The sequence below is a fragment of the Phodopus roborovskii genome, unplaced genomic scaffold, assembly GCF_943737965.1.
Source record: "Phodopus roborovskii unplaced genomic scaffold, PHOROB, whole genome shotgun sequence".
NCBI classification, from domain to species: domain Eukaryota; kingdom Metazoa; phylum Chordata; class Mammalia; order Rodentia; family Cricetidae; genus Phodopus; species Phodopus roborovskii.
Window position 1 is genome coordinate 11,583 of NW_026126952.1, and position 72,089 is coordinate 83,671.

The 72,089-nt window shown below is 42.7% G+C and overlaps 1 protein-coding gene and 1 pseudogene across 1 annotated transcript; both read left to right on the forward strand.

Annotated features, from left to right (window-relative positions):
* Positions 1-16,076: 16,076 nt before the first annotated feature.
* LOC127214680 (patatin-like phospholipase domain-containing protein 4) lies at positions 16,077-17,477 on the forward strand (annotated as a pseudogene).
* A 30,828-nt stretch (positions 17,478-48,305) lies between these two features.
* On the forward strand, positions 48,306-53,254 carry LOC127214682 (uncharacterized). Its single transcript, XM_051174987.1, is given in 10 exon segments — positions 48,306-49,367; positions 49,369-50,794; positions 50,797-51,089; positions 51,091-51,267; positions 51,270-51,583; positions 51,585-52,023; positions 52,025-52,146; positions 52,396-52,643; positions 52,646-52,691; positions 52,867-53,254. Coding segments are annotated over 10 exon segments (4,515 nt in total).
* The last annotated feature ends 18,835 nt before the right edge of the window (positions 53,255-72,089 follow it).

Below are 72,089 nucleotides of genomic sequence, written 5' to 3' on the forward strand. Positions count from 1 at the left end.
TCAGATTTGGAAAGTTTTCCTGGATGATTTTGTTGAATATGTTTTCAGCACCTTTGAGCTGGGCTTCCTCACCTTCCTCTATGCCTATTATTCTTAGGTTTGGCCTTTTCATGGTGTCCCACATTTCCTGGATGTTGTGTGTTAAGGATTTGTTGGATTTATGGTTTTCTTTGGTCGATGAATCTATTTCTTCTAGTTTATCTTCTGCGCCTGAGATTCTCTCTTCCATCTCTTGAATTCTACTGGTTATGCTTGTGTCCGTGGTTTCCGATTTTTTGCCCAGCTTTTCAATTTCCAGCTTTCCTTCCATTTGTGTTGCCTTTATTTTCTCAATTTTGGTTTTCAAGTCTTGAACCGTTTCCTTCATCTGGTTAATTGTTTTTTCTTGGCTTTCTGTACTTTCCTTAAGGAATTTGTTCATTTCTTCCACTTTTTTGTTTGTTTTTTCCTCCATTTCTTTAAGGGATTTTCTCATATCTTCTTTGAGGGCCTCTATCATTTTTATGATGGTGATTTTTCAGTCGTACCCTTCTGCTTCCTCTGCTTTGTTGTTGTGTTCCATTCTAGTTGGTGTAGATTCCCTAGATTCTGGTGGTGTCATGTTTGTCTTTCTGTTGTTAGGTGTTCTCTTTTATTGCCTTCTTTCCATAGTTTCTTCCAGTAGGAGTTGATGGTGTCTCTTCCCTCTCTCTATGGTCCTTCCCCGATGGGCTTATGTGGATCAAAGATTCAATGTCTGTAGTTCTGTGTGGTCCAAGCTCTCTAGGAGGTTTCTCTGCAGACAGGAATCCAGGGATGGGGTCAAGAATGAGGATCCAGAAGAAGATGCCAGCAGGTACTCACAGTGGTCCTCTGGCGAATAGCTCTGGCCAATAGCTCTGGCCAATGACTGGCAGAAGAGGACGAGGGCTGAGGTTGAACTTGAGAAGGTTTTGCAGGGTAGTGGGATCGCACTGGAAACTGGCGCTCTCCAGCTGAGACCTCGTTCTTTGGCAGGGGCCCGGATTTGGGGGTCAAGGATCTTACCCTCAGGAACTCCGAGTGGACGCGCAGAGATAGGCGGATCTCTGGGAGGGGCCCGGGACTCCAGCAGAGGACTGGAGTCGGGGTCAGAGACCAAGCCTGTGGAAATTACAGTTGGTCCCGCGTGGATAGTCAGGTCTCCGTTGTTCGGAGTTGCTCTGAGAGGTCTCCGAAGTAGGGTGGACTGTTGGCTCCACCCTCTGTCCCAGTGCTCAACCAGAGCAGCAGGAACATAGGTGGGGTAGGGCACAAGGTGGGGGGGTATGCTGGATGTTGGGATGGTTGGGGGTGTATCAGAGCTCCAAGGGTGCTCTCAATGGGGACAGGAGACCAAGATTAAGGATTTTGAGCAGTGTCTTCTTTTTCTTTCAGTCATTTTGGATTCCTCAATTGACTGTTCTCTATTAAATCCTGTACCACGCTTTCTAATATGGTTATTTAGAGTGAATTATTGTTGGTGGTGTGTCATGTTATCAGCAAGACAGAGTTCATGAGATGAGATTCCCTGATCAGGAGATTATTCAATTTTTCAATTTTTAAAATCTGGGGGCGGGCCCTTGCCAACCCCCAGAAACTGATGAGGCGAAAAAAAAAAAATTTTTAAAAATGTGTAAATAAAAAATTTTTAAAAAACTATATATAAAGATAAAATATGAAGTAATTAGTTGATATTATATTATTTACTTAAAAAAATTTTTTTTCAAAAAGGGTTTTATGTCTTAAACAAAAACTTTTTTAAAAAAATTAATTAAAAATTGATGAATTATTATTTAATTTCCTAGTTTAACCGGTTAATAAGTAAGTGTACTATTAGATGATGCGATGTTCTGGCACGATGGACTCCCCTAAGGAGGCTAAAAACTTTAGTGGTCACTGAATACGTAATGACAGATTTTCATAATTCAATGAATAAATGTTAATCTAGTGGATGGTGTTATATGCACGAAACCTAAAGATTGATCAATACTGAAGAGTCATTGAGTTCTTAATCATAGATTTGAACAATAAAATGAATGAATGAAGAGATAATTTCTCATAATTCACCCCTAGACAGATAACAAAATGAGATCAACATTGATTTAAATAAATAAATAATGAAATCACAACAACATTTTAACACCAACAAGGGGGCTCCAGACTCCACTCTTCCTGGAGTAGAAAAAGACAGATTTAAATAATGAAATCATAAGATTGTTAGATCGTCTCTCACACTAGAGTCACACAAGGTGGCACCACACTTCAGGGTTCACAGATTATATAATGAAACAATTTAATAATTGCATTTTTACATATCTAAGTCGTTGAAATTTTTCGTATCATCGATTCCTGGGCAGATTTCCCAGATATGAAAACGGATGCTGTCATCACAGATTTTTTAATATTCCATCAGTTAATCGTCAGATAATCATACTTTCTTGCCTGGTGAATTCTGTTGGCCTGACATCCTCACCGGTGCCTGAATCTCTGTTGTGTTGCGGCAGGACCCGAGGTAATTGGCCCATTCCTGGCATACCAGTAGTAGCCAAAATGTTGATATCAGCTGAAAAGTTGGCTGCAGAAGGGGCATCAACAGCATAGCTGAGAGAGAGATGTTCTTCCGTGTTCTGAGTCGTCATCCTTTTGCCAGGTCTCGGTGATGGTGCCGACCTCCTAGTGCCGCTACATCTTCTAGACGTAGACCACAACCGATGTGAAGATGAGGAGGGAGAGCAAGTAGTCAACACCCAGACCACCATGCAGACCTTGGAAAAGTGCTTGTACTTCTCGGAGGGCACCACGCAATCTTCTGGACTCTATTCTCCAGCATTCCTAGTGGTCTGGAAGACGCATAGATATTCAGAAAATGCTCTGGCCATGTCTACAAGTTTCCTAATTTGTCACTGACTGATATCTGCAACCTAATAATAATCGGTGTTGGCATTGTCTGTCGTTTAAGTAATTTAAAGAATTAAATAAGTCAGTGATAGCTAACTGTCCCAATAAAGAGGTGATGTAGCATTTAACTGGCAGGGAAGTATGGCCAGACTCCAGTCATGAAGAATGTCATCATCATCCATTGAAACCATGAATCATAAACTGTGATGATATTGCACATTAACGCCACAAGAGGGAGCTTTACAGGACTCTTCATGGAATGGAGGATTTTTGGTTTACATAATTACACACATATTTACATTATCTTGGGGATTAACACAGATTGTCAATTTAAATACATTTATTATGTAATTAGATGATCTGTGGCACCAGATTCCAGGTGTCATGGACGATATAATCATTGTTTTGTATAATTAAATAATCAAATAATGAGTTCATGTAACATAATCCACTTCCCTAAGGTGGCTCCAAACCAGGCACATGAACGATGCTGTCGTGATTAATTTAAATATTTTAAATACATAATTGATATTAAGATGGTCTATGGTAATTGTCTCCACATCGCGTAACCACAATCCACTGATCATGGATTATCTAATGTCCTATTTTAATAATCAAATAACAACATAATCAGAGGATGAAATGGTCTGCCATTCTCCACACAATTTTCTCTCAGTTGCCTCCCACATGATTGTGGGAAACTCCCAGGTTCATCCCTTATTTAATTGCAGAGCACAGTAGTAACATGTTTAAATGCTGAACTGTTATTGTGTATGCAGGGTTTTTCGAAGATATCACATATTTAATGTTGGACGGCTGCCTCAAAAGAGATGGACTGAAATCTAATAATCGCTAAGTCTACTCTAACAAACGGATTATCACCTTCCTGAAGGAAGTTAACAATGTCAAACTCACCTGTTTGATGAATAATCGTAGTCTTATTATCTTTTGCTCCATAGTTTTACTTCTGAGGAGGGAGAGTATTCATAAACAGAAGACTCTGAACTGTTTCTCTACAGACTATGTTCTCTGATGATTAGGTAATCTTGAATTTGGTAACCAGGAAAAGCTGTAGGCACACTTCCAGAGGTGTGGCTATGACTTGGTTAGGTGAATCAAATGCTGTCATGAAAAGGTTTAGGAGATAGTTATCTTGGCAGACTGTAATGTCCCATGATAACACTTTCTCGAAGCTGCTCTCTCGTCCTTGGCCCATGATACCAGGATACAGAATGCAAGGAGGTTTGCCAGGCAACATTTATGAACCAACATTCTGTCACATTCTAGTGCCCCTAGTATAACCACCGGTGAACTAACCCTACAGCCTCACTGAGTTTCTCACAAAAACAAAGCAGGGCTCTTTCATTTGACTTCTACATATTTACCCGTCTCTCAAGCTACAACATGCCTATAGTGACGTAAGCATGAAAACGAAAGCATCATTGTGCCATTCAAGTACAATGATGAGTATTTTAAACCTGTTTTCCATGCTTCAATTTGCTAATTTCTAGAATGGAAACAATACATTTAATCGCCTCTACCAGAATCCTTTTCTCTTTATTGAAAATAAAGCATACTGCTCTTCATCCTCTTACCATTAGAGGAGCTTGATCCCACGGTTTCTGAGAATTGTGTAGATTTTCATTAGGCTGTAATTAAGGATTTTGAGCAGTGTCTTATGTTTTTTCAGTCATTTTGGATTCCTCAATTGACTGTTCTCCATTAAGTCCTGTATCCCGCTTTCTAAGATGGTTATTTACAGTTATTTATTGTTGGTGGTGTGTCATGTTATCAGCCCGACAGAGTTCATGAGATGAGATTACCTGATAAGGAGATTATTCAGTTAATCCATTTTTAAAATCGGTGGTCACTGTGTCCTTCATGGGTCAGTTCCCTTGCAACCTTGCAGAAACTGCTGATGCGAAACATTACAGTTTTTAAAATCGTGTAATCATTTGATTGTTAAAAATGTACTACTACGTAATCAGTAATCACTGTGAAATGCAGTTTCCCCCATTCTCTGGGCACTGCTTTTGGTACTCATGCTTTGTCAATCCCACAGCAGCCAAATGGCGGATGACACCATCATTACTTACGCAGTCAAATAAGTTAAAAATTTTATAGTCCTCCATACTTAACTTTCATAAGATGGAACCAAACTCCAGTGATTGTCAAGGAAGGAGTACTTAGATGATTAAATACTGCCACGTGATTAACTCCCATGGAGGAATGACCCTACTCCAGTCAAGAAGAACAACATCTTCATCGATTCCAATAATGAATATATAATGAAAAATGATTGGGTAATGTCATGGTGGTGCATACTTAAGTACCACATGGAGTAGTCAGACTGGTCTCTTCCTGGAATAATGATTTATTTATAAAATTAAATTGATAATTAATTAGCTGGTGTTTTATGTTAATACTGACGATATGGCACCAAAGTCCTAAAACTATCGCTGATGTAATGACCTATTTACAGAGCTAATTGATGAAGTAATGAGATGATGTTACATCGTGTACTCACAAAATCTGACTCCAAAAGGGACTTAGGGTCCATAACATTACAGATTCAGTATCAGCCTGGGGACCTAGACTTATACCCTCAGGTATTGAGAATTAAATAGATGCTGTATTTTAACATAATGAAGATGCATAGGAGAGAATGTAAGTGTCGGAATGCAGACCCTTGGTGGAGGGGTTGCTTCATATCTTGTGAACACCACCCTTCCCACCACATGGAGGTGGGGATATAGGTCCAAAGGAACTGAGGGCATAACAGTAAAATTACCTAGATGTACTGTGTTGTCCTCATGATGCAATGTGCGAGTAGCGTTCTCATGAGCTGGTCAAATTGAAACATAACTCCTCCTGACTTCCTAAAATTTTCCCATTTCCTCCATTTCCCCCTGAAAGTAGGGAACAGGAAGCTATTCCTGATAAGAAGCTTACTTAGAATAAGACATACTTTAAGCAAGACATCCCTCCCCCAGGTTTTATCTTTTCTTTGTTCTGCCTTTCCACTTTCCCTCATCTTCACACACCTCTACCCCAAGACCTGTCAGTGAATTGTGAACGTCTGTTTCATGTCACTCATGTACTATTAAATAATTGTTGTAGAAATTTTTTTTTTGTTAAAGTCTTTAATTGCCTTCCTGGCCTTACTTGCTGTTTTTTATTACTATTTAAATTCTATAAAGTTTCAGTTGTAATCTGACCCTGAAAGAATTTAAAAATGGCAGTGTCCATGTAATGCAAAAGTCTGTTTTAGGGTTCAGGTTGTGGTGGTGCTTGCCTTTAACCCCAGTACTCAGGACACACAGGCAGGCAGACTTCTGTGAGTTTGAAACAAATGTCATGATCACAGCTAGTCTCACTACAACTGAGGCTATTGCACAGGGAAACCCTGTCTCAAAATCCCCCAACAAATCTGATTTTGGCTATGTCCCATTTGCCCATTAGCCAGAAAAAGATGCATGCTATCATTACAAAATATTCTTTATTTATCTCTTAAGTCTATGGAGTTATTTCTCATTGGAAAGGCAGACTATAGATCAGCTGCACTTCCAGCTTTTTAGAATTATGTTTCTGAGACAGGCTCACTATTTATGACATAGGTGTGCTTGATCCCACTTTGTTGCTTCTCTTGATTATCCCTTCTTAAATAAATGAATGTATTCCTTCAGTACATGCTTTAGACCAAGTATCGTAAACACTTTATTTGTGGATACCAATTATTTTTGCCGAAATATTTAATAAACAGACCTCATTAATCTGTAACACTGCAATTTGATTTAAAATATGACCCACTCCAAAATCACAAATGATCTAAAAATACCAGAAGATGAAAAATTATGTCCTTAGAGTTTTAAAATTTAACATTTACGTCATGGAGTAAACTATCCATTGCATTTACAGGAAAACAAAAATTTCATGAGTAGCATGTTTTTTGCCTTCATACTAGAGTAAAATGAATAGTTTTTCTGAGTGTATTGCAAGGGCAAACAGGGTAGGTAATCAGCTGTTTAAGTAACATCATGAAAAAGGCTCTGCTTCAGGAAACATGATGGTTTGAGTGTGATTGGGCCGATGATGTCATAGTTAGTGGTACTATTAGAAGGTAAGGCTTTGCTGCAGTTAGGTTTGCATTTTGGGAAGAAGAGCATCAGTGATGATGGACTTTCAGGGTTTGCATGTTCTGGATATGAGCAAGTGTGTAATATGATGTCCTCTGGCCTGTGTATCAAGATGAAACCAGCATCGCATTCTTCTTCCAATTATGTTTTCTCTTATTATGAAAATGGACTGTACCTCTGAAACTGTGAGTGACTGCAATTAAGTGTCTTCTATATAAGATCTCTCTTGAATAGTATAGTGGTGAATATCTCATCCCTGCCTGTCATTGGTGAGACCAGGGTTGGGTTCCCTGACTGGCAGAGTACTACTCAGGAGGCAGAGTCAAGCAGATCTCTGTTAGTTGGAGGCCAGACTGATATATAAGACTAGTTCCAGGACAAACTCCAAAGCCACAGAGAAACTCTTTCTCAAACAACAACAGCAAGACTTGTGGAATTTGTTTGTGTATATACACAGCAATAAAAAAAACTTAACTAATGCATATTAGGTGGTTGTGTTCTTTAAATACTCAGGGTGCATTAATTCATGTCAGGTGAATGAAGACAGACTAGATTTGTGTGATCAAAATTTTGCAAGTTTATATTGAGCTGGACCATGGCACACAAGGTTAGGTCAATGAAAATTGCATGGATCACATTTAATCGTGCCTGTACTACCCTGTGCTGGGAAGAAACTACTGCAAATCCTTCAGGATGAAGCTTTGGATGTTCATTGAGAAGCAAATACAGATCATTTATTGATGGTTTACCAAACCCTGTGGCTGGTGTTGGAGACTGCAAATAAAGAGAGGAATATGAAAGAATTGAGTTCATTTAAGAACTTTGATTTTGCTGTAGACACTGGGCAGAAAGAGGTGGGACACAGAAGGAACACGAGCAATTTCCTGTTTTCCATTGGTGGAAATTAGCAGGGTGGAGCCTGTAATCAATTTCAGATGATGTACAAAATGCCTGGCTGGCCATTTCTTTGTGTCCATCCACAGACAAGAATAATCAATAATCTGGATAATGGACAGATGTTAATATGAAAACAAATTGCAGGCTCTCTTGTTGGAGCTCTGATGTAAACCACTGCCACACAGCATGATGCATGTCTAGGCTTCAGAGCTTGAAGAGCAGCTCTGCCTAGCTGTCATTGCTATTGGGATTTTGAGAGACCATGTGACTTGTGCTGACCAGGTCAATGGCCTTTGTGCTCTGAGCCTACCTGTATATATGTTCCCTGAGGAGAATGAGATAGCTTTCATATCAGTATCCATACTGGTCTGTGGTGGTTCAAAACTTTAATCCGAGCACTTGGGAGGTAGAGGCAGACAGATCACTGTGAATTCTAGGCCAGGCTGATTTTCAAAGAAAACTCCAATCCTACAGACAAACCCTGCCTTGAAAAACCAAATCAAACCAAAAGAAAACAAAAGAGAAACAAATATTGCTTTCGTGTGTGCATCACAGGCTTGCTTTGGGCATGTTTTTGAACACACAAGGGAGAAAATATAATTTTGGCTTCTGGAATTTAGAAATATGGCATTCCACAGTCAGGTTTGTCTTACATGTGCCACGTACAATTTAAACATCAGTGGAAAAAGGACATGGGGATCATCCTTCAGCAAGATTTGACCAGAGTGCTTTTAACTTTCCATTACCACATTTCAACCAGGAAAGTTGAAATCAAATAACATTCATGTACTTAAGACATAATCTTTCCTGCTATAGGATGTCTGAGCCTTGATGGTGAATGTCTCCCATCTAAATAATAATATGTCTGGGCCCAGTCAGTTTTACACACACCCTTCAGGCAGGGAGTAAGTGCAGCTATACAGTGCCTGAAGGCAGTGCCTGAATATATGGAGTGTGGTTAGTATTATGGGAAGCAATTCCTATTAGCCATTTATAGATATTAATAGAAATCCTCTGGCATTGCCCTAACTTTGGTTGATGTCTTAAGTTTAGTGAATGAATAAAATGGAGCTTCATTTTTTAAAGGACCACAAAATACCATCATACTTGAAGAAATAATTTACAGGATCCACAAAGTGGAAGCCATATCGATCCTACTGAGTCTATTCCTTTAATAGCTATAGAGAGCATTTCTTTGAAATACTCGTGTATGCTGAAGACCAGCTGAGACATCTAGAGTCATAAACCAAACAACTACAGAATTCTTCAAATTTCCATTGTTAGGCAAATATTAAGTAAGAAGCCCTCAGCTTCTGAGACAGCCCAATAAATCCACTTTCAACAAAAACAGAGGGCTGTATTCTTCCATTCCTGCTCAAGTAGAGAACATTGAATAATTCAGCTCTGATTTCACCTGCCCAATGTGGAAGCTGAGCTGGCTCACTATAGTGCTCATAGAGGCATTCTTCCCAGCCACTTTCTCTCTGAATATTCAAGTTAACATGAAAACACTTTTTATTATTATTCATTTCTCAAAAATGTCTCACTAATTTCAGGATTAAATCTCAAAATACAATGGAGCTATTACCCAGATGTCTGTCAGGGGAAAATATATCATCTTGTTTGTGATATGGTTTCATGATTTTTCTCATAGTTTCTGATGTGCCTGTGGCAAGCAGGTGAAAATTACCCTCAGTTCTCCTAATCTCAGCAAGATGCCATAGAACAAATACAATTTATGTCCTAAAGCCTCTTTAATTTTTTAATATTCTGGGCAGCATCATCTACAGATAGAGTTCCAGGACAGCCAGTATTGAAAACCTGTTTTGAAAGTCAATAAAGTAAATAATAATTAATTAATTAATTAATTAATTGATGAGAAAAATCTACTACAAAATGACAGCAAGAGTAGTAGTAGTAGTAGTAGTTAGACTAGTAATCATAATAATCATCCACCTCCTCCAGCTCATCATCATCATCATAATTATTAGGATTCTGAATTTGCCAGCCTGTTCTACAATGTGTGTTCAAAGACAGGAAGTCCTACACAGAGAAACCCTGTCATGAAAAACCAAAATAAATAAATAAATAAATAAACAATAAAAACATGCATGTTTCTCCTTTTTCTTTTAGCCCTCTAAAACCATTGAGGAATTTACTCTTGTCACCCAAGCCCCACTAGCCAATCAGGGAATCTAGGCCCACAGGCCAATCTAAGGTTTTTCAGGAAACTTCCTGGAGCCATGCTGCAGGCTTGATTTTATAGCACAAGAGGCACGATTAGAATGGATGCTATGCTGTGAGTGCTGCTGTAGGAAACTGTGAGGAGCATGCATGGACAAGGAAGACATAGATTGGTAAGCAAGAGAATGCTATCCTAAGATGAAAGGGATGGTATTTGGGGTCAGAGAGACTGTGAGGTGAAAGACCTCAAGGAGACGTAGTCTATCACTGAGAGGCCCTTGCCCCAAAAGGCGAGACCAGACCACTGAATGCAAGCACAAGAGGCAGTTTATTGAATACACAGGTACCTGAGGATGCCACAGTCCCTCGAGAGACTGAGTGTGCCTTTGTTAAAACATATGTATTTTATATAGGGTTGGGGTGGCAAGAATCAGGCTTAAGGAAGCAGAAGCATGTTTACAGGGATTTCCTTAGTCCATCTAAATAAAGCAATTGTGGTTAACCAAGGACAGTGTTGTTTATTCAGCTTTTTGCACAAAGAATTCAGTTATGAATATCTCAGCATTCTAGTGTTCTTGAATAAAATGTTCCCAGGACCTTCTGTTCCCAGATACAATCCTGTTGACTTTGCTTTGGTCCAAGCTGCAGACCACAGATATCTTGTTGGCATCAGATGAGAAGAATATATGGTTCCCTCCTGTACTATGCCATAACTTGACCTTGGCAAGTTGGCAAGAGCAGCTCAAACAGGCAATATGTATAGTGGGGGTGGTCTTTCATCCCCCCTTTTTCTGTTAACTGAATAAAACCCTTTATTCATGGTTCCTCAGTTTCCATTTATTTTAATTGCTGGTACTGCTTTGTAAAAATTAGGGCCTGAACAACTGACAAGCATTCCTTCATGGACTGTACTAGTCTATTCAAAATGCAGGGACCAAGGATGAGAATTAAAAGAAATATAATAAGCAGTCCCATGATGGTGGCTATCAGGGTACTGAACCCCTTAAACCATCCTTGTCGTTGAATTCTCCATGCTGGTTCAGGCGGGCCTGGTTCAGTGTCCGATGTTCTGGTTGTGTGGCCTTCACGTGGGACACATGGATCCAGTCAGCAATCCCATCTACTTTCAAGGTGGTGGGAGTTGTCAGGAGCATAGTGTAGGGGCCCCTCCAGCAGGGCTCTAGATTCTTTGTTTGATGTCTCTGGACACAGATGAAGTCGCCAATCTGGAAGGAATGAGGTTGTGGCGTGCCTTTCACCCCTCTCAGTAGGCAGCTGCCAGAGGATTCCAGACCTCTTGTTGGACTATCTGTAAGGCCCGAGATGTGCCTGCATGGAGGGAGTATTTGCAAAATCAGAAATGTTGGCATCAAAAAACTCAATAGTTGGTGGTGGGCTACCATATAAGATTTCAAAGGTAGTTAAGCCATGGGGGCCTGGGGCATTCCTGGCCCGATAGAAAGCTAGTGTCAGGAGTTGTACTCAGTTTGTCGAGCCAGTTTCAAGCATTAAATTGGATAAAGCCACCTTAATGGTTCTATTCATTCTTTCTACGTGTTCCAAACTCTGGGGTCTACATGTACAATGTAATTTCCAGTTGATCCGAAGTTCTTCTGATCTGAGCAAGAAGCCATAGAACAAACCCCTTTTATTTCCTAAAGTCTCTTTAATTTTTTAATATTCTGGGCAGCCTGATCTACAGATAGAGTTCCAGGACAGCCAGTATTGAAAATCTGTGTTGGAAATTCAATAATGAAAAAAAAATTAATTAATGAGAAAAATCTACTACAAAATGACAAGAGTAGTAGTAGTTATAGTTGTAATCATAATCATCCTCCTCAGTCCTCCTCCTCATCATAATAATAATTAAGATTTTGAACTATCCAGCCAGGTTTATAAAGTGTGTTCCAAGACAGGAATTACTACACAGCCAAACCCTGTCTTGAAAAACCAAAATAAATAAATAAATAAATAAATAAGAAAATAAAAAAAAAGAAAGAAATGCATGTTTCTGCTTTGGATTTAAGAACACTCTAACCATTGAGGAATTACCCTTGTCAACCAAGACTCACTAGCCTATCAGGGAATCTGGGCCCACAGGCCAATCTAAGGTTTTACAGGAAATTTTTGGAGCCATGCTGTAGGTTTGATTTTATAGCACAGCAGGCACCATTGGATTGGTTGCTCTGCTGTGAGTGCTGCTGTAGGAACTGTGAGGAGCATGGAAGAGCAAGGAAGACATAGAATGGTAAGCAAGGAATGCTATCCTAAGATGAAGAGGATGATATTTAGAAGCAGAGACTGTGAGGCAGGGACTCCCTGAGACTGGTTGGAAACCTAATGACTCATTCAAATTTCCATGAGATCCCATGTAGTCCTAGAAGTTATGCAGATCAGGGTGCAGAATGTGATTAATTTTGGGGCTTAATAAGAGGAATGCATTTCAATAAGGGAGCTTTGTGTGTAAAGGTTTTTTGTAGTCAACACCAAAATGCTTTTCCTGAATATGGAAGGGAAGTATCAGTACATGGAGGGGCACAGTTTGCCCAGTGCATTCAAGATGTTCTTAACTTCACATCTAACATTTCAGTATAAGATGAATTAGGAGTTAATTTTTATACATACTGTAGATGGCATTCTTTTTATTTCTTTATATATTTATATTTATTTATATTGTACTTTAAAAATCTTAATAAAAAGATGTTATTTTACTTATAGATCCCAGCTCCCTCTCCCTCCCATCCTCTCATACCCCCCATCACATCCCCTATCCACTCCCTAGGAAGATCAGCCTACCAAGAAGCATCATCACAATCTGCCCTTTGTGGTAGGGCCTTCTCCCATGGCTGTAGGCTAAGGGAGTTTTCCCATTTGGAGTCAATTTGGTATATCCTGCAAATGGCAATAATTTAATTTATTTTTTTATATTTATTTAATTTATATGTTTTTGTGCCTGGGTTTATTGATTTTTTGTTTCAAATAAAGTGTTTCTTTGTAAAGGTTAAGAAATTGACCTGGGACTTGCTCTGTAGAGCAGGTTAGCCCCAAGCTCATAGAGATGCGCCTTCCTATGCCTTCGTAGTGCTGGGATTAAAGGCATGGGTCACTAAAGTCATACATAAATGACATTCTTGTGTTGGATAATCCTCCACCAATAAGCTATGATGAGAAAAATTAGAATTGTTGTTACAAAATATTTACCAATTCTTACAGGATACTGAGTAACACAAAATAGAATTTAGCTGAGGGAGTGATGCCTAAAAAATAACCCAAAGATGAGTAGTACAGTAACCAGGTCTGTTACAGATTAGGATACTAAAATACACATTTGATCTCCAGTCTTGTGCAGACAGTTATCTCCAAAACATGATAAAGGAGACACCCCTGATTTATAAAGAGTAACCAGCCCCATCCTCATCCAATAGAAAATGGGTTTTTATAAGCTGCTCAAGGGGTCACAAATAGGTCACAGTGAACATTAAAGCCTGGTGTGCCATAAAGTTCTAGTTTTCATATACAGAAAATTTTTTCTGCCAGATGGAAAAGTTGAGACCACGTGACACCTTTGTGCATCACAGGGTTGCTTTTGTGTTTTGTGGGGACATTCACTGATAAACTTTAAGTTTGGCTTCTGCAATTTATGAACATCTCATTCAAAATTCAGGTTTTCTTACATGATTTACACAAAGTTTAGAAACTTAAAAAGATGTGATGGGGATCTTCATTCAGCAATACATGATCAGAGTGCTATTAACATTTACCTACCACCCACAACAATGGTGTGATTCAGAAAGTTGAGTTTCTGGGAACAAATATAATTTCTGATCTACAGTAAATTCTAAGGTGTGCATGATGTTGAATTTTACAACTCAACTCTGCGATGATTCATTGTTTCAATTGGTGATGATGACCTCCTTCATGATTGGAGTCTGGCCATGATTCCCTTACAGTTAAATGCTACATAACCTCTTTATTGTGACAGTTAGCTATTACTGACTTATTTATTTAATTCTTTAAATTATTTAAACGACAGAGAATGCCATCACCGATTATGATTAATTAGGGTGCAAATATCTGTCAGGGACAAGGTTAGGAAAGTTGTAGACATGGGTAGAGCATTTTTTGAATGATCTATGCATCTCACAGAGTACTACGGATGCTGGGTGATAAGAGTCCAGAAGACTGCAGGGTGCCCTCTGAGAAGTACAAGGACTTCACCAAGGCCGGCATGGTGGTCTAGGTGTTGACTACCTGCTCTTCCTCCACAGCTTCACATCAGTTGTGACCTATGATGAGAAGAAGTAGTGACATAAGGAGGTCGACACCATCACCAAGACCTGGCAAGAGGATGATGATCCAGAACACGGAAGAACATCTCTCTTTCAGCTCTGCTGGTGATGCCCCTGCTGCTGCCATCTTTTCAGCTGATATCAACATTTTGGCTACTACTGCTATGCCAGGATTGGGCCCATTATCTCAGTTCTTGCCGCACCACAACAGAGATTCGGGTGCTGGTCATGATGGCAGGCCAGCAGAATTCTTCAGGCAAGACAATATGATGATCTGACGATTAACCTATGGAATTTTAAAAATCCGTGATGACAGCATACTTTTCCATATCTGGCAAGTCTGCCCAGGAATTGATGATACAAAAAAGGTCAACAACTTACATAAGGATGTAATTATTAAATTATTTCATTATATAATCTGGGAAGCCTGAAGTTTGGTGTCAAGTGTGACAGACGATCTAACTATCTTATTATTTCATTATTCAAATCTGTCTTTTTCTACTACAGGAAGAATGGAGTCTGCATCCACCGTGTTGGTGTTAAACTGTCCCTTGTGATTTCATTATTTATTTATTTCTTGATATCAATGTTGATATCATTTTGTTATCGCTCTAGGGATGAATTGTGAGAAATTATCTCTTTATTCATTCATTTTGAAAGACCTAAAAAGTAATGTTAATGATGGACTAACCTAGAAACCAATATCTGTTCCTTGGAATTTGCTAGCTTCCTCTCACAGGGCCCTGAGATAAGAAGAATTCACACTGCCCCTCCTTTCCTGTGAGTCAACAGGTGGTAAATAGGGTCAAGAGATAGCTGTAACTCTGGTTTGCCCAGACAAGATTAATTAACACACCTGAGGCCCTAAGGCCTGCTGACCCTAATAGCAGACCATCCGGCCTCCAAGGGTCATGTACTCAATGGAAAGAGGGTCCCACCCCCTCCCTAAGCTTGTGGGTTTGCCTTTAAAAACACCTGGGCCCAGGGGAGGGGGCTTCTCCCTAGCCTGTGTGCGTTTGCACAAACACTTCCTGTTCATTAAAGCCTCTTGCGTTTTGCAGCAACTGGACTGGATATTGAGTTCTTGGGGTATCGACTGAACCTGGAAGACTCCTCATTTTGAGGGTCTTACAATTTTATTCCTCAAATCTGTGAGAAAGAATGCAATGATGCCATTGCTGCAGACGCGGAGACAGAAGGCGCCGCCCTGTGCCATCACACACAGAGGACCGCCCGGCCCGGCCCTGAAGTGCATGCAGGGAGTAATAGTCCCTGGCAGTGGCCTTGGGAACAGAGGCTTCATGCAGAGAAGCAGCCATCTAGGTAGGACACTGAAGGGCGCTGGCGCACCAGTGAGGACACAGACAGCGACCACTGTAGGCATAGCAAAGGACTCTGGGAATCATAGTCCCCTTCCACCCTGAGACGGGCTCTCCAAGACTGCAGGGAAAATTCCACAGTGTGGGAAGGGGAGGGGATGTCGTCGGCCAGTGACATCACAGGGAGCAAGGCCGCACCTCCTGGGAAAAGTAGTCCCGGAGAGCAGCAGTGAAGACAGATGCACCATTTCTGTCATTCTTTTTGAGGGGGCGTGGCTTCCTTTCCTCACGTGACCCCATCCTTCCCCCCGGAAACTCCGCCCACAGGCCCCATAGGCTCCGCCCCGCCCCGGATGGCCCCGCCCTTGCACCTGTCTTTCATGGCCTGTGGCTTCCTGGGCATTTACCACCTGGGCGTGGCTGCCGGGCTGTAGGCACATGGGGCGGGGCTGCTGGGTGATGTCAGGGGCTATGCAGGGGCGTCGGGCGGGGCCCTGTTGGCAGCCGTGCTGCTGACTTCCCCTGAGCAGCTGGAGGTGAGTGTGGGCAGGGCACATGTGACATGTTACTTGTGACATGTTACATGTCAGGGGTCACGTGTGTGGTTCCCAACCTTCGCACAGGCCTGCACAGGCTTTTGCACACAGCCTGGCCGAGGATACCAGGCAGCAACCACTGGGCGTGGCCACACCCAGCTTCCACCTCATGGAGCAGCTGAGGTGCATGGGGGGGTAAGGGGGTGGGGTGGGGCACAGGTCACATGGTACGTGTTACATGTCATGGGTCACGCATGTGGATCCCATGTCAGGGGTCACAGGTCACATGTGTCCCCCCTCCCCCGTACCATCAGGGACGGCCTGGACCAGATCCTCCCAGCCCATGCTCATGTCCTGGTGCAGGGCCAACTCTATGTGTCCTTGACTGCAGTGAATACATTCCAGAACTGCCTGGTGTCCCAGTTCCTGACCCGTGAAGACCTCATACAAGTGAGGGGGCGGGGCCGCAAGTGTAAGAATGTGTCATGTTCCGTGTTTCCTACATGTATGTTTCATCTGTGTTTGCACATGCGAGTCGCATGTTTGCACATACGTGTATCGTTTTGCTCATGTGTGTCTCATGTTTCCCCTCATGCGTGTCCTGTTTCCCCTCATGTGCAGGTCCTTCTCGCCAGCTGCTTCATCCCCATCTACTCAAGGCTGAAGCACGTGGAGTTCCAGGGTCAGGTGGGCGGGGCAGTAAGGGGCAGGGTGGTTGGGTGTGGTCACACGTGTGTATGACAGGTGACCCCGAACACGCGTGTATATTGTCGCGATTCCTCACATGTCCCCCGGCCCCCCATCTCCCCAGGCCTGGGCAGATGGCGCCCTCTCGTGCAGCCTCCCCCTGCCCCCTGGTGGTCGCACCCTCTCCATATCCCCATTCTGTGGACGCCATGGCATCTCGCCCCGAGACCCTGGCCAAGGTCTTGGCTCTTGCGTGCACGTGACTGGACAGGACGTGGAGGTGAGCCTTGTGGGGCTTCCGTGGCCACTCCTGTCACAGCATGCTCACACAAAACTCACTTCTGGCCCAGCCCACACACACTTCTGGCTCCACCCACACTTATTTGCGGCCCCGCCTAGATCTCCACCGCCAATGTTGCCCACCTGGCCCGAGCGATCTTCCAGCCGGCCAGTGGAAGCCTGGAGTCGCTGTACCATGATGGCTTCTGCGACGCCATGAGCTTCCTGCGCCATGAGGACCGCTTCTGGTGAACAGGCGTGTGTGCACACATGTATGTAGCTGAATAAATGAAGTCCCTGTGATTTACATGCTTGTCGTTTGTTTTACACGCATGTTGTGCCTGTGGCTTCTGTGATCTTAATGCGCCAGCTCCACAACACTAATGTATGTCACGTGTACACATGACATCCCGGCTGGCGCCGCCTCCATTACATGCAGTTCACGTATGGAGTCATGGTGTTTCCATGTGAGCCAGTGCAGTGTGCATTGGAACCTGTGTACATGGCATGTGATCCCGTGTAGTTAACATGTGAGCCTGTGTATTTGACATGTGATCCCTTGTAGTTAACATGTGAGCCCATGTGCACAACATGGTATTCATGTCTTTACCATACATGATCATGTACTTACATTATGGCTTCATGTACTTACTGTGAGACCCCATGTAGCTAGCATGTGTAAATGGGTAGTTTGCATTGGTGTTACATACTTAGCATGTAAGTAACATGCAAAGTCATGTGGGCAACATCTGAGCTGCTGCAGCAAACATAGGAGCCCTCAGAGTTTACATACGGGTTCATGTAATTAACATGAGGACATGCAGTAAACACATGAATTCATATGGATAACATGTTTATATTTGCTTTACCAGGATGTGGTTGGGGTTGGAGGGGAAATAAATATGTGGTCGATACATTGGCGGTCGGGTTATATATGTGGGTTACATATTTGCACTTGCTCCACCTATGTTACATGTATGATATGCATGTTTCTTTTCAGTTGTTTCTTGTTATTTTCTGTTCCTTGACTTGGGCCAGGTTATGTGTGTGAGGGGGGACACAGTCGTTGGCAGGGCGTGCAGGGAGAAAACGTGAAGGAGGAAAAAATAAAACTAAAAAGAAGGGAAAGAACCCGTGAAACAATAACAGTGGAGAAGAACAACAATGACAACAACAATAATAATAGTGGGGAAAGAATGGGCTTAAATACTGACTCACAGCACAATAGAAAAATTATAGGAAGGTTAGGCTTAGCTCCTACCTACCAGTTGTGTGTTGTCAGCAGGTGTGTGTCATCAAAATGGGAAGACTACCAAAAAAATCCTTGGGGCAAGGAGTTCCCGCCAACAGCTTCAGGCTAGCTCAAGGCGCCTCAGGGGTGCATGCAGGTCCCTACAGGTCCCCCTTTCTTGTAATATAAACTAACACCTGCCTTAGGTGGCAGAAAACATCAGCATAATTCCTTACCCATCATTGGAGAAGTCACCCAGGCCCGTAACCTTCCTATCTTAGGTTAGATATTTGCCCCCTCTGCCTTACCCTTCACTGGTGAATAGTTTGTTCAGCCACATGTGGGCAGAGGCATTTTCCCTTGAGTCAAAGACAGTATCTGTCTTGTTAGAAAGTTGGCCCGGGCCTCTTTAGTGCTATGGCAAAATAGCACCAAGTGCAAGGCCTACAAACCCAAATGATCTGCCCACAAGTTGATGTCCTTGTAAAAAGCTTTCTGCATTGGCAAGTGGCACTCAGGTTTCATAGATGTTAATGACCTGCATGGCTAAAGCATGTGTATAACATAAAAACTGATCACTCCAGGATTTCTGGAGAAAAATGATGAATTAACACAGATATGTGTGAAAGACAGAACAAGAAGCCATATGAGCTTCTCACAAAAATTTAAGTGTTCCTATAGGAAGTTAGTTTGTAAATTTAGTTTAAAAATGCCAGTTTGTACTAGATAATAAAGTGTGATTTGGGTGGCTAAGACTTAAGCCAAATCACGTGATAGTTGATCTACTGTGCTTGCAGGATTTACAGATTGGGAGAGGGCTATGGTAGAATCTGTTGCTTCAGTGGTAAAGGCAGCATTGGCAGCCATGATCCCGGAATCTCCTATCCTCTGTGCTACACACCTGGGTATGACCCTGCAACAGCTGTTACATTTGGCAGACCTGCTGAGAACAATTGAAACTTCCTCCAAAATTATTAGCATTGTTTACAGTAATAAGAATGGAACCAGAATACAGTACCTGAGATGAAATTGAAATTCTTGTCCTTTGTATAAAAGTATAAATTTATAGCCACTTGATCCAAACTATAATTAATGGTCTGGAAAAAAAAGGCCACATATGGCTACTCAGACCCATGGCTACTCAGACCCACTGGCATCAGGATAGGTAGATTCTTGAAGACCCATCAGACCTTTTTCTGGCTGTTAAATCACCATCCCTCTGCACATGTTGAATCAGCCACTCAGGCAACCAAACAGGGTTATCTGCACCTTGTGGAAACACACAAACTGACCTTTGAGACCATACTAGAACTGGGTCAGGGCCTCCCCATTTTGCAGTAGTGACACTCTTCCACATAACTGAGCCATAGTCAGATGACCCAGGGCCCCAATGCCTGTTGGCCACAGATCGAGCAGCACCATCAATAGTTAAAAAATTTAAAATATAAAGGACAAGAGAAAGGTGATTATGAGGAGATCCTGTAAACTCCCCCTGTTTTGTTTTATGAAGATAGGCTTTAATTGTGAGATGTGCATGTTCCACCATGGCCTGACCCTGAGGATTATAAGGGATATCCATTTTACGTGAGATAATTTTTTTTTTATTTTTGCAAAAAGCGTTAAAACCTTGACTAGTATAAGCAGGGCCATAATCAGGTTTTAATTGTCTGGGCATTCCCATATAAGCATAGGCTTGTAAACAATGGCTCTTAACATCCTTAAGCCTTTCTCCAGTATGAATACAGGCAAATATGAAATGAGAATGGGTATCCACAGATACATGAACAAATTGTATTCGACCAAAGGAAGGAACATGAGTAACATCCATCTGATAGATATCATTAGTGTGACACCACAGGGGTTAACTCCAAGGTGTGGAACAGGTAAGAACTCTGCACATAGGGGCCAATTCTTAACTATATCAATAGCTTGGTCTCTAGTAATTTTAAAATGGAATTTAAGTGACCCTGTATTAAGGTGGAAGGTTGTATGAGCTTTGCAGGCTGCTTCATAACCAGATTCTCTGATCATTATGATTGTACTACCTCTTTTAGTTTTAAAATCAACAATGGCATTTTCTTCACTTAAAGGGCTAGGCAAATCAGAATGCGCTCGGAGATATCCTACAAAAATTGGATGAGAGAGCCTCCATAGTAGGCTTTGTATGGCTAGTAAGTGTTCTTGTACATGAGAGACTGGAGCTAAATAAGCAGCAGTTTCTAAGGGAGCCAATATATAATACACATATTTACTATCTGTGTACAAGTTAAATGGCTCATCAGAAAAATCTTGAAGGGCTAATTGTACTGCAGCTAGTTCCTCGAATTGTGCAGACTTCACTTTAAGTATAGAGCGTTTGATAATAGGAAAAGAAACAACTACTGCACAACCATTTGAAGGGCCATCTGTAAATACATTATGGGTCCCCTTCAGAGGATTTTGGGAAATAACCTTGGGGAAACACACAGGGTGATTTTTAAAACAATGAGCTAACTTACTGGAAGGAGAATGACTATCAATGCAGCAGGGTGTAGAAAACAAGTAATGTGCCACAGTTTCCTTAAACTGTTGAAACCATTGTATCTGTTGTTGAGTATAGGGAGTAACAATTACATCTGGCATCTTGCCAAAAACTTGAATACTCATTTTGTATGCCTTTTGAAAAATAGAAAGCATTGCCTGAGGATAAGATCTAACTGTCTTTCTTGGGGCTGCATGTTCATGCACCCATAATATAGGACCAGTTTGCCAAAATACCGCAATAGGGGAATACCTGAAGCAAAGACTAATAACATCAAGTTCTGAGAATAGTCAATATAATTTAAATGTGCAGGTTGGAGACATTTTTGCATAAGCTGTATACATTCTCCCACAGCAGGCATTAAGGTACGCGAAGAAGTGGGATCAGAATCTCCTTGTAAAATATCAAATAATGGTCTAAGATGCCCAGTGGGTAGGGCCAAACTAGATCGAACCCAATTTATGTCTCCCAATAATTTTTGAAAATCATTAAGGGTGGTCAGATTATCCAGCCTTAAAGTAATCTTTTGAGGACGGATACCAGAAAATAACAAATGATGACCCAGGTATTGATAGGGAAATTCTTGTTGCCCCTTTTCTGGGTCTAATCTTAAACCTGCTAATTGAAGATTATGTTGCAATTCTCCAAAAGCCTCATTCATTTCCTTAGAATCCAGGCCGGCTAAAAGAATATCATATGTATAATATATAGGGATTGAAATTTCTCTCTAATGGGGGCAATGGCCAATGATACATAAATTTGCCAAATAGTGGGACTATTGGCCATTCCTTGAGGCAAGACCACCCATTGATATCTTTTATAGGGCTCTTTAAAGTTAATAGAAGGAATGCTAAATGCAAATCGCTCATTATCCTGAGGTTGCAAAGGAATGCTAAAAAAAAGCAATATTTTAGGTGGATAACTAATAAATGATAGCCTTGAGGAATACCCACAGGGGAAGGAAAGCCAGGTTGTGTTGCTCCCATAATTTACATGCAATCATTAACAGCTCGGATATCTTGTAGGAGTCTCCATTTTCCAGAATTTTTCTTTATAACAAAGATTGGGGTATTCCATGGGGAAGTGGAAGTAACAATATGTCCTGCCTCTAATTATTCCTTTACAAGTTGATGTGCAGCCTGTAACTTCTCAATAGATAAGGGCCATTGCTCCACCCACAGTGGGTTATCAGTTTTCCAGATAATAGAAATGGGACCAGGCTGCATAGCAATAGACCCTAGGGAAAATTTCCCAGCCCAGAGCGATCTCCGGCTCTTTTGATAATTAAATTTTTGGATGCAACAGACTGAGGGTCACCGTGTAGGAATTTACCCAGTCTTGTTCCTTGTACATAACCTTGGTCAGCCAGCATATTTTTAACAGGCTCAGTAGTAAGGACTGCTCCTTTGGCCTGAAGCACATCTCTCCCCCCAAAGATTAACAGGTATATGACATAACACAAAAGGCTGAAAAATTCCTGTATGTCCTTCATCATCTGACCATTTAAGAACCTGAGTACTACATTCTGGAGTACAGCAGTTCCCACTCCTTGTAAATGAGTGGAGGCTGGCTGAAGAGGACATGCTTGTGGCCAATGTTTTTTTTTGCTATTACTGAGGAGTCCACCCCTGTGTCCCCAAGTCCAGAAATTCATCTACCTTGTATGGTAAGGGTGAGCATGGGGCGCTGTTAAAGAGTTGAAACTCAAAAGGCACCCATGAGGCCTATGAACCCAAAACCAGCAGATCCCCTGATGTCCTTTAAAAAGGGATTGTTGGTTTTGAACCTAGGGAGAAGAACCAATTGCACTATGAGCACCCTGTGGTATCATTAATACCCCCATTTCTGCCCTAAACATGATTTTTATTTCTCCTTGAAAGTCTGAATCCACTACTCCTGGAATAACTCTAATTCCTTTCAACAAGGCACTACTGTGTCCTAACAATAGCCCTATTGTTCTTGGGGGAAGTGGCCCAAAGACTCCTGTTCTCAAGGCTTGAGTGTCCATTTGTGGTGTTAATATTGCCCGGGTGGCAGAACAGTGGTCTAATCCTGCGCTTCCTGGGGTACCTCAGATAAGGTCCTGGACATAAAGGGGTTTCTCTGAGGGATCATCTGATCATCTGTATAGGGTGGGTTACAGGTGTATCCATTGCCCCATACACCTGGGCTTGAGGGGACCGAGGCTGGCCCTGCTTCCAGATTCCCTGAGCCAGTAAAGGATTACCAAGAGTGTCGGTCTTTGTCCTACATTCCTTGCTCCAACTTGCTACATTCCTTGACCCTTACAGCAACATGGGCACAGCCCTGGCCTAGGGCTCAATTGCATTGCCACACCCGGGGGCAGTTCCTTTTGAAATGTCCTGGCTGTCCAAATCCAAAGCAACTCTTTGGTCTGGCTCCTGCATTGTTCTCCCCTCTTTTCACGACTGAAACTATAACCTGGCCCATAATGTGATGCCCATCTATGTCCCAACATATGTGTATATAGTCATTAAGACTTTTGGACTGATGGGGACATAAAGCCTCTTTACAGTACATTGTCTACTGTTTCTTTTGCCTTACATATGACTCTCAGGTTCAGTAGGTTCCATTTATTAATTATTGATCCCACTGTTTGGTATTATGACTAGTAATAATTCTCCTGTAGAGAGCTGCGAAGTGCCGCACCTTAAAGATGGCACTGGTTTCTGCCCTCCACCTTCCCGATGGCGAGTACTCTCTGTATTAAACAATTCCATATTTGGCTAAAAGCTGAGAATCTGGCTTGCTTCTGTGTATATGTACCTGTCTGTTTTTGTTTTTCACCGCATGGCGTTCTGGGGTTGACTGCCCAAGGGCTTTTAAGCTGTGGGCTGGGCTGCCCCCTGGGTCAGAAGATTATACAAGGTTCCTGAATAAACTGCTTAAAGAAGAGTCTGAACGTTGTGTTTTCTTTGCTGGTCAAAGTAGAGGCGACACTCTCTTGTAAAAATTCCTTCAAGAGTACCTCGAACTTTCTCTTCTAAGAGGTTTAGGGCAGCTGGACTAATGTTTAGGTCTCTGATCCATGTGTTCTAAGTTTTGTGTATAGCGATTCACATGGGTCTCTTTGTAGTCTTCTACATATCATCATCCAGTTTTGCCAGAACAATTTGTTGAAAATGATTGCCTCCTTCCAATGTATTATTTTTCCTGTTTCATCAAAACTCAGGAATTTGTAGGTGTGTTGGTAAATATCAAGATTTTCAGCTCCATTTGTCTACCTTTCTATATGTGTGACAATATCAAGTGCGCTTTTTGGTACTTTAGCTCTATAATAGAGGTTAGGGCTTGAAGTCGGAGAATGTGATGCTTTCTGAAGTTCCTTTATTATACAGCATTGTTTTGACTATTGTGACTCTTTTGTTGTTCCATATACTGTTGAGTATTGTTTTTTCAAGGTCAGTGAAGTAATAAATGTGCTAGGATTTTTCCTGGGAATGCTTTGAATCTGTAGATTGCTTTTGGCAAAATTGGAGTTTTTACTATATTTATCTTACCAATTCAAGATCATGGGTGATCTTTCCATTTTCTAGTATCTTCTTTAATTTCCTTCTTTAAAGACACAAGACCATGCAATATAGGCCTTCTACTAGTTTGGTTATAGTTACCCCAAGATGTTATTTGTTGTTTTTCCTATTGTAAAGGGTGGTGACTCTCATCCCTTTTATCTTCTGTATATAGTAAGGCTACTGATTTTTTTTTTGTTTTTATTAGTCTTGTGTACTGTCACTGTTTGAAAGGTATTTATCATCTGTAGGAGTTCATTGGTAGAGTTTTTTGGGTCACTTATGTAAACTATCATATCATCTGCTAATAGTAAAAAATTGACTTATTACTTTCTAATTTGTGTCCCTTTGATCTTTTTTTTCTTGTTTTCTTTCTGTAGCTAGAACTTCAAGCACAATATTGAAGATTTATGGAGAGAATGGAAAGATGTCTTGTTCCTTATTTTAGAGGAATTCTCTTAAGCTTCTCTCCACATAGGTTAATGTTCTATGTTGCTTTACTGTATGTTGCTTTTATTATGTTTAGGTAGGTTTCTGTTATCCCTGTTCTTTCCAAGGACTTTATCATAAAAGGGTGTTTGATTTTGACACTGGCATTTTCAGCATTTAGTGAGATGATAATGTGATTTTTCTGTTTTACTTTATGTATATGATGGATCAAATTGATAGAATTTCATATGTTGAACCATTCCTGCATCTGTGACATGAAGCCTATTTGGTCATGGTAGAGGACTTATTTGATGTGTTCATGTAATCGATTTTCCAGTATTTTATTGAATTCTTTTGCATCATTGTTCATGAGGGATATCTGCCTGTAATTCTGTTTCTTAGTTGTGTCTTTGTGAGGCTTGCATATCAAGGTAATTGAAAACTAATTAAAAATGGTTATGAGCCTTTTGCTTCTATTGTGTGAGACAATATGAGGAGTATTGGTATTAGCACTTCTATGAAATATTTGTAGAATTCTGCACTGAAGTCCTTTGGTCTTGTGTCTATGTGTTTGTTTTTGTTTTTTTTTTGAGGGGGGGGCTTTGGTGGAGTTTCATGACTATTTCTATTTCAGTATGTGATCTAAATCTATTTAAATTGCTTATTTATCCTTGTTTTGAATTTGATAAGTGATAACAATCCAGAAATCTGTCCATTTCCCTTAGATTTTTTTTTACTTTTGTATAGTACATGTTTTCAAAATATGACCTGAAAGTTCTCTGGGTTTCCTCAGTGTTTGTTCGTATATCCCCATTTTAATTTCAGATTTTGCTGGTTTGCATGTTCTCTCTCTGCTTCTTGATTTGTTCGCCACTAAGATTTGTCTATCTTGTTTATTTTTCAAAGAAACAACTTTTTGTTCTATTCATTCTTTGTATTGGTCTCCATGTTCCTACTTTATTGATTACAGCCCTCAAATTGATTATTCACTGGCAGGTACTCCTCTGGGGTAAGTTTGTTTCTTTTTGGTCTATGTCTTTCAGTTGAGCTCTTAATTATATAATTTGACTATCATCTGTTTACTTCACATGAGCACTGATTGCAATGAACTTTCCTTGTAAAACTGCTTTAAAAGTGTCCCATAATTTCAGGTATGTTCTGTCTTCATTTTCATTGAATTCTACAAATATTTTATTTATTTCATTATTTCTTCCTGGACCAGGGAATGGTAATTTACTCATTATTAAATTTCTATGAATTTGTAGGTGTCTGCAGTTTGTATTCTTGAAGAATTCCAACTCAAAATCATGGTGATCTGATAAGATATAGGGGGCTATTCAATTTTATTTTATTTTTTATCTGTTGAGGTTTGTTATGTTGCCTTGTATGTAGTCTGTTTTACAGAAGGTTCCATGTGTAGCTGAGGAGAAGTTATATTCTTCTGTGTTTGGATTGGATGTTCTATAAATGACTACTAACACCAAGTGGGACAAAACTTTTGTTAGCTTCTGTGTTTGTTTGTTAAACTTAAGTTTGGTAATCCTGATTAGTGTTCAGAATGGGGTGGTGAAATCTCCCACTATGAGTAAGGTTTTATGTGAGCTTTGAGTTTTACTAGTGTTTCTCTTAAGAATATGGGTACCTTTTAATTTGGATCAGAGATGTTCAGAATTGAGACTTTACATTGATGGATTTCTCCCATGCTGATAATTAAATGACCTTCTTCATCTATTGAGTGATTTTTGGTTTGAAATTAAACGTTTTAATATTTAGATACCTACACCTGCTTCCTTTTTGAGTTCCTTTGATTGGAAGATATTTTGCAAACCTTTTACACTGAGGTAATGTCTGTCTTTGAAACTTAGATGCATTTCTTGTATGCACTGGAAGGATGGAATTTGTCTTATACACTCGGTTAGCCTGTGTGTTTTTATAGGCAATAAGACCATTAATATTTTGGGAAATTAAAGAACATAGATTGTTAATTCTTGTTTGTTTCATTGTTGGTGGTGGTGGTATTGTGAGTATACTCGCCCACTTTTTATTTTTGGTTCTTGTAAACTGATATTAACTTTGCCTATATCTTCATTATTGTAGTTAGCTTGCTTGGATAGAATTTCTTTCCAGAATTTTCTGTAGGACTGGATTTATGGAAATATGGTTAGGAAATCTGGCTTTGACATTAAATATCTTGTTTTTGCTGTCTATAGTGATTGAGAATTTTGCACATTATTTTAGCCTGGGCTGGCATCTGAGGACTCTTATTATTTGTTCATAATCTATCCAGGACCATCTGGCCTTGTGAGATTCCATGGAGAATTCATTTGCAATTTTGATAGGTCTGCCTCTATATGTTACTAGGTCTTATTGTTTTGCTCTTAATGTTCTCTTGTCATTACGTATGATAGGTGTTTTGATAATTAAGTGCCTTGGCGACTTTTAATATTTAAGTCTATTTGTGTTTAGTATGCTTCTAGTACTTTCATTGGCACGTACTTCTGGCTTGAAATGATTACTTCAAGGAATTTGTTGAATATGCTTTCTTCCCCTCTGATCTGTGCTTCTTCACGTTCTTGTATGTCTATTATTAGATTTGGTCTTTGCACTGTGTCCCATATTTCCTATATATTTTGTGCTAAGGGTTTGTTGGATTTAAATTTTCTTTCTTCGGTGAATTGATTTCTTCTAGATTATCTTCAATGCCTGAGATTCCCTCTTTGATCTGCTGTATTCTGTTGGTTATGCTTGCATTTGTAGTTCTTTACAGTTTATATTTTGTTAATTTAACACTCATTTAATAATGTTTTCCTGTCTACTCCTTTGTGCATAATTTCTAATCATGTGCTTGGAACACAAATATAAATTATTAAAATATCATATTTGTGGAGTTGTCCTTTGTGTATGGATTGTTCTTCAGAAATTCATTTGATTGACTTTTGTTTGAAGTCTATTTTGGTAGATACTAAATGTATAAACCGGGTCACATGCAATGACTAGTAAATAAATTTTAGAACTAATTAGGAGAAGAAAAGAATCAGCTTCAGATGGTGAGGGTCAAATTGGAGTGCAGTGTGGGAAGAAAACAAGAAAAGCATAGAATCACAAGTATGTGAAGATGAAATGATGAAACCATGTACTTTGTATTTTAAACTAAAAAAATATTAAAATTAAGATCAATTGAGGTAAATCAAAGGGAAATGTCATTTACATTGAAAGCCATTTCCCACTTGAGGTCAATTCAAGGGACCTAAAATTTAAGAAGCTAGAACCAGCTCCTGAAAATTATGTATGGATTGCTAAAGTTTGTGGGGTAGCACATGTGCACAGGCATGTGCTTGATCAAAAAGATCATATTCAATTAAACAACTCAAGAAATAGAAGAACTTTTAATTGCAAATTTAAATCTGGGGAAGTAGAACTAGGTCAAAGCTAAGGATGCTTTGCTCTCTTCCCAAAGTCCTGAGTACATTTATCAGTATTCATGGCTAGTGGCTTTTACAAACTTTACATCTCGCTTCAATTATGTAGTGCCCTTTTCTGCCTTCTGCAGGCAGGCACATGAATTTTACATATTCATACAGACACAATTCACATTATGAAAACAAATGTTTGTAGTAAAGTTTTATTAAAAAATAAACTAAACAAAATATCAAGGAACAATCACCCTAGGTTAGGAAGAGTAATAGGGATAAAACCAATTTCAATGTCAAGTCTAGGGGAACTAGGTTAAATTTGTAAGTTTCATGGTGGAGAGAATAGGTCCCAAGGTTGTCTTCTGTTCCAAACGAACACACACTCAGACACACACACACACATACACACACACACAAATACACACATCCTGTATTCATGTGATTACAAACAACAGCCTGAAAAATCATTTCATGTTGCTTATTTGGACCTGGCCCTGGCCCTGGCATTTGCTTTTCTGGACCAAGCAAATGTAAACAATGCTGAAAAACCATGGGATCAAGCTCCTCTAAAGGGCAGAGAATGAAGAGGGATTATTTTATTTTCAATAAAGAGAAAGGTTTATGTTAGAGGCGATTAATTTTATTGTATCCATTCTAAGAATTAGAAAATTGAAGCATACAAAAACGGTTTAAAATACTCATCATTGTACTTGAATGGCATTATGATGCTTTCCTTTTCATGCTCATGGCACTATAGACATGTTGTAGCTTGAGAGACAGGTAAACATTTAGAACCCAAGAGAAAGAGCCCTGCTTTGTTTTTGTGAGAAACTCAGTGAGGCTGTAAGTTTAGTTCATCTTTAGGTATGCTCCTTTTAGCATGTGGGAGGGGCACTAGAATATGACAGAATATTGGTTCATAAATGTTGCCTGGCAACCCTGCTTGCATTCTGTATTCTGTTATCATGGGCCAAGGACCAGAGAGCAGCTTCGAGAAAGTGTTATCATGGGACATTACAGTCTCACAAGATATCTATCTCTTAAATCTTTCAATGACAGCATTTGATTCCCCTAAGCAAGTCATAGCCAAATCTCTGGAAATTTGCCTACAACTTTTACTGGTCACCAAATTCTAGATTACCTAATTATCAAAGAACATTCTATTTCTTCTGTTTATGAATTCTCTCTCTTCTAAGAATTAATACTATGGAAACAAAGATAATAAGACTGACAATTATACATCAAAAGATGAGTTTGTCATTGTTAACTTCCTTCAGGATGGTGATAATCCATTTGTTAGAGTAGACTTAGGGATTATTTGATTGCAGTCCATCTCTTTTGAGGCAGCCGTCCAACATGAAATATGTAGGATCTTCTAAAAACCTTGCATACACAATGACATTTCAGCATTTAAACATTTCACAACTCTGCTCTCCCATTATATAAGTGATGAACCTGGGATTTTCCCACAATCATGTGGGAGTCAGTGAGAGTCAATTGTGTCGAGTATGGCAGACCTTTTCATCATCTGATTATGTTGTTATTTGAATATTAAAATATGACATTAGATAATCCAGGATCAGTGGATTCCACGATGTTGAAAACAATTATGAAGGACCATCTAAATATCAATTTTGTAGTTAAAATATTTAAATTAAACACGACAGTATCGTTCAAGAGCCTGGTTTAGATACACATTAGGGAAGTGGATGATGTTATATGAACTCACTGTTTGATTATTTAACTGTATAAAACAATGATTATATCATCCATGACCCCTGGAATCTGTTGCCAGTGATTTTCATGGAAGTAGTACTTAGATAATTAAATAATGCCACGTGATTAACTCCTATTGAGGTTTGTCGCAACACCAGTCAAGAAGAACAACAACTTCATCGATTTTAATAATGAAAATATAATGAAAAATGATTGAAAAATGACATGGTGGTGCATACTTAAATCCCACATGGAGTAGTCAGACTGATCTCCTACTGGAATAATGACATTTTTAAAAAATTAAATTGAAAATTAATTAGTGGGCCTTTTATATTAACACTGATGTGATGGCACCAAAGTCCTAAACCTATCGATGATGTAAAGATCTATTTACATAGCTAAATGATGAAATAATAATATGATATTACATCATCAACTCCCAGAATATGACTCCAAACGGGATTTATGGTCCATATCATTACCTGTATTTTAAATACGTAAATTAAATGATGAATTATTACTTCAGTTCCTAGTTTAACAGTTAAAGAAGTAAGTGTAGTATTAGATGACGTGATGGTCTGTTACAACGTTCTCCCCAAAGGAGGCTGAAAACTCCAGTGATTACTGAATAAATAATGACAGATTTTCATAACTAAATGAATAAACATTAAACAAGTGGATGGTGTTTTATGCGTGAAGCCTAAATGATTGCTCAATACTGAAGTGACATTGAGTTCTTAATCATAGATTTGAACAAAAAATGAATGAATAAAGAGATAGTTTTTCATAATTCACCCCTAGAGAGATAACAAAATGATCTCAACGTTGATTTAAATAAAGAAAGGAAGCAAGAAAGAATGAAGTAAAGAAAAAAAGAAAGAATGCACAAGATACAATTTAACACCAAGGTGGATACAGACTCCACTCTCCCTGGAGTAGAAGACAGATATGAATAATAAAATAATCAGATAGTTAGATGGTCTGTCACACTTGAGTCACACAAGGTGGCGCCAAACTTCAGGGATCACAGATTATATCATGAAAGAATTTAATAATTACATCTTTAAATATGTAAGTCGTTGACATATTTTTTTGTATCATCAATTCCTGGGCAGACTTGCCAGGTATGAAACTGTATGATGTCATCATGCATTTTTAACATGCCATCAGTTAATCATCAGATATTCATACTGTCTTGCCTGATGAATTCTTTTGGCCCGACTTCATCACAAGCGCCTGAATGTCTGTTGTGGTGTGGCAGGAAGTGAGATAGTGGGCCCAATCCTGGCGTAGCAGTAGTAGCCACAATATTGATAACAGCAGAAAAGATGGCTGCAGCAGGGGCATCGATAGCATAGCTGAGAGAGAGATGTTCTTCCGTGTTCTGAGTCTGAGTCGTCATCCTTTTGCCAGGTCTCAGTGATGGAGCCGACCTCCTAGTTCCACTCCTTCTTCTCATGGTAGATCACAACCGATGTGAAGATGTGGAGGAAGAACAGGTAGTCAACAGCCAGACCACCGTGCCAGCCTTGGTCAAGTCCTTGTACTTCTCAGAGGGCACCGTGCAACCTTCAGGACTCAATCACCAAGCATCCCTCGTACTCTGGAAGATGCATAGATCATTCAGAAAATACTCTGCCCATGTCTACAACTTTCCTAACCTTGTCCCTGACAGATTTTTGCACCCTAACAGTACTCGGTGATGGCTCTGTCTGTGGTTTATTTACATAATTTAAAGAATTAAATAAATCAGTAATATCTAACTGTCACAATAAATAGGGGATGTAGCATTCTACTGGCAGGGAAACATGGCCAGACTCCAGTCATGAAGGATGTCATCATCATCAATGAATCAATGACTCAATGAATCATACAATGTGAAGATATTGCACATTATCTCCACAAGAGGGAGCTTTACAGGTCTCTTCATGCAATGGATTGTTGTTTACATAACTATACAAATATTTACATTATCTTGGAGATTAACACAGATTGTCAATTTAAATTCATTAATTATGTAATTAGATGATCCGTGGCACCAGATTCCAGGTGTCATGGACGATATAATCGTTGTTTTATATAAATAAATAATCAAATAATGAGTTCATGTAACATCATCCACTTCCCTAAGGTGGCTCCAAACCAGGGTTGTGATCGATGCTGTCATGATTAATTTAAATATTTTAACTACATAATTGATATTAAGATGGTCTATAATAATTGCCTTCCACATCGCGTCACCACAATCCACTGGTTATGGATTATCTAATGTCGTATTTTAATAATCAAATAACAATATAATCAGAGGATGAAATGGTCTGCCATACTCCACACAATTGACTCTCTGTTGACTCACACATGATTGTGGGAAACTCCCAATTTCGACAGTTATTTAATCGCAGAGCAGAGTAGTAACATGTTTAAGTTCTGAACTGTCATTGTGTATGCAGGGTTTTTCGAAGATATCACATATTTAATGTTGGGCGGCTGCCTCAAAAGAGATGGACTGAAATCCAATAATCACAGAGTCTGCTCTAACAAATGGATTATCACCTTCCTGAAGGAAGTCATCAAAGGCAAACTCACCTTTTGATGAAAAATTGGTTCCAGCCCTGCCACTAGAGGCTGCCAAGGAATTTCACAAGAATTTTCATGAGACTTCTGAAACCCTGAGATGCCATTTTTTCCATCACTAGGAAGGAGGCTCGTGAGATTGTTTTCAATTGTCAACATTGTTGTCAGTTTCTGCCTGCACCCCATTTTGGAATTAATCCTCGCGGCATTCAGCCCTTACAGGTTTGGCAGATGGATGTGACCCATGTCTCATCCTTTGGAAAGTTACAATATGTGCATGTATCAATAGACACCTGCTCTGGCATTCTCCATGCCACACCACTCACTGGGGAGAAAACCTCCCACGTGATTCAACACTGTCTTGAGGCATGGAGTGCCTGGGGTAAGCCTAAATGTTTAAAAACTGACAATGGGCCTGCCTATACTTCTCAAAAATTCAGACAGTTTTGTGCACAAATGCAAGTCACACATGTCACGGGCTTGCCATATAATCCTCAAGGACAAGACATTATTGAGCGTGCACATCGCACACTCAAATCATATCTCCTTAGCAAAAAGGGGGAATAATGATGGGTTTGCCCCCCCCGTGCCATGGTTGGCTATAGCAATGGCACTTTTCACCATGAATTTTTTAAACATGGATGAACATGGTCGGTCTGCGGCAGAGCGACATTGCTCAGACCCATGTCGACCTAAGGAACTGGTAAAATGGAAAGATGTGTTAACCAATGAATGGAAAGGCCCGGATCCTCTTCTAATAAGATCCAGGGGAGCTGTTTGTGTTTTCCCACAGAATGAAGAAAATCCTTTCTGGGTCCAAGAAAGACTCACTCGGATGGTCCTGGAGCAGAAAGATGTGGAGACCCGAGGACAAGAAAAGGGGAGCCGACTGCTCCCCCTGATGTCACTGATGATACTCAGCATCCCAGCTGTCCAAGGGGAGCCTCGTTGGGGTATCATGTCAACGTTCCCACTTCCAACGCCGGTGATGTATAATGCTCAGGTCTTTCCCCGATTCTTTGCCACCAATAGGGAGCTGGGTCTAGCCTTTTTGCCTAAGGACAGTTTCGGAGGCTCTGGATAAACAGACTTCAGCCAATACTCAAATTCAGGGGGGCTTGATGTTGGTGAACCAACGTATAGATTTAGTATTGGGCTGTGAGCAGAAGCTCCCTGGTTTATGTGTCACCTCCATTCAATATGAAAATTTTACCAAAGCAACTAATTTGTCTAAGAGTCTTTCACAGTTCATGTTACAGAATTGGACCACAGAATTTGAACAGACCCTCCGAGAATTGAGGACCGCTATTATCCAGATTAATTCCACCCGCCTCGATCTGTCCCTGACGGAGGGCCTATCATCTTGGATTGCCTCGGCTGTTTCCTATTTTAAGAAATGGGTGTGGGTGGGGTTATTCTTTGCAGCCATCTGCTGTGGTCTGCTGTTGCTTCTTTGGCTGGTTTGCAAAACTCAGGAATCAGGCAAAAAGAGATAAGGTGGTTATCGCCCAGGCACTTGCCGCACTTGATAGTGGAACGTCAGCTGATGTTTGGCTGTATATGCTTAAGCAATAGGCCACTGGCCGGATAGCTCTTGCACACCCGGAGCCTTGGCTCATTGCACAGTGTAGAGTGTCTGGCTTGAGCAGCCCATGAGGGATGTTGGGCAAGGCATCGCACAGAGAGTTGCTCAATAGGCAGGCCTCTATGGGAGGCACGTTGTCCTGCATAAGGGTTGCCTGCCCTAGTTCCCCTTTCCCAGAAAGCGGCAGAGGACATTTCGAGAGCGCCTCGGGTCAAGCTAACAGCCTGATGGTGACTCTTGTACATGGTCTTAATGTTTCTTTGGGAAGGTACGACCTCTGCCTCTATCCTTCAACATATGGGTGACCTATTTGCTTGTGAAAATATAAAGCCTTATCATTAAATAAGAAAAAAGGGGGAGATGTAGGGAGCCGTCTGTACATTCTCCATTACAAGATGGCACTGGCATCCGGCTGACAGTTGGCATAAATAAGCCTGTGCGCGCATGCAAGGGGATTTCTCCCGCGCCTCTCCTGTGGCGTCATTCGGCCTGATGAGCGAGCAACCAGTCAGGGAGTGACACGTACTAAGCGAGGCTGAGTTTCTATATAAGGGTGTGTGTTTTGCTCTCGGGGTCTTCGCTCTACAGTTGGTGTAAGCTTATGCTCTGCCTCTCAAGAAGCATTAAAGCTATTATCGCAGAAGTATCCTATCTGTGTGCCACGTCTTTCTTGCTGGCGAGATGGTAGCGTGGGACAACTGGTGCCGAAACCTGGGAACTTGTCCAATCCATCGTCAGCACCATCGAAGACCACCAACTTTCGAGTTGGGAGGATTCAGAACTGCGAGGAGGTAAGTTCAGCAAGGTATGACTGATCCTCATAACATCTTTGCTTTAGTATCGCTTTCATTCTCTTTCTGTTGATCCTCTTTTGTTACCATCGAGGCCGCTGCTAAGGAGATTTCTGTACTTAAGTCGGACATAGATAAGCCGCGGTACACTGCGCCTCTTAAGTCTTTTGTAAATAAAAAAGCGAGGCGCTCCAGATCCACTTTTGGTTTCGCGTGGTGCCAACGCTTGTAAGACGGATGTAGATAAGCCGCGGGCGTCGGTTGCACAGCCATGGGCTCTTCGCATTCCACTGTTACAGCACTGCAATCAATCCTTACACAGCTGGATCTGAAGCTATCTCACCGACTCCTACAGCGATTTGTCAAGGATGTAGACAGTGTAGCTCCCTGGTTCGCGGTCTCGGGCTCTCTCTCATTGGCCTCATGGAGGAAGTTAGGAAGGAATCTTGAGCGTGCTCGGGCCAATGGAGAACTTGGGCCTAGCGCTATGGCCATCTGGACAATGATAGAAAATTGTTTAGAGGATGAGGATTGTAAGTCTGCTATTGCGGAGGGACAAGGGATTTTAACCGAGTTTCAGGATAATCTATCAGAAGCTGAACAAAGTGAGAGGATGGGTGCGCGCAAAAAGGAAACTAAAAGTGAAAAAGGACCCTCTGGAAAAGATAGTCAGGAGGAGAAACCAAAGAAATCCCATAGGAGGTCTAAAAAGAAAGACCTAAAGAAAAGGGAGAGCTCAAGCGGCCTCTATCCTAAGTTATATCTGGAGGCCCCAGGTATTGAAGGCCCGTCTGAGTCCGAAGAGTCTGATGTCTTGGACACGGAGGAGGAGGCAGACTTGGAGGAAGAGGCCGCCAGATATGAAGGGGAAAGGTACCACCCCAATAATGATTTTGGCTTTCCTATTACTATTAAGAAAGGGGACGAGAAGCCTTCTGCTTTATTGCCTTCTGCTCCTCCACCTCCATATGAGCTTGACAACTGAGGGACCCGAGGATCCCGTAGAGAAGGCTTCTCCTTAATCCCGTCAGGGGTCAGAAGAAAGCTGGCTTCGTTACACCTCACATTTCCAGTTTTCGAGAATGCGGACGGAGGGAGAGTGGCCGCCCCAGTGGATTATAATCAAATAAAGGAATTGGCGGAGTCAGTCAGAAAATATGGAGTTACAGGAAATTTTACCATAGTTCAACTAGAAAGATTGGCCCTGTATCATTTGACTCCAGCAGATTGGGAGATGATTGCAAAAGCAGCTTTGGTCAGCATGGGCCAATATATGGAATGGAGGGCCCTCTGGCATGAGGCGGCCCAAACACAGGCAAGAGCTAATGCTGCTGCAATAACTCCGGAGCAGCAAGCCTGGACTTTTGAATTACTCACTGGGCAGGGCCCTCATGTTAATAATCAAATGAATTATCATTGGGGAGCTTATGCACAAATTTCAGCTACAGCCATTAAGGCCTGGAAGTCGCTCTCCCGTAAAGGGGAGGGTAGTGGTCAGCTTACTAAGATCAAGCAGGGCCCCCAGTAACCTTTCTCAGACTTTGTAGCCAGGATGACAGAAGCAGCAGAACGCATTTTCGGGGATACTGAACAAGTCATGCCCCTGCTAGAACAATTGATTTTTGAACAAGCTACCCAAGAATGCCGCACCGCTATAGCACCTCGAAAAAATAAGAGGCTACAGGATTGGCTTAGGGTATGTAGGGAGATAGGGGTGCCTCTGAGCAATACAGGTTTAGCGGCGACAATTATCCAGGCGCAAAGGCAGAACAAAAAACCTCCCGGTAAGACATGTTTTGGATGTGGAAAACCAGGGCACATAAAAAAGGACTGTAAAATGTCCAACGCCCCTAGGGCGAGCCTCTGCACCCGATGTGGCAAAGGCTACCATCGGGCGGAGCAATGCAGATCTGTTAGAGACATTAAAGGGAGACTCCTCCCCTCCGACAGAGGCTCTGACCCTTGAGGTGTCAAAAAACGGGCAGATGGGCCCTTGGTCCCAGGGCCCTCGAAGATATGGGAAACGATTTGTCAAATCTCTAGAAGGGAATCAGGAGAGCGGCCAAGCAGACCCATCAGAATGGTCCTGCGTGCCACCTCCTCAATCTTACTAATGCCCCAAATGGGTATTCAGCCCGTGCCTTTAGAATCAATTATTCTGCCTTCAGGCACTATGGGATTGATCCTTGGGCGAGGCTTCCTTATAGCACGGGGGCTCATAGTACATCCAGGAATTGTGGATGATGACCACACCCCCGAGATACAGGCACTATGCTCAAGCCCTACTGGCGTTTTCTCCATCAGTCAGGGAGACAGGGTTGCACAATTGCTGCTCCTACCTCATGATAACCAACATTGGCCCATTGATGGTGTCCAAAAACAAATGGGATCCTCAGGAACAGACTCTGCCTATTTGGTCATGTCTTTAAATAGTAGGCCAAAAACTACATTTTGGATAAATGAAAAGAAATTTGAAGGCGTTTTGGACACGGGGGCTGATAAGAGCATTATCTCCACCTACTGGTGGCCGAAGACATGGCCAATGGTGGAATCGTCACACTCTTTACAGGGTCTTGGCTATAAGTCCTGCCCCACTATCAGTGCCGCCCCCTTAGCTGGAGAACCCAGGAGGGTCAAAAAGGGCAATTTACTCCTTATGTATTACCGATGCCTGTGAATCTATGGGGACGAGATGTCATGCAAGACATGGGACTGATGCTGACAAACGAATATTCACCACAGACTCAGGGGATCATGGGCAAGATGGGATATCGGCAGGGCAACGGTTTGGGCCGCTATGAACAGGGGTGCCTTGAGCCCGTTGCTCCTAACCCCAATAGAAATAGACAGGGTCTGGGTTTTTCCTAGGCGCCACTGAGGCAGCATGACCCATACCTTGGAAAACGGAGGATCCGGTATGGGTTCCTCAGTGGCCGCTTACCTCTGAAAAATTACAAGCGGTGAATCAGCTTATAGAGGAGCAATTAAAATTAGGCCATATTGAGGCCTCCACCTCACAATGGAATACTCCAATTTTTGTAATAAAAAAGAAATCTGGAAAATGGCGCTTGCTTCATGATTTACGCGCTATTAATGAGCAAATGCAGCTTTTTGGCCCCATACAACGCGGTCTACCGGTGCTTACCACACTTCCCAAATTTTGGCCGCTATTGATTGTGGATATTAAGGAATGTTTTTTTTTTCCATACCTTTACATGAGCATGGCAGACCCAGATTTGCCTTTACTTTACCATCTATAAATCATGCTGAACCGGAAAAGAGGTTTCAGTGGAAGGTCTTACCACAAGGCATGGCAAACAGTCCAACCATCGGTCAGCTGTATGTGTATGAAACCTTGGCCCCAGTTAAAAGACAATTCCCTTCTCTGATGCTGTTGCATTATATGGATGACATCTTGCTATGTCATAAAGATTTTGATCTTTTAAAACTGGCATACCCTGTGTTGTTGCAAGCATTGGAGAAGAGAGGCCTATATATAGCCACAGATAAAGTACAAATCTCGGATACTGGACATTTTTTAGGCTCCAAGATATTTCCAGATAAGATTGTACCACAGAGATTAGAAATCAGAAAGGATTATCTACATACTCTTAATGATTTTCAAAAGTTATTGGGGGACATAAATTGGCTCAGACCTTTTCTAAAAATTCCCTCCGCTGAGCTTAAGCCTTTGTTTGATGTGTTGGAGGGAGATGGCCACATTGCATCCCCAAGAGAATTGACTCCCGCCGCAAGACAGGCTTTACTAAAGGTGGAAGCAGCCATACAGATGGCTCAATTGTCACGCATATAGGAAAATAAACTGATTACTCTATGCGTGTTCAGGACAAAAGTGCTTCCGACCGCAGTATTATGGCAACAAGGTCCTTTATTATGGATACACCCTAATGCTTCTCCCATGAAAGTTATTGATTGGTACCCAGACGCGGTGGCCCAACTGGCCATGAGAGGATTAAAGGCCTCCCTCATGCACTTCGGCATTGAACCTAATTTGCTGATTGTACCCTATAATGCTGTACAGCTTGCCACCCTTGCCGCTACTTCAAATGATTGGGCTATTTTGGTCACAACCTTTGTTGGAAAGATAGACAATCATTATCATAAACATCCACTTTTACAATTTGCCCTTACCCAGCCTATGATTTTTCCAAAAATTACCTCAAGTCATCCTACTAAAAATGGACTGGTGGTGTATACTGATGGGTCTAAGACAGGATTGGGAGCTTTTGTGGTGGAGGGCAAAATATACTCCAAACAATTTCAGGAAACATCGCCTCAAGTGGTGGAATGCATGGTAGTTTTGGAAGTACTACAAAGGTTTCAGGGTCCATTGAACATCGTGTCAGATTCATCTTATGTAGTTAACGCTGTAAAATTGTTAGAAACTGCTGGCATTATAAAAATGACCAGCAAGGTTGCAATCATGTTTCTGGACATCCAAAATTGTCTGCTTGCTAGAGGGCAGCCATTCTTTATTACTCACATAAGGGCACATTCCGGGCTACCAGGACCCATGGCCTTAGGTAATGATTTGGCTGACAAAGCAACTAGATTGGTTGCCATGGTTATAGCCCCGCCACTAGAGGCTGGCAAGGAATTTCACAAGAATTTTCATGTGACTTCTGAAACCCTGAGATGCCATTTTTTCCATCACTAGGAAGGAGGCTCGTGAGATTGTTGTCAATTGTCAACACTGTTGTCAGTTTCTGCCTGCACCCCATTTTGGAATTAATCCTCACAGCATTCAGCCCTTACAGGTTTGGCAGATGGATGTGACCCATGTCTCATCCTTTGGAAAGTTACAATATGTGCATGTATCAATAGACACCTGCTCTGGCATTCTCCATGCCACACCACTCACTGGGGAGAAAACCTCCCACGTGATTCAACACTGTCTTGAGGCATGGAGTGCCTGGGGTAAGCCTAAATGTTTAAAAACTGACAATGGGCCTGCCTATACTTCTCAAAAATTCAGACAGTTTTGTGCACAAATGCAAGTCACACATGTCACGGGCTTGCCATATAATCCTCAAGGACAAGACATTATTGAGCGTGCACATCGCACACTCAAATCATATCTCCTTAAGCAAAAAGGGGGAATAATGATCGGTTTGCCCCCCGTGCCACGGTTGGCTATAGCAATGGCACTTTTCACCATGAATTTTTTAAACATGGATGAACATGGTCGGTCTGCGGCAGAACGACATTGCTCAGACCCATGTCGACCTAAGAAACTGGTAAAATGGAAAGATGTGTTAACCAATGAATGGAAAGGCCCAGATCCTATTCTAATAAGATCCAGGGGAGCTGTTTGTGTTTTCCCACAGAATGAAGAAAATCCTTTCTGGGTCCCAGAAAGACTCACTCGGATGGTCCTGGAGTAGAAAGATGTAGAGACCCGAGGACAAGAAAAAGGGGAGCCGACTGCTCCCCCTGATATCACTGATGATACTCAGCATCCCAGCTGTCCAAGGGGAGCCTCGTTGGGGAATCATGTCAACGTTCCCACTTCCAATGCTGGTGATGTATAATGCTCAGGTCTTTCCCCGATTCTTTCCCCACCAATAGGGAGCTGGGTCTAGCCATTTTACCTAAGGACAGTTTCGGAGGCTCTGGATAAACAGACTTCAGCCAATACTCAAATTCAGGGGGGCTTGATGTTGGTGAACCAACGTATAGATTTAGTACATATTATGGCAATTGGCCCAATTGGGCTGTGAGCAGAAGCTCCCTGGTTTATGTGTCACCTCCATTCAATATGAAAATTTTACCAAAGCAGCTAATTTGTCTATGAGTCTTTCTCAGTTCATGTTACAGAATTGGACCACAGAATTTGAACAGACCCTCCGAGAATTGAGGACCGCTATTATCCAGATTAATTCCACCCGCCTCGATCTGTCCCTGACGGAGGGCCTATCATCTAGGATTGCCTCGGCTGTTTCCTATTTTAAGGAATGGGTGGGGGTGGGGTTATTCTTTGCAGCCATCTGCTGTGGTCTGATGTTGCTTCTTTGGCAGGTTTGCAAAACTCAGGAATCAGGCAAAAAGAGATAAGGTGGTTATCGCCCAGGCACTTGCCGCACTTGATAGTGGAACGTCAGCTGATGTTTGGCTGTATATGCTTAAGCAATAGGCCACCGGCCGGAAAGCTCTTGCACACCCGGAGCCTAGGCTCATTGCACAGTGTAGAGTGTCTGGCTTGAGCAGCCCATGAGGGATGTTGGGCAAGGCATCGCACAGAGAGTTGCTCAATAGGCAGGCCTCTCTGGGAGGCACGTTGTCCTGCATAAGGGTTGCCTGCCCTAGTTCCACTTTCCCAGAAAAACGGCAGAGGACAGGTCGAGAGCGCCTCAGGTCAAGCTAACAGCCTGATGACGACTCTCATACATGGTCTTAATGTTTATTTGGGAAGGTACGACCTCTGCCTCTATCCTTCAACATATAGGTGACCTATTTGCTTGTGAAAATATAAAGCCTTATCCTTAATTAAGAAAAAAGGGGGAGATGTAGGGAGCCATCCCTACATTTTCCATTACAAGATGGCACTGGCATCCGGCTGGCGGTTGGCATAAATAAGCCTGTGCGCACATGCAAGGGGATTTCTCCAGGACCAGCTCCAAAACTACAGAGAGCGTGTCTCAAAGAAACAAATAGATAGATTGATGATGCCCATATGTAGATGTTGTCTGAGAACTGTAACCTGACACATACATTTACAGTCAATGATCTGTTTCTCAAACCTCTGACCTGACATAACTGTGTCAAGCAGGATTGGACACATGACAGTTTCCTCATTACCAATTAAATATTAATTGCCTCAAAATAACCTTCCAAAACTGTGCACCCAAAATTATCTGTATTCATACACATGACAGGGATGAAAACTTGTTGAGAAATTACAGAATCACTACCCCTATCACAGTCTGGTCCTTTCTCATAAAGTTTACTTAATCACCTGAATTTTTCTCAATTTTTCCTACAGTGTAAACAATAAACCATGCCTCCTACTCTTGCCTGGAGGCAGAAAAAAATTGCTCTACAAGTGAATTGTTTTCCTATGACCATATTGTGTACAACTTCATGAGGGAAAGTGGAAAATTTTAAATCTCTTATGTGGAATAGTTACTTAAGAATTTTGGAGATGTAATATATAGCACAGATGTTCATTGCTTTGGAGAGTAACAGACTTGTGTCAAAGCCAATTGATTCAACATGGAGAGTTTGCCTCAGCAACATTATTTTCTATCAGGATGAAAATGCAGCTGTTCTCCCTTCCTAGGGAGAAATCCCTTCACACACTTGGGAGATTAATAAAGAAAAATCTCTTTAATGATGGCATGAGTACATCTCTAGCTAATGCTCAAAGTAGACCCAGATTAGATACATTCACATTCCACATACACAATCTTCCTTAAATGTCTTTTGGGTCCATGGTCCAAGTTACACTTTGAACAAATTAAAGAGAGACAGGCAACTTGTAGTTGTAGGCACTGAGATATATGGGAGGAAACATCCTAGAGTGATTTCTTAAATACACCATTGACCTGGTCTTGAACTCATTATGATCTGCCAACCTCTGCCTTCAGAGTGCAGGGATTTAAGCTTCTTCAGAATAGTACCTTGTATACTACTCCAAGGTGGGATGGGAGGAATGGAAGAAAATAGGGGACTTCTATGAAGTAGCAGGAAGCATCAGACCATGGGACAAATTCTGGAGGCAGATAATCGAATAACACTATACAAGAGGAACACAGGGTATCTCAAGAACATTACTGACTAAGCCCAAGATGGGATTTCCATCAATAATGACAGCTCTACAAGGTTGGAAAGCTTAGGTTCTCAGGATTTGAAGCAAACCCTCTATGAAAGCTGTGACTGCAGACCATTACCAGCTCTACCAAGCACACTCCTGGTTTTAGAGAAAGCTCTTTTTTTTTTTTTTTTTTTTTTTTTTTTTTTTGTCAATATATTAGGCCCTTAGGGAAGCCTCCCAAGAATGTTCCTCCTCCATGACTGAGTGCCTAAATGAAAACCATGTGATGAACTGCATGATAGGGCAAGTCCTTAACATGACAATGATTTGATTCTCAAATAGTTTTCACCTGGTGTCCTATTGCCCACCTGGAATAACAATGCTTGTCTCAAGAAGAACACTGTAACTTCATGGCACAAATGGCTTTAAGGTTGCTTTTGACAGTGTAATGCCTCCTTGAGCACCTTGTTAGAGGCCTGTTTTTCATAGATCAATGGGCATAATAACAGATTTTAAGTCAATGGTGGCTCATTGGTAACAGTTTGGACCCAAATGTCTGGACAATCCTCTTAAATAAATGTGTATTCTAACATCCTGATTTCTAGCAGAACTGATTATTATACAATTGTCTTTGGAGTGTCTTAGAGGCAGTCGTCTGTAAGCTAAAATCTACCTTGTGAGACTTACTATTTATTTCCAACATTTGGTAAATCATTTATGCAAACAATTTTATTCATCTACATCATAGCATGTAAGTAGAGTACACTGAACAAAAGGGAAGCCTTTTACAACAGCCACAGTAATGCATGTCAACAAATAAATGCAAAATGCAAAGTGCTAAATGTCTTGCAGATACTAGAGAAATGAGGCCTCTCCAAGGTTGGCAACCTTTCCATGGATGCAACTGAAACAGATTGATGTTGAGTAGAGACATGTTTCTATGCACAGTTCCCTGCTCCCAATGCTCTGAGCACATTCATCCCACAGAGCAAAGTGATTCAGGAGGCCTACACCTTGGCAGTTTCCCATTCAGATTCAAATTGGTCAGGAATGTCAGGATCTGCCCCCTCCCCAACTGGGAACAGCAGCCCCTCATTCACCATGTCATGGTTAGCAGCTCTTCCAATATATCCAGTCAACTCCCTGTGGCAGTAATTTAATCACAGCAGAAACAAAACATTGTACCACCTTCTCTTCAGAGACAAACGTGAAACTGGCACCCAGATGGGGCCTGTACCAGTTGGAGACACACACCTTTAATCCCAGGACTGGAGAGGCAGAGGAAGGTGCATCGCTGTGAGATTGATGCCACCATGGTCTACAGAGTTACTTCTAGGGCAGGCTCTGTAAGGATGGAAAAATTTAGCCTAAGTCTCCACTGACCCCAGGAGTAGGCAAAAGGTCACTTTCTTAACTGTTTATGACAGGGATGTTTAAGACATCACCTGTGAGTGAGTGAACACAGGAAATGAGTCTTGTCACACCACCCACTTCCTGGGTTAAGCACAGTCCTGGATAGTTCAAATTGATTTGTCTGCACTGGATGCTATGAGATGATTGGTTTAGGATGTGTGGGCTTTGTTGTAACCCTATAAAAGCTGTCTCAATCGTGTACACAAGATTCCCCCAGTCCTCTACTGCCTCGTGGAATATGGCTGCGGACCCCAATGCTCTTGAAATATAAGAGACCTCATGCTTTTGCATCAAGACCACTTCTCATGAGTGATTTCGGGGGGCCTGAGTTTGGGCATGAGTGTATATGTGCTCTGTGGGTCTTTCAGCTCCAAAGCTACTGAGAAACCCTGTCTCAAAAAAAAAAAAAAAAAAAAAAAAAAAAAAACAAAAACAAAAAAACAAACAAAGCCATACAAACACAAATATGCCCTATAAATATTCATAATGACAGGTTACCTGAAGGGCCTGATTGGATATTGACGCCTGAGTGACAAAGGTTACACAGTCCTTAATGACACAGTACAATGTTTCCTGAAACTGTATTCCACCCCAGACAAATATATTTTCTAGATCAGCAGAGATATGCATTTATATAGCACTTGTCCCAGACTCCAAAAGCAAACCCTGCTATCTTCCTGTACTCTTTTCTTCCTTCTGGATACAATGTGGCTAGCTAGCTTGCACAGGACAGTAAGCAATGTTGTTGACGTGATTATTCCCTGTCCCAAAATAAGAGGATTCCAGGACACAACAGGAGATATTTATTCTGTAGTTTCACACTGAAATCCCATGAACTAAAGGTAGTTGTTGCATGGTTCTCACTTGGACTTCAGACTCACAGGGTAGAAATACAAAAACCAGATCTCAAAGAAGAAAATACGTGTTTATCCAATCAGAAGGCTGGGTGAAGGCTGCATTTCTCTAGAAATATGAACCCAGTCTTGTTCAAGTAGAGAACACTGAATAATGCAGACGTTTTCTCATCTGCCCACTGAGGAAGCTGTGCTGGCTCACCATAGTTCTCATAGAGGCTTTCTTCCTAGCCCCATTCTCTCCAAGTATTCAACTAACCATGGAGACAACAATTTTTATTATTATTAATTTCTCAAGAATTTGTGCTGAATTTCAGGAATAAATCCCCAATGCAATGGACCTATCATCCAGTCTTCTGGCAAGAGAAAGATTTATCGTCTTGTTTGTGCTATGGTTCCTGCATTTCTCTAATGTTTGTCTGAAGGGCCTGTGACAACCAGGTAAAATGGACCATGGCTTCTCCTAACCTAAGCAAGAAGCCACAGATTAAATATCTTCTTTTGGTGTTCTAAATCTCTCTTTAGTTTTTAATATTCTTGAGCACATTTCTATCTGTTAAGTAAGAGAATCATTCCAGTGTGCATTATATAATCATCTCTGCAAGCTCTTTATTTTATGTGGAGGACAAAGGAGAGAATGAACCTGTGCACTGCAGGAAAAGAGCTGAGTCATCATTGCAGACAAGTAAGTGACATTAAAAATCCTTATGCACCAGGTTGTGGTGCCCCATGCCTTTGATCCCAGCACTCAGGAGGTAGAGGCAGACAGATCTCTGTGACTTCAAGGCCAGCCAGGTTTACAGACTAAGTACCAGGGCATTGTGGAAAACTGTGTATAAAAACCAAAAATAAATAAATAATTCAATTAAAGAGAAAAATCTACTGAAAACAACAACAGTAATCACAATAATTATAATAATTGGGATGCAATAGTCCAGCCTGGTTTATAGAGATAGTTCAAGGACAGCAGGTTTCTCACAGGGAAACCTGTCTCAGAACAGCAAAAATAAATAAATAAATAAATAAACAAACAAACAAACAAATAAATAGATAGATAGAATAATGTCTCTGCAGATCTCTAAAAGTGTAGGTCTGCAGTAGAAGCCAGTGTCAGTGACCCCTGTGCTTTGACTTTAAGAACACTCTAACCTTGGAGGAAGTGCTCTTGTCACTGATGCTTCACTAGCCAATCAGGGGCATCAGTGCCACCATCCAAGTCATAGGCTTTTCAGGACACTCCCTAGAGACATGGTACAGGCTTGGTTTTATAGCAGAACAGGCACCATTGGACTGACTTCTGTGCTGATTGTTGCTGTGAAGAATTCTGAGCATGGAAGAGTGAAGAAGCCACAGCATTGTGAATGAGAGGATGATACCTGAAACTAGGGAGGTCATAGTAGACAGTTTGGCAAGGCCTCCTGCAAGCTTGTTGGGAACCTGTCACCATATTCTGTGAGGTCACATGTGGTCCTAGCAACACCCCAGTTCTGGATGTTGACCTATGAATAGTTCAGTCTATGGGCTGCACTTGTGGAAAGCATTTCAATCAGGAGTCTTTGTGTAGAAAAGTCTTTGTACTCAACACCAACTTACTTTTTGTAGTGTCCACACTACCATCGCTTCCATGAATTGGGTAAAGGCCTAAAGATTGAAATTAAAAAAAAAAAAGACAGTGTGTCATTCATTCAATGGCAATGTTGGAATACCAAATGCCAGATGAAGTTTACTGAGGGGAAAGAATGGTCTTAAATACTGACTTAAATCATAGTGGAAAAATTACAGGAATTTTAGGTTTAGCTCCTCCCTAATAGGTGTGTATTGTCACGAGGTGTGTGTCAGGAGGTGTGTGTCATCAAAAAATGGTAAGAGTACCAAAAAAGCCTTGGGGCAAGGAGTTCCTGCCAACAGCTTCAGGCTAGCTCAAGGCACCTCAGGGGTCCATGCAGGGCCCTACAGGTCCCCCCCGTTTTTTCAAATGTAAACTAACACCTGCCTTAGGTGGCAGAGGAAGTCAGCATAATTCCTTTCCCTGAAATACCCCTGCCAATCATATTGTATTAGCTTAGCTTAGCTGCTGCAGCACCATTATGAAGGAACCTTTGTGCACGTAGCCCCGGGTTCAGGACAGGGTCAGCAAGCCAGGGCTGCCAAACAGGATATCTGTGCCAGCCAGGAACGGAAAGTACCTGAAAAACACCCTGTGTACCCTAGATAGAGCCATTCATCTGGTTGCTATTCATCTGGTTGTTATCCATCTGGTTGCTATTCACCTGGTTACTATGTACTAAGGGAACTTGTCCTCAGAATAACCCTGGCCTCATTTGAATTGACCAATGGCATCCCTTTAACCATGCATCTCGCTTCTATACCTGCGCTTTTGCTCCCCTGTCTCTATTAAAATCCTTTTCCCCAGCCTGTCGGCGCGCAAGTCTTCAAGGAGATCTTGTCGCCCCAGGTACCTGTGTATCTGAAGAAAGCCTCTTGCTGATTGCATCCACACAAGTGCTGTCGACTGATCCTTGGGCACGGGGTCTCTCCCAAGGGAAGACACTCCTTGAGGGTCTTTCATTTGGGGGCTCGTCCGAGATAGGAGACCCTCACCCAGGGACCACTGACCCACCATCGGGAGTTAAGCTGGCCAGCACTTTGTTCGTGTTCATTGTTCATTTGTTCGTCTATGGCGCTGCGAATCTGAATTCTGTACGATTCAGCTGAGTCGGTCAGTATTCTGGCGGAATAGAGAAGGAGTTGACGAACTCGGACTTCTCTCCTGCAGCCCTGCAAGACGTTCCAGGGGTATCTGGGGCCCGACTTTTTGGGACTCATCTGTCTGAACCCACTACCAGAGTGGGACTCGTTGGGGCACAGCCCTCTTCCGAGGGGCATGTGGTTCTTCTAGGAGACGAGGGATCCGGACCCTCTTCAGAGTCTCCGTCTGTATTTTTGCTTTCGATTTTATGCCGGAGCCGCGCTGCGCATCTGTTTTGTGTTTGTCTCTGTCTCTTGTTTGGTGGCATTATCTTTGACACCCTCCTCTCTGAAGGGATGGGACAGTCTATAACAACCCCCTTAAGTCTCACTCTCCAGCACTGGGGCGACGTCCAAGACACAGCCAACAACCAGTCATTGGATGTCCGAAAGAAGAAATGGATTACTCTCTGCTAGTCCAAGTGGCCAACCTTTAATGTTGCCTGGCCGCAAGACGGGACATTTAACCTAGATACTATTTCACAGGTGAAAGCCAGAGTGATGGATCCAGGGCCACATGGCCACCCGGACAAGGTTGCCTACATCGTCACCTGGGAAGCCTTGGCTTCTGACCCTCCACCTTGGGTTAAGCCTTTCACAACCCCCGCACGTCCTTCCCTGACTCCTACCGCTCCTTCCTTACCTCCCCCTCCTCTTACCACCCGGACCACATCCTCCCTTTATTCCACCCTCATAAAGAGTACAGTGACAAGGAAACCTTTGGGAAGCTCTAAGGCAGTCAAGGAGAAGTCCAAAAGAGCACCCACTGAGGTGTTACCGCCCAGTCCTGACTCTCCTCTTATTGACTTACTCTCTGATGAACCTCACCCATACCAGGGTCCAGGAGCTGAACAACAAGGAGAAGCTGCGGCTGCAGGTCGGGGGCCTCCCGAGCGACCCCCGACCCCGGAAGCGCCTGCCCCTTCGCCGATGGCCGGGCGACTGAGAGGTCGGCGGGAGCCCCCGCCAGATTCCACTTCTCACGCTCTCCCACTCCGGACATGGCCGAACGGCCAACCTCAGTATTGGCCCTTTTCGGCCTCTGACCTCTATAATTGGAAAAATAATAACCCTTCCTTTTCCAAAGACCCCACCACCCTAACCTCTTTGATCGAGTCCATTCTAGTTGCTCATCAACCCACCTGGGATGATTGCCAGCAGTTGCTGCAGGCCCTGCTGACCTCTGAAGAGAAACAGCGGGTCTTCCTCAAGGCTCAGAAAGATGTTCCCGGTGAAAATGGCCGCCCCACGCTATTGCCTAATGAAATTGATGCTGCCTTCCCCTTGGAACGCCCTGGTTGGGATTTCACTACAGTTGAAGGTAGGAACCACCTGCGCCTCTATCACCAGTTGCTCATAGCGGGTCTCCACGGGGCAGCACGCCACCCCACCAATTTGGCCCAGGTAAAGCAGGTCATACAGGGCTCGGAGGAAACTCCATCAGCATTTTTAGAAAGACTTAAAGAAGCCTATCGTATGTATACTCCCTATGATCCAGAGGATCCAGGACAGGCTACCAATGTCTCTATGACTTTTATTTGGCAATCAGCTCCTGATATCAGAAAAAAAATTAGAGAGGCTTGATAACCTCAAGGAAAGCTCCCTACAGGATTTATTAAAAGAAGCAGAATGCATCTTTAATAAGAGAGAGACAATTGAGGAAAGAGAGGAACAGCCGTGTAAGGAGTCAGAACAGAGAGAGGAGAGATTTAGAAAGAGAGATGAGGAGAGAGAGAATGCTAGGGAACGGAAACGGAACAAAGAATTTAGCAAACTGCTGGCCACCGTCGTTTCAGGTCAGGATAGAAAAGGACTTAAGACAGGGGGAGACTGCAAGGGACCCCGAGTGGAGAAGGTCCAATGTGTCTATTGCAAGGAATGGGGACACTGGGTAAAGGACTGTCCAAAGCGACCCAGGGGGCCGAAGAAGCCCAGGCCCCCGACCTCCCTTCTGACCCTGGAGGATTAGGACAGTCGAGGCCAGGAGCCCCCCCCCCAGCCCAGGATAACTCTCAATGTTGGGGGGCAACCAGTCACCTTCCTAGTAGATACCAGAGCCCAGCACTCAGTCCTAACCCATACCTCGGGACCACTCAGTTTCCGATCGGCCTGGGTCCAAGGAGCTACAGGTGGTAAGAGATACCAATGGACGACGGATCGAAAAGTACAGCTGGCTACTGGTAAGGTGACACATTCTTTTCTGCATGTCCCAGATTGCCCTTATCCACTATTAGGAAGAGACCTCCTCACTAAATTAAAGGCTCAAATTCACTTTGAAGATAGAGGGGCTAACATAATGGGCCCCAAAGGGGCCCCCCTCCAGATTCTCACACTGCATCTGGAAGATGAATATAGACTTTATGAAACTCAAAGACCCCAGGGACCTGACATGACTCCTTGGCTTGATAAATTCCCACTGGCATGGGCCGAGACTGGGGGAATGCGATTAGCACTGCGACAGCCTCCGCTCATAATACAACTAAAGGCTACAGCTGCCCCCGTCTCCATTAAGCAATACCCCATGTCTTATGAGGCATATCAGGGAATAAAACCTCATATAAGGAGGCTGCTGGACCAGGGCATCCTCACCCCCTGTCGCTCAACCTGGAATACTCCCCTACTGCCGGTAAAGAAACCTGGTACTGGGGATTATCGGCCAGTGCAGGATTTAAGAGAGGTCAACAAGAGGGTAGAAGACATATACCCTACGGTCCCCAACCCTTATACTCTACTGAGCACACTGCCACCTTCCCACACTTGGTACACTGTATTTGATTTAAAGGATGCTTTCTTCTGCCTACAGCTGCATCCTGTGAGTCAATCTCTGTTTGCCTTTGAATGGAAGGAACCAGATCTTGGGCTCTCAGGCCAATTAACTTGGACCAGGCTTCCCCAAGGGTTCAAGAACAGCCCAACCCTCTTTGACGAGGCTTTGCATCAAGATCTGGCAGATTTCAGGGTGCAGCACCCTGCCCTGTTACTGCTCCAATATGTCTGATGCTGGCGGCAGAATCAGAACAGGAGTGCAGGGAGGGCACAGAAGCCCTCTTGCAGACACTAGGACAATTAGGATATCAGGCATCCACAAAGAAGGCCCAAATATGCCAAAAAGAGGTCATCTACCTAGGCTATCAATTAAGGGATGGACAGAGATGGCTGACTGAGGCACGTAAACAGACTATTACTGACATCCCTGCCCCTAAAAATCCCCGCCAGCTGCGGGAGTTTCTGGGGACTGCAGGGTTCTGCCGCCTCTGGATTCCAGGGTTTGCGGAGATGGCTGCACCCCCTATACCCTCTCACCAAACAAGGGACTCTGTTTAATTGGGGAGAGGAACAACAGAAGGCATTCCAGGATATTACAAAGGCCTTGCTGGCCTCCCCAGCGTTGGGCCTCCCTGATACCACCAAACCCTTCGAATTGTTTGTGGACAAATGGCAGGGCTATGCTAAAGGAGTACTCACACTCAGAGACTGGGCCCCTGGAAGCGTCCAATAGCTTACTTATCCAAGAAACTTGATCCAGTAGCGTCGGGCTGGCCACCCTGCTTGCGAATGATAGAAGCCATTGCAGTCCTTGTCAAGGATGCCGGCAAATTAACTCTGGGTCAGCCTTTAACTATCCTAGCACCCCATGCAGTAGAAGCCTTGATTAGACAACCTCCAGACTGCTGGCTCTCCAACGCCCGCATGACTCATTACCAGGCCATGCTCCTGGATGCGGACCGAGTCCAATTCAGTCCAGTGGTTGCACTTAACCCCGCCACTCTGCTCCCCCCTGCTGGGAAAGCCAGAACTGCATGACTGTCTCCAGATCCTTGCAGAAATGCACGGGACCAGACCGGACCTGAGGGATCAACCCCTCCGAGATGTAGACTACACCTGGTACAGGGATGGCAGCAGCATCCTGGTGAGCGGGGAGCGGAAGGCGGGAGCAGCCATGACCACAGAGACGGAGGTAGTCTGGGCAAAAGCCCTTCCGGCAGGCACCTCAGCCCAGAGAGCTGAGCTCATCGCACTAACCCAGGCCCTTCAGATGGCAGAAGGTAAGAGACTGAACGTCTATAAAGATAGCCGATACACCTTTGCCACTGCCCACATACATGGGGAAATTTACCGGAGGCGAGGACTATTAACTTCAGAAGGAAAAGAAATTAAAAACAAGGCTGAGATCCTGGCACTGCTAAAAGCCTTGTTTCTGCCTCAGAAATTGAGCATTTATGCATTGCCCTGGCCATCAAAGAGGCAATAGCCCGGAGGCAAAAGGGAACCGACTAGCAGACACAGTTGCAAGGGAGGCTGCCCTAAACTCCCTCAGCACCACCCGAGCCCTTCCTTTGACGTGCCCAGGGGAGAATCAGGAACTCAGACGCTCCCTGTCATATAGCCAAGAGGACATAAATCTCCTAAAGAAAATGGGGGCCACTTATGACCCCAAAAAGGGACATTGGATTTTCAAAGGAACAATCGTTAGACCCATGAGACAAACCTACGAACTGATAGACTGTTTACATAAACTAACCCATCTGAGCCCCAAAAAGATGAAGACTCTCCTAGAATGCCAGGAGATGTGACAATACCTCCTAAATAGAGACGGGGCCATACAAAAAGTAACTGATGAATGCAAAGCCTGCGCCCAGGTAAATGCAGGCAGGACTAAGCTCGAACCAGGGATCCGAGTTCGAGGACACCGTCCCGGTACCCATTGGGAAATCGATTTCACAGAGGTAAAGCCTGGATTATATGGATACAGATACCTACTGGTGTTCATAGACACCTTCTCTGGATGGGTAGAAGCTTTCCCCACAAAACATGAAATGGCAAAGACCGTGACCAAGAAACTCTTGGAAGAAATCTTCCCCAGGTATGGGATGCCCCAGATCCTGGGTACTGACAATGGGCCCATCTTCGTCTCCCAGGTAAGTCAGTTGGTGGCTAAGCTTTTGGGCATTGATTGGAAATTACATTGTGCATACAGACACCAAAGTTCAGGACAGGTAGAGTGCATGAATAGAACAATTAAGGAGACTTTGTCTAAATTAACGCTTGCAACTGTCTCTAGAGACTGGGTGCTCCTCCTGCCTTTAGCCTTATACAGGGCCCAAAACACGCCGGGCCCACATGGACTCACCCCATTTGAAATATTATATGGGGCCCCGCCCCCATTTATGAATTTCTTGGATTCCAACATTGCTGATTTTGCTAATAGTCATTCTCTGGAAGCTCATTTGCAGGCATTACAGATTGTCCAGAGAGAAGTCTGGAAACCACTTGCAGCAGCCTATCGGGAGCAGCTAGATAAGCCGGTGGTACCACACTCCTACCAGATAGGAGACACTGTATGGGTACACAGACACCAGACTAAGAACCTGGAACCCCGGTGGAAAGGACCATACACTGTCCTCTTGACTACCCTGACGGCACTAAAGGTTGACGCCATCGCAGCCTGAATCCACACTTCCCACGTCAAGGCTGACCACACCACGGGAGAGGAGAACCTGACCACGACCTCACCATGAAGAATTCAGCACACCCAAAACCCGCTAAAGCTAAGACTTACCCGTGGGGCCCCTTAACCATTTTATGGGCCTTGTTGGGACTAGGAATTGTGATGCAGGAAGGAAGCCCTCACCAAGTGTACTCTTTGACATGGCAAGTTTGGTCCCAGAGCTGGGAGGTTGTTTGGGAAATTCAGGGCAACCATGCGCTTAACACCTGGTGGCCTAATTCACCCCCGACTTTTGCCAACTGGCTGCCGGCCTGGACACTTGGGTAATCCCAACTATGGGTCCGCATAACTTACAATCATACATGGGAGCCAGACCCCAACAGATGACGGCCCATGGATGCAGCAGCCCCACCGCTAGATGCAAATTAGCCCAAACTGGTTTTTATGTTTGCCCCCGAGATAATAGAGATCAAGCCACAGCCTACCGATGTGGGGGATATGAGGCATACTTTTGCTATGAATGGGGCTGTGAGACCACTGGGGACGCCTACTGGCGGCCCTCCTCTTCCTGGGATTTGATCACAGTCAAACGAAAATATACTCTACCTGACTCTGATGGACACACTTATTATTACCAGAGAGGAACTGATGGAAATGCCAATTGGAAGAAACCACTGTCATTACCTCTCAGGATCGCATTCACAAGGCCAGGACGGCAGGCCACTGGATGGCAACAGGGGTACACTTGGGGTCTCAGATGGTATCTCCCAGGGACAGATAAAGGTGTCACTTTCAAAATTAAACATAAAGTGAACACAGCAACCCATTCCATCGGACCCAATATGGTCATAGCAGACCAAAAACCACCCTCCCAGCCGGCCCCAGTTGTACCCCCCTTATTACACCCTGTTGCCCCAACAGCCTCCTTAGCCAGCAATAGCATCCCTAGTGTGCATACCCCTACTACCACTACCTTGGCTCCCCGCCAACCTGGGACTGGGGATAGACTACTCAACTTGATACAAGGAGACTATCTGGCTCTCAACCTCACAGATACGAACAGGACACAAGATTGCTGGATATGTCTGTTGTCAAGACCTCCCTATTATGAAGGGATGGCCGTTCTAGGTAATTACACCAACCACTCCACCACACCCACCAGCTGCATTTCCACCCCCCAACACAAGCTGACCCTATCTGAAGCATCTGGGCAGGGACTCTGTATAGGGACTGTTCCCAAAACCCACCAGGCCTTATGTAAAACAACCCAACATATGTCCACAGGAGCCTATTACTTAGCAGCCCCCGATGGGACTTACTGGGCATGTAGCACCGGCCTGACCCCATGTGTGTCTGTTCAAGTACTGAATACAATGATTATTGTATTCTGGTTGAATTATGGCCCAAAATAACATACCATGATCCAGAATACATTTACAGTCATTTTGAAGGGAGACCCCGATTTAAGAGAGAACCAGTATCTCTAACTCTGGCCTTGTTACTGGGAGATATCACCATGGGGGGAATAGCGGCAGGAGTGGGTACAGGCACTGCTGCTCTTATAGAAACCGGCCAATTTAAACAACTGCAGGCTGCCATGCACACTAACATCAAGGCACTGGAAGAATCGGTTAACCTCCCTCTCAGAGGTGGTCCTACAAAACAGGAGAGGATTAGATATGATATTTTTACGAGAGGGAGGATTATGCGGGGCACTCAAGGAGGAATGCTGTTTCTACGCAGATCACACCGGGTTAGTAAGAGACAGCATGGCAAAACTTAGGGAAAGATTAAAACAAAGACAAAAGCTATTCGAATCTCAGCAAGGATGGTTTGAAGGATGGGTCAATAGGTCCCCCTGGTTCACCACCCTATTGTCCTCTTTGATGGGTCCCTTGATCATCCTACTCCTAATCCTCCTGTTTGGACCTTGCATCCTCAACCGCTTAGTCCAATTCATGAAGGATAGACTCTGTCATCCAGGCTCTGGTTCTCACCCAACAGTATCAGCGATTAAAACAAATAGACCAATCCGACCCTGACTTCATAGAACTAACATAGACCACATGAATGGAAGATTCCATTCAAAGCCAGAAGAGAAATGGGGGAATGAAAGACCCCCGCTAATCATATTATATTAGCTTAGCTTAGCTGCTGCAGCACCATTATGAAGGAACCTTTGTGCACGTAGCCCCGGGTTCAGGACAGGGTCAGCAAGCTAGGGCTGCCAAACAGGATATCTGTGCCAGCCAGGAATGGAAAGTACCTGAAAAACACCCTGTGTACCCTAGATAGAGCCATTCATCTGCTTGCTATTCATCTGGTTGTTATTCATCTGGTTGCTATTCATCTGGTTGCTATTCACCTGGTTACTATGTACTAAGGGAACTTGTCCTCAGAATAACCCTGGCCTCATTTGAATTGACCAATGGCATCCCTGTAACCATGCATCTCGCTTCTGTACCTGCGCATTTGCTCCCCTGTCTCTATAAAAATCCCTTTCCCCAGCCTTTCGGCACGCAAGTCTTCAAGGAGATCTTGTTGCCCCAGATACCTGTGTATCCGAATAAAGCCTCTGGCTGATTGCATCCGCACGAGTGGTCTCGACTGATCCTTGGGCACGGGGTCTCTCCCGAGGGAAGACACTCCTTGAGGGTCTTTCATCCCATCATTGGAGAGGTCACCCAGGCCTGTAACCTACCTGTCTTTGGTTGGATATTTGCCCCCTCTGCCTTACCCATTACTGGGGAATAGTTTGTCAGGCACAAGTGGGCAGAGGCATTTTCTCTTGAGCCAAAGACAGTATCTGTGTTGTTTGAAAGTTGTCGTGGGCCTCTCTAATGCTGTGGCAAAGTAGCACCAAGTGCAAGGGCTACAAACCCCAATGATCTGCTCACATGTTGAAGTCCTTGTAAAAGACCTTCTGCATTGGCAAGTGACACTCAGGTTTCATAGATGTTAATGATCTGCATGGGTAAAGCATGTGTATAACTTAAAAACTGATCACTCCAGGATTTCTGGAGAAAAAATGATGCATTAACAGAGATATGTGTAAAAGACAGAGAACAAGAAGCCATATGAGCTCCTCACAAAAATTCAAGTATTCCTACAAGAGGTTAGTTTGTAAATTTAGTTTAAAAATGCCAATTTGTACTAGATAATAAGTGTGATTTGGGTGGCTAAGGCTTAACCCAAATCACCTGATAGTTGATCAGTGCTTGCAGTATTTACAGATTGGGAGAGGGCTATGATAGAAACTGTTGCTTCAGTGGTGAAGGCAGCACTAGCAGTCATGATCATAAAATCTCCTTTCCTCTCTGTTCCACACCTGGGTACGTGGCCCCCGACAGCTTTTATAGTTGGCAGACCTGCTGAGAAAAATGAAACTTTCTCCAAAATTAGTAGCATTAGTTACAAAAAAAGAACGGAACCAGAATACAATGCCTGAGATAAAGGTGAAATTCTTGTCCTTTGAATCAAAGTGTAAATTTATAGCCACTGGATCCAAATTATAATTAATAGTCAGGAAAAAAATGCCACATATGGCTACTCAGACCCACAGGCATCAGGATGGGTAGATTCTTGAAGACCCATCGGACCTTCCTTCTGGCTGTTACAATCACTGTCCCTCCGCATATGGCGAATCAGCCGCTCAGGCACCCAAACAGGGTTATCTGCATCTTGTGGAAAGACACAAACTGACCCTCAGGCCCATAGTAGAACTGGGTTGGGGCCGCACAGTTTTCCAGTAGGGACAGTTTTCCACATAACTAAACCATAGTCACATGACTGAGGGCGCCAATGACTGTTGGCTGCAGATCGAGCAGCACCATCAATAGTTAAAAATTTTTAAATATAAAGGACAAGAGAAAGGTGACTATGAGAAGACCCTGTAAACTCCACCTGTTTTGTTTTATGAAGTAGGCTTTAATTGTGCAAAGAGCACCTTCCACCATGTCCTGACCCTGAGGATATTAAGGGATACTCATCTTATGTGGGATAAAAAAAAATTTTTGCAAAAAGAGTTAAAACTCTGACTAGTATAAGCAAGGCCATTATCAGTTTTTATTGTCTGGGCATTCCCATATAAGCAAAGGCTTATAAACAATGGCTTTTAACTTCCTTAAGCCTTTCTCCAGTATGACCAGAGGCAAATATGAGATGAGAATGTGTATCCACAGATACATGAACAAGTTGTAGTCGACCAAAGGAAGGATCATGGGTAACATCCATCTGCCAGATATCATTAGGTGTGACAACACGGGGGTTAACTTCAAGGTGTGGAAAAGGTAAGAACTCTGCACATAGGGGACAATTCTTAACTATATCAATAGCTTGTTATCTAGCAATTTTAAAATGGAATTTAAGTGACCCTGTGTCGCGCGCAACCTTTGCCGATAAGGAAGACGCGGCAACCGAAGATTTGTCCAGCAGAATCTTTATTGTAGAGCTCTTTACATGCTGATGGAGAAGGACCCCAAGCCCCAAATGCGCACGGCTTAAATAGCCCGCAGGGCGACGTATTCGTCTGTGATTGGTGCTCCGCAAAACGCCCAAATGATATAGCCTCTCTGATAGGGAGAGCTACCATATAGAAATTACCATATAGTAGCGCATGTGCAATTAACATAGCTAATGCTGTAAACAAGAACCAGGAAGCAGGAAGCCAGCGCCATCTTGTAATGGTGAATACGGCTCCCGACATCTCCCCCTTTCTTTTAAATTATATGCAGAGCCAGACACATTACCATGAGGTTTCAGATCAGCCTGCTGAATCAACAGCTTGAGCGATCAAGGAGGTTACACAGTAAACGAGACCCTTTGCATCGGAGACCCCGTGCAATGGGAACCTGAGCCCTGGGAGATGCAGAGGTCTGTCCAGAACAACATCCTGGTGCAATGGGAACCTGTGCCCTTCAGGAGCGTTTGGAGTTCTGACAGCGTCTCAACGGCTTAGCATACTTAACCATACTTGGGGGGATGCTCCCTGCTCAACAGCCAGCATAGCTTGCACAATGGCCACATTTTTAGCATGTTGTTGTCTCTTGAATCTGCAAAGCAACCAAAAACAGAGGAACAGTCCCAAAAATAAGGTCATTCCAAACATTCCTACACCAACCCATTCTTTAAAGTAGGAAAAGCGGAGGACATCCAAGAAAACAATCCATGTGTAACAGAAATATCTAAACGAGTGGAATTAATCTGAACTATGGCGAGACGAAGCTTTCTCATCAAATCATCAAATTCTACACTCCAATTAGATAGTAACAGCGAGGATAACTCCTTAGATAAATTTGCTGCTTTAGTAAAATTTTCATATTGAATGGAAGTCACACAAAGCCCAGGTAATTTAACTTCACATCCCAATTGAGCCAATTGCCATAATATTTCTAATTGTTCCTGAACCAGATCAATACGCTGATTAACAATCATCAACCCCCCTATTGACTATTCACAGAGGCTTGAACATCTATTGCTTCGCTAACCGAGGCAGATAAATTATTGAGATGTTGAGCAGTGGCTACCTGTCCCTGTAAAGCTAAGGATGCCACGGTCAGAGAGGCCCCAACCGCCGCCGTCGCTATAATAGCCACTATAGCTGCAGTAATGCCAAAATCACGTTTCTGTCGAAATAAAGTCAAAGAATTACTAGTCTTCACAGGCATTGGCAAGAATCTGGGCATATGGGCCACGGTAGCAGAGGAAAACTCACTAGCATTCCAGCAAAGAGCAAAAGAGCATCCTATATCATTACACACAGCAAAAACAAACGTGGGCCAGACACAAACTGGAGTGGGATCCACCCGTTTCACATTAGAAATCGGTTCTGCCTCTATAATACCACCTATCTTGTTTTTCATCAGGGCTATCCCCGTTGCTCCCCCTAAGATAGTAACCATAGGTGAGAGATCTGTACAACTTCCCCTTGCACCACAAAGTAGCCAAGCATCAAAAGGATCAATATCATAACTCCAGGGGTCCATCTTGGTAAAGTTCCCAAAGCCTTCTAAAGGTGAAAAGGTAAAAAATCCATTTAATGAATGAGCTCTGCGACTCTGACAGCCAGTCCAAGGAAAAATAGAGGAAGAATCTGGGCGCCCACCAATGCAGAAAGGCGCATATTGTGGTTGTTGATGATGGCGACCGCGTTTTGTATCCTGTGTCTCATGTTGCGGCCACCATCCAAAAAGAACAGTGGCGTTAGCAGAAGTCACCCTATTTGCCCCTTTTCCAGTAGTAACCTCCCTTCCTAGTTTGGCATAAGAAAAGTTTCCTAACTTAATACAAGGATCTTCAGATGACTGGTTCACAGTAAAACATAAGCTACCATTAGTAGTCCAAGTATAATTATTTTGGATAGGAGCCACATCCTTGGATATTGGCAAAAATGGTAGCCCCAAAGAGTCATTAGTCGTAAAAAATCGTGGAAAAACTTGTGCATCATGCATCACCGGCATCGGCCGAGGGAAGGTCGACAGGATTCCCCAGCGTATCTCTTGACTCGTCGTCTGCGAGCTCATCAGCATTCCCAGCAGTGTCAGAATCCAAAGCGGGGCCATCATGTTTCACCATTGGAGTCAATCGCGCTGGAACCCAAATTGGATTTTCTTGACCCTGTGGGAAAACACAAACAGCTCCCCTGGATCTTATTAATATAGGATCCGGTCCTTTCCATTGATTATCAAGTACATCTTTCCATTTCACCAGTTCTTTTGGAGATGCATGAGTGACATGTCTGTCTGCAGCAGACTGTCCATTGGGATCCAATTTTAAAAAATTTAGAGTAAATAAAGTGAGGGAAAGAGTAGCTTTCTGACCCATATTTATGGCGGGGCAGATTCCCCCTTTTGTTTTTGTAAGTACATTTTAATAGTGCTATGAGCACGTTCCACCATACCTTGTCCTTGTGGGTTGTAAGGTAACCCGGTCACATGGTGGATTTCCATTTTAGCACAAAATTGTTGAAATGTTTTAGAAGTATAAGCAGGTCCATTATCAGTCTTTAACTGTCGTGGCTTTCCCCACGCTGCCCATGCCTCCAGGCAGTGGGTGATGACATGAGCCACTTTTTCTCCTGACAACGGTGTAGCGTGGACAATTCCGGAACAGGTGTCCACAGAGACATGAACATATTTTAACTTACCAAAGGCAGAAATATGGGTGACATCCATTTGCCAAATATGTAAGGGTTTTAATCCCCTAGGATTGACACCAAAAGTAGGTACAGATCTAAATTATGCACAATTGACACATTTAAGTATAATGTCACGGGCATCCGCTCGTGAAATGCCAAATTTTCTTCTGAGTGTATCCGCCGGAACATGATACAGCTCATGAAAGGCAACAGCATTTTGTATGGGATTAAGGATAAAATAGAATGCCTTAGTAGCTTTATCAGCCAAATCGTTAGCTCTTGTCATGGGTCCAGGCAACAGCGTATGTGCTCTCATATGCTGTATGAAAAAAGGATGTAATCTCGTTCTGATTGATTGCTGAATATCAGCAAAAACTTGTGCGACAGCACTTTTTGAAGAAATTAGTCCCACTGTCTCCAAAATTTGTACTGCTCCAACCACATAATATGAGTCGGAGATAATATTCAGAGGTTGAGGGAAAACTTGTAAAACCTCAGCTACAATGGCACATTCAACCAATTGTGGGGATGAAAAATTAAAGCATTTTTGAAATATCTGATCATTAACAACATAACTGTCAATACCTGTCTTGGACCCATCAGTAAAAACATCAATAGCTCCTACAATCGGTTGACTTTTAGTAATTTTTGGAAAAATAATGGCATTAGTTAAGACAAATTGTAACAGGGGGTGTTTAGGATAATGATTATCGATATTTCCAGAAAAGGTGCAACGAAGAATCGCCCAAACATCCAAGGTGGCACATAACAGATTTACTTGGTAAACAGTATAAGGCACAATAATAGATTCTGGCTCACAGCCAAAATGGGTCAAAGCTAGTTGTAAACCTTTTAAGGCCATTTCTCCTATTTGAGTGGGATAATGGCTTAGAACTTTGCCAGGAGAAGTTTGAGGATGGACCCATAATAGTGGTCCCTTTTGCCATAGCACAGCTGTAGGCTGTTGAGGTGAGGAAACAATGCGTAGCTGAAACGGGCTAGATGGATCTAGCCGGTTTAAAGAAGCTTCACCCAATTTCCTTTCCACCTTATCCAACACTTGGGCAGCTTCAGCAGTCAATTGCCTACTAGATGTAATGGCTGAATCTCCTTCCAAAATAGCAAATAAAGGCTTAAGCTCTGCCGTAGTTAGATCTAAATATGATCTTATCCAATTAATATCTCCTAAAAGCTTTTGGAAATCATTAAGTGTTTTAAGAACATCTCTTCTAATAACAATCTTTTGTGGCTTTACCTGCATAGGATAAATGGTAGAGCCAAGAAAATTCCCAATATCCCCTTCTTGTACTTTCTCAGGAGCTATAAACAAACCCTTATTATTCAATTCACTAGACAAAACGCCAAAGGCTTGCTGCAAAAGGGCGTGATCAGAATGACATAACAAAATGTCATCCATATAATGACATATCTTAATGGTGGGAAATTGAGACCTAACAGGCTGAATAGCTTTTGCCACATAAAGTTGACACATAGTAGGACTATTTGCCATGCCCTGCGGTAAAACTTTCCATTGGTATCTCTCATCAGGTTGTTCATGATTAATGCTAGGCAAGGTAAAGGCAAATCTAACTTTATCTTGTTCATGCAAGGGTATAGAGAAAAAGCAATCTTTAATATCCACTATTAAAATTCTCCAGCGAATTGGCAAGTTGGACAATAAAGGTAAACCCCTTTGAATGGGACCCATGACCTGCATTTGTTTATTTATGGCTCGCAGGTCATGTAACAATCTCCATTTACCAGATTTTTTCTTAATTAAAAAATAAGGGTATTCCAAGGAGATTGAGAGGTTTCTATATGTCCCTGATCTAACTGTTCTTGGACTAATTGACTGGCGGCTTCAAGTTTTTCAGAGGTAAGAGGCCACTGAGGAACCCATACCGGGTCCTCTGTTTTCCAAGGAATGGGGATTGCCTCCCCAGCGGCCCCTAGGAAAATCCCAGTCCTGTTCTGTCTTGTTTTCCATTAGAAAGCAGGGGACTCGTACGTCCCTGCAAATGTTTTCCAAGGCCTCGACCAGGAACACAGCCCATATTTTTCATTATCTGTTGGCTCTGAGGTGAGTAATCATTTGTAAGCACAAAATCTAGCTGTTGTAACACATCTCTCCCCCATAGATTTATAGGGAGAGTTAGCACATATGGGGTAATAGTTCCTCTTTTCCCTTCCTCATTTCGCCAATGTAATTCTTTTGCGCTCTTGGTTGGAGCCTCTTCGTATCCCAGCCCTTGTAGGGACTGGGATGATTGAACAAGTGGCCAGTTTGACGGCCACCAGCTGGTAGAGATAATACTAGTGTCAGCTCCAGTGTCCAACAGGCCTTGGAATTTCTTTCCTTCAATAACCAATTCCATCATGGGTCTTTTATCTAATTGTATCGAAAGAAAGGTATGTTGTCCTCCTGAGGAACCAAACCCTTGTTCCCCTCTTTGAATTTCTCTGCTAGGAAACTGATGATGCAAGCTAGGTAAAATTAACAATTGGGCTACACGATCTCCGGGGGAAATTGCACTAATCCCGCGAGGGGAGGAGCATAATATCTTTAGTTGCCCTGTAAAGTCCTGATCGACCACTCCGGGATGAACCACCAATCCCTTTTGGGAAGTGGACGACCGTCCAATAATCAATCCTACTGTACTATCAGGCAAAGGACCTGCAAGGTCAGAAGGCACAGGCTGACAGCCCATAGAAGGAGTTAATACTGTTCGGGCGGTGGCACGCAAGTCCAATCCGGCTGATCCGGAGGTTGCTCTTCTGACGGTGTCATCTTTACAAACCTCTTTGACGGGTATGGAGGTTGTTGGATTGCCCCATACATTTGTGTAGGGCCCTGGGGTCGGGGGCCCCATTTCCTGTTTTTTGACTGCTCAACAGGTCGTTCAGGAAGCGGCCGGCCCTGATCATCTCGAACAGAACGACATTCATTGGCCCAATGTTTCCCCTTTTTACAACGGGGGCATATTCCGGGTTGTTTCAGATTAGGAGAACTCTGGGGCCCCGAGTTCATTGGTCGGGCCCCAGGTCGAGCCCGACATTGACGTTTCATGTGTCCGGGCTTGCCACAGTTAAAACATTTCATATTGGCTGCCTTCTGTGTAGATAATACCGCTGCTGCATCCCTTGATTAGACAGAGGTCCCCCTATCTCTCTACAAGCTTTCATCCATGCATTTATCCCTTTTGCTTTCCAGGGGGTGATAGCATTACGGCATTCTTTTGTGCATTGTTCATATATTAATTGTTGCACAAATGGCATTGCCCCCTCAGGATCCTCAAATATCCTCCCTGCTGCTTCCATCATCCTGGCCACAAAATCTGAAAAAGGTTCAGTTGTTCCCTGAATGATCTTTGTAAGATTTCCTGTCACTTGTCCCTTGTTAGGTAGACTTTTCCATGCTCGGGTGGCAGCTTTATTTATCTGTTCATAAATTTCTAACGGATAGGCAGTCTGATTCACAGCCCATTGGCCTTGACCCGTGAGCATATCAAAGCTCCATTGAGGTCGCTGATTGGCTATATTTATTTTCACTTGGGCCGCACACAATTCCTGATAAATGGACTTCCAATCTAAATAATGACCCATAGATAAGCATGCTTTAACTGTATTATTCCAATCGTCTGGAGTCATTGCATTCATGGCTAGCCTCTCAATAAGGGCTGTGGTAAAGGGAGGCGCTAACTCCATATGTCTGCACTGCTTCCACTAAAGCCTTCAATTGTTTCAAATCCAATGGAGTATGTTGCCTCTGATTCTGGGCATCCTCCCATACGGGGAATGCTGCCTGTATTCTCTTTGTCTCCTTATCTGGAATCATAGAATTTCTTCCTTTTTTGGGCATCTTTTGCTGCTGTATGACATCACAGGGCGGCACCGTTGGTTCATAGCCCGATGCATAAGGCGGGGCACGCCCATACCTTCCTGCCTCATATTTTGCAGCTTCCTCATCTAATTCTGCCTGCTCGGCAGGGTTCAGCTCTGGATCCCCCTCTGATTCTGATAGGTCAGATTCATCCTCCTCTCCGGGGGACGTCTCCCCCTCGGAGGAAGAATCTATAGTATAATGCTTAAACTCAGTGAGGAGAGGGTACAATTTTGGATCCTCACATTCACAATCCTTACATGCTCCTTCTTTTGGAGCAGGCATAAGCTTTAAACTTCTAGCGCGTCGGTTAAGTTCCTCTTCCTTTTCGGCGAGCTGTTTTTCTTTCTTTTCTAGTTCCGCTAGTTTATTGTGCACATTCTCATTCTTATCTGACTTCTTTTTGGAGAACTTCTTCTTTTGTTCTCCCTTCTTTCCCTTTTGAGCTTCTGATAGACTATCCTGATGGTCTGAAAGCACTCTCTGCCCCTCCTTGACCTGTTCCTTACATCTCTCATCTTCAATACAAGACTTTAACAATTTATATAATGGCCATGCACCAGCCCTTAAGGTTCCTTGCTCCTTCTCCCGCATAAGGTCTCCGCCCAATTTATCCCATGTTCCTTTGGAGAGGGTCCCGGAGACCACAAACCAGGGAGCAACACGGTCAACCTCCTTAAGGAAGTTCTGCAAAACTCTGTTTGGAATCTTCAGCTCTCTCTGCTTCAGCAGCGCCTGTGCTGCATCTGCAATAGGCTTGGTCGGCTGGTTCCCCATAACTCCTTTATCTACAGGAGAGGGTGTGACGGCTCAGTTATTTACCTGAAACTTAGGGCCACTTAAGCTAGGTCACAAAAAGGTGAGCGGCAAGTCTTTTCCCGTTTATGACAATTAAGACACAGACAACACAGTAAAACGAAAATGAAACGAACAACAAGAAACGGGATCACCCAGACCACGGAGATCATACCTTGCTGAAAAGTGCTGCAGCTTCTCGCTCCGCTGGCTTGAATCTTCCTTCGACGAGCAGTCGAGGGTCCTTCGAGTCGTTCCTCCGCCCACGGTCGGCACGTCCCGGGTTTCGGCACCACTTGTTGCGCGCAACCTTTGCCGATAAGGAAGACGCGGCAACCGAAGATTTGTCCAGCAGAATCTTTATTGTAGAGCTCTTTACATGCTGATGGAGAAGGACCCCAAGCCCTAAATGCGCACGGCTTAAATAGCCCGCAGGGCGACGTATTCATCTGTGATTGGTGCTCCGCAAAACGCCCAAATGATATAGCCTCTCTGATAGGGAGAGCTACCATATAGAAATTACCATATAGTAGCGCATGTGCAATTAACATAGCTAATGCTGTAAACAAGAACCAGGAAGCAGGAAGCCAGCGCCATCTTGTAATGGTGAATACGGCTCCCGACAACCCTGTATTAACTGGAAGGTTGTATGAGCTGTGCAGTCTGCTTCATAACCAGACACTCTCATCATCATGATGGCATTATCTGTTTTAATATTAAAATCAGCAATGGCATTTCCTTCACTTAAAGGGTGGGCTAAATCAGAATTTGCTTGGAGATGTCCTACAGAAATTGGAGGAGAGAGCCTCCATAGTAGGCTTTGTATGTCTAGTAAGTGTTCTTGTACATGAGATAGGGGAGCTATATAAGCAGAAGTATTAAGGGAGCCAATATATGATACACATATTTACTGTCTGTGTATAAGTTAAATGGCTGATTAGAAAAATGTTGAAGGGCTAATAGTACTGCAGATAGTTCCGCAAATTGTGCAGACTTCACTTTAAGTATAGAGCGATTGATAATGGGAAAAGAAATAGCTATTGCACAACCATTTGAAAAGCCATCTGTAAATAGATTGTGGGCCCCCTTCAGAGGATTTTGGGAAATAACCTTGAGGAAACACACAGGGTGATTTTTTTTAATGAGCTAACTTACTGGAAGGAAAATAACTATCAAAGTTGCAGGGTGAGGAACACAAGCAATGTGTCCAATCCTCATCAAACTGTTGAAGCCATTTTATCTGTTGTTGGGTATAGGGACTAACAATTACATCCAGCATCATGCCAAAAACTTGAAGGCTCATTTTGTATGCCTTTTGAATAATAGAAAGCTTTGCCTGGGGATAAGATGTAACTGCCTTTCTTGGGGATGAATGTTCATGCACCCACAATATAGGACCAGTTTGCCAAAATACCACAGTAGGGGAATATGCTGAAGCAAAAACTAATAACATCAAGTTCTTAGAATAGTCAATATAATTTAAACGTGCAGATTGGAGGCGTTTTTGCACAAGCTGTATGCACTTCCACACAGCATGCGATAAGGTGTGTGGAGAAGTGGGATAAGAATACCCTTGTAACATATCAAATAATGGTCTAAGATGCCCAGTGGTTAGGGTTAAACTAGATCGAACCCAATTTATGTCTCCCAATAATTTTTGAAAATCATTAAAGGTGGTCAGTTTATCCAGCCTTAAAGTAGTCTTTAACAATTGATGACCAGTATTGATAGGAAATTCTTGCTGCACCTTTTCTGGGGCTATTCTTAAGCCACCTACTTGAAGATGATTTTGCAATTCCCCAAAATCCTCATTCATTTCCTTAGAATCTGTGTCGCATAAAATAATATCATCCATATAATGTAAAATATAGAGGGATTTAAATTTCTCTCTAATGGGGGCAATGGCCAATGATACATAAATTTGACAAATAGTGGGACACTTGGCCATTCCTTGAGGCAACACCACCCATAGATAACTCTTATAGGGCTCTTTAAAATTAAGAGAAGAAAATTTCACAGCCCAGTGTGAGCTCTGGGTCTTATGATAATTAAATTATTAGATACAACAGACTGAGGGTCACCTTGTATGAATTTACCCAGTCCTTTTCATCGTACATAACCTTGGTTAGCCAGCATATTTTTAACAGGCTCATTAGTAAGGACCGCTCCCATGGCCTGAAGCACATCTCTCCCCCAAAGATTAACAGGGATATGACTTAACACAAAAGCCTGAAAAAGACCTGTATGTCCTTCATTATCTGACCATTTAAGAAACTGAGTACTACATTCTGGAGCCACAACCATGTCCTTGTTGTCCACACCAACAGCATGTCTTTGGCCTGGCTCCTCCATTGTCCCCACCTCTTTTTAATAACTGAAGCTATAACCTGGACTATAATGTGATGACAATCTATGTACCGACATATAAGTATATAATCATTAAGACCTTTGGCCTTATGGAGATGTAAAGCCTCTTTACAATACTTGTTTGCATTTTCAAATGCCAAGTGTTTAACTATGGGCATGGCATTTCCATCATCACCAAAAATGTGGCCTGGCAGCTGTAGGAGGCAGTCTGCAAAATCTGAATAGGGCTCAGACAGTCCCTGCAATACCTTAGATAGTTTATCTCCTGCAGCCTTAATAGGCAGGGCTTTCCAAGCTCTAGTAGCAGCAACAGCATTTTGTGCATGGACTGCTGGGTCAAAAAGAATTTGAGCTACAAGTGTAGAATATTGCCTAGTGCCTGAGAGCATATCTAAATACCTAGCAGGAAATCCAGCAACAGCATTAATTTGTATGGTTTCCTTGCAAAATTCTTGAAATTTGTCTTTCCATAGCAAATAGTCACCCCTATTCAGCAAGGCTCTACAGTGCTGCATCCAATCAATACAATTTAATCCTGCGAAAGACTCAAAAATTGTCTGAGTAAAAGGAGCATGGGGCCCATAAGCAGTGACAGCCTCTTTAAGCTGTTTTATAGCCTTAAAATTTAATGGGCTGTGCTTCCTCACTCTGTTATTCTTTGGATCCACTGTCTCAATCACTGGAAACACTTGTCTTTCCTATTCTAACACTTCTACCTTGGTTATTAAATCTTTGGCCTCTTCCTCTAACCCTCGAGGTGCAGAGGCCCTACAAAAGGAAGCAGAATCACAAAAGTGGTTGTGCCTTGGGAGTTGAAATATGGGCTCGCCAGCTTCATTTTCTGATTCCAAAGTATCCAGTTCATCAGTTACAGCATGACTATCATATCCTAGTTGAGATCCCTCTTGTCCCATGATAGATATTGTAATTCCTCAAAAGTCCTATTCATCTCTGCCATTTTTCTTTTTAATTGTGGCAATGAATTCTTTAGCTGTCTTTATTTAATCCTATTGCCCTGTCTTTTCAATAGGGCCACTAATAGTCCACTGAGACTTTCTTTAGGGTCATTGGAACCCATCCTTCAATACACCCTCATTCACTTAATTTTGCTGGCCGGCCTCCGAGGGTGATTTCTTAGGTTATCCTTTCTTTCCAAATCTTGGTGGGCAATATCCACTGGTATTGCTTGTGCCCTGATTTGTTCCACAAATCAGGTGATGGCCTAGAGATTGAAATAAAGACAAGACAGGGGGTCATTCGTTCAATGGCAATGCCGAATGCAGTTTATTGAGGGGAAAGAATGGTCTTAAATACCAACTTACAGCACAATGGAAAATTACAGGAATTTTAGGCTGAGCTCCTCCCTACGAGTTGTGTGTCCTGAGGTGTGTTATCAAAATGGGAAGAGTTCCAAAACAGCCTTGGGGCAAGGAGTTACAGCCAACAGCTTCAGGCTTGCTCAACGTCCCTCGGGGGTCCATGAAGGGTTCTACACCATATCTTTGTTAAACAGGAAGTTTGATAAACACATTGTAAGTGTCTGCTTCTTTGACAATATAGTCATATAATTCTGGCACTCCCCACATTTATTTCATGACATGGACATTATAATGTGTTCATCAATTTACCTTAGAAGGAAACTGAATTTGATGTTCACATAGAACTTTTCTTGGCTCTTTAAAAATCATATAGCACTGAGGAAAAAAAAAACAAAATGAATAGACATAAAGGGAGACACAAGCTTGTAGATCAATTATACTCATATAACATCAAAGAAATTTTATGATTGGGCCAGCCTCTCACAGCAATATCCCAGCCCCTGATAACCACATCTGTCTTTGTTAGGGTTTTATTGCTGTGAAGAGATACTGCAAAAAAATGGAAACTCTTAAAAAGAAAACATTTAATTGAGTTGTCTCACTTAATGTTTCAGAGATTCAGTTAATCATCATTATGGCTGGGGCATGGCACCCTGCATGTGAATGTGGTGCTATAGGTTAGTGTCATTAACTCTTGACTCAGAGGCAACAGTACGTTCACCAACACTGGCCAGCATCCGATATGCAAGAAACATCAATGCCTGACTCCACCCACACCTAGTGACATACTTCCTCTAACTAGGTAAAGCCCACTCCAGCAATGCCACACCCCCTACTACTGTCACTAGTGGAACTCACAGTCTATGGACTGACTGTTGGAGGATTTTCATTGCATCAGACTAAACCCAGTGAATGTCAGTGATAGTTATTTGAATTGATCTGTTCGAGGGACCCTGGCAGTGAAACAAGGAGCTATCCCAGTTGACAAACTGGCTGTTTGTAAGCTACATCCTATGGTGAGACAACTTGTTCTGTCATGATACAGGATGGAATGCCTAGAGCCTTTCTCAGCTTGGTATGCTAGACTTTGTTGACTTCCAAAGGAAGTTCTTATACCCTCTAAGAACTGGATGGGGCTTATGAAGGGGAAGATATTGGGGAAGGAAGATAAGGAAGGAGGTAAACTATGGATGGTATTTAAAATGAAGACTAAATTTTAAAAATAACATTTAAAAAGAAGCAGTGTATTATTTGTATCATGCACCCAAAGCGACTGGTTTTATTTTCATTTGCGTGTAATGATGGAAAAATTTAGCCTAAATCTCCATAGACCCTGCCCCTTAGCAGTGAGTACGCAAAAGGTCACATTCTTGACTGTTTATGACAGGGTTGTGAGTGAGTGAGTAACTTCCTGGGCTAAGTGCAGGCTTGGATACTTCAAATTAATTGATCCACACCAGATGCTATGAGATGATTGGTTTATGATGTGTGGGCTTTATTGTAACCCTATAAAAGCTGTCTAAACACTGTACTCAGGTTTCCCAGTCCTCTGCCCCACGTGGAGTATGGCTGTGGACCCCAGTGCACTGGAATATAAAAAACCTCATGCTTTTGCATCAAGATCACTTATCGTGAGTGATTTGGGGGGGGGGCGCCTTTCCTGAGTCGGGGCGTGAGGGTCCACGCCATCTGCGGGTCTTTCATAAGTAAAAAGAAATGTTTACACAAAACTTTGAATATACAGTATTTGTAAGAGAGATGTTATCCGTGTGTGAAGTGGTTGTTAGATATCCTGTATCTATAGTAAGAGGTTTTTACGAACTTCTGTGTTTGGTTGGTGGGATCTGAAATCAGGTCATCCAGAAGATTATGTGCTGTGCCATTTGCTAAGCCCATATAAATAAAGAATTCAATGAATAATCATTGGGAAATGGATGCCTCAACATTATGATACCATGGAAGGTCAATTTGCAATATGAATTCATTAAAATACAAATAAAATTTCCAACGCCTCATCTAATTCCTGACCTATATGAAATTGGAAACACATGTAAGTATCAACAGGATTACAAATAATAGTGCATACACTGACACAGTGTGACTTTTATACTCACAACAAATCTACAGCGATTGAGAAGGTACAAAGTATTTGGGAATGAATAAAGGGGATGTATAGGAAAATGGAAAAAGAAATGCAGGAAAATATAACCAACCATTTCTCAAGAGGTCAAGGGAAAGTCAGCCTTGTAAAATGAGGTCTTGACTAGTGTAACACAGCTACCAATGATTTTATGTGTTTACAAAGTAAATAACTAGACTTCAGGACTCCCAAAACTTTAAACAAGAAGAAGCCTTAAACTGTTCTGCTTCTGACCCTCAAGCTACTGATATTTCTTCCCAACAGATATGTGCCATAGTCTAAAACTCCACATACAAATGGGGTTAATATCTTGCTTTGCTACTGCAAACTCTTATGTCCCCTCGTGGTTTAAGGTAAACATGGACCTGTTGATGCCCAGATGGAAAAAAAAACATAGAAGAATAATTTAATATCTGTTCCTGCCACATGTATCATGAAACAGCATGAGGCAACCGCACAATCCACACATTCAACATCATGCCCACCTAGATAGTTCTGTAGATCAGAAATTCCATTTGTTCCCAGAAACTCAACTTTCCTGAATCACACCATTGTTTTGGGAGGTAGGAAAATGTTAATAGCACTCTGATCACGTATTGCTGAAGGAAGATCCCCATCACCTCTTTTTAGCGGTTTCTAAACTTTGAGTAAATCATGTAAGAAAACCTGAATGTTGAATGAGATTTTCATAATTTCCAGAAGCCAAACTTACAGTTTACCAGTGAATGTTCCCACAAAACACAAAAGCAACCCTGTGATGCACAAACGTGTCACCTGGTCTCAAGTTTTCTTTCTGGCAGACATAATTTTCTGTAGAGGAAAACTGTGATTGTTGAAAGTGGATTTATTGGGCTGTCTCGGAAGCTGAGGGCCACATACTCTAACAATGCCTAACAATGGAAATTTGAAGAATTCTGTAGTTGCTTGGTTTATGAGTCTAGATGTCTTAGCTGGTCTTCAGCATAAAGGAGTATTTCAGAGAAATGCTCTCTAAAGCTATTATGAAATAGACTCAGTAGGATCCATATGGCATCAACTTTGTGGAGCTTGTAAGATATGTGTCCAAGTATGATGGTATTTTGTGGGCCTTTAAAAAATGAAGCTCCATTTTATTCATTCACTAAATTTAAGTCATCAACCAAAGGTAGGGCAATGCCAGAGGACTTCTAGTAATATGTATAAATGGCTAATAGTAATTGC